Genomic DNA, 72089 nt, shown 5'->3' with positions numbered 1-72089 from the left:
GAAGAAAAACAAGGTAATTTTTTAAATACATATATGTATATAAAATACTTAGGGGGGGGGGGGAGCGGGTTAAAAATATTTGCGGAATTTGTGGGCAAGGCACCCCGTCATCCTTTAATGAGAGATATGATTTTTTTTGACAGTTGATTTCAGGGGGGTGAGTATTAATTACTTAAGGTGTAAACTGCCCCAAAATCAAAATTGCAGGGGTTACATTTAATTTTTTCCGTGCGCTTGTGCGGTTTCATAAAAACTTTTCTTTTATTTGTCAAAATCGTGGATCAAAATAAAATCACTGTGACTTTCATACGTGTTTGTGCAGCGCAGAAACTCATGATTTTGCTAAATAATATCATATTTGTGAGATGAAATAAAAGTTTTTAAGAATGTTGAAAGATTTGAATGAAAACGCACATGCGCACGGAAAACAAATGCAGTCCTGAATTTTTTATTCAAGTGTGATTTTCATGGGTGTTTTGAAATGAATCAAAGTTTTTAAGAGATAGTTGAACCTGTGCATTTGAAACGCACAAACGTTCTCTTTTGAGAATTGTATTTGTTTTCTTGAATTTTTGGAAGGCGCACAGACGCACGGACAAAATGACTTATAATCCCAATTTTGATTTTGGGGCTATTTACATCTATAGGAACGCCCCTGGTTAAACATAGCACAGGTGCTGTAGCTCTAAAGTTAATTTCTTAAGTTGTACCGGAAGAACATCTGGAATATTCTAGTAATCAATTAACTAATCATATGTTTATACACGCAGTCATCAACAAGGCCTGCTACACTACAGAGTTAACCACAAAAGATGAGAATCAGAGATGATTGTGCGTAATTTATACTGTCTTTACTGTTTCCTTTTCAAGATGCCCTGCAGTCATCAACAAGGCCTGCTACACTACAGAGTTAACCACAAAAGATGAGAATCAGAGATGATTGTACGTAATTTATCCTGTCTTTACTGTTTCCTTTTCAAGATGAGAATCAGAGATGATTGTACGTAATTTATCCTGTCTTTACTGTTTCCTTTTCAAGATGAGAATCAGAGATGATTGTACGTAATTTATACTGTCTTTACTGTTTCCATTTCAAGATGAGAATCAGAGATGATTGTGCGTAATTTATCCTGTCTTTACTGTTTCCATTTCAAGATGAGAATCAGAGATGATTGTACGTAATTTATCCTGTCTTTACTGTTTCCTTTTCAAGATGCACTGCAACTATAAACTTGTTTGTTTCTTTAAAGAAGCCATTAGATAACTGTACCTGAGGTAAAATGCATAAATTAACCTTAGGATTGTCACATTTTGAGAGTTTACGGTCGTCTTCACAGTCTTATCGTTTGTGGGCAATCCTGTATATACAGTGAGAGCCAGAAAAGTCTAAAATAGAAAGACGTCTTTTAGAACTTTGAAAAGTCCAATGAGCATGAGACACATTAATTGTGCAGAATACACAAACCCATTTTACTGAATTAGTGTCTAGTAAAAGTATTTATTATTAGTAGTAGTACAAACATTATTAAGAACTTGACCATTTCTCTGCTTACTTTCTAAAATATATGTAATCAAAAAAACAAAAAAACTGTCACATCAAATTTACGTATGTATACAACACATAAACAAAAAAATTGAAGTAGGAAGACCACATTCAAGCAATACTGAAGTATTCTTAACGTTGTAACAAAGCAAAGTTATTATCTCACTAATTTATTGAAATGGATCTGTTTATACATTGCTTTGTGTCATGGTACTCATTGAATTATATATTTAAATTCACAATTCGATTAAAAAAAAAAGTTCGCTAAGAAGGATTTTGAATGTTTCTTTGAACTGTTTAGATAAATTTACTTCTTTGTAGATTGTTTTTGCTCTATATTGATCTTTTGTAGATTGTTTTTACTCTATATTGATCTTTTGTAGATTGTTTTTGCTCAATATTGATCTCTGGTACATTGCTTTTGCTCTATATTGATCTCTTGTAGATTGTTTTTGCTCTATATTGATCTCTTGTAGATTGTTTTTACTCTATATTGATCTCTGGTACATTGTTTTGCTCTATATTGATCTCTTGTAGATAGTTTTTGCACTATATTGATATCCTGTAGATTGTTTTTGCTCTATATTGATCTCTTGTAGATTTTGTTTGCTCTATATTGATCTCTTGTAGATTGTTTTTGCTCTATATTGATCTCTTGTATATTGTTTTGCTCTATATTGATCTCTTGTAGATTGTTTTTGCTCTATATTGGTCTCTTGTAGATTGTTTTTTCTCTATATTGATCTCTTGTAGATTTTTTTTGCTCTATATTGATCTCTTGTATATTGTTTTGCTCTATATTAATCTCTTGTAGATTTTTTTTGCTCTATATTGATCTCTTGTATATTGTTTTGCTCTATATTGATCTCTCGTAGATTGTTTTTGCTCTATATTGCTCTCTTGTAGATTGTTTTTGCTCTATATTGATCTCTCGTAGATTTTTTTTGCTCTATATTGATCTCTTGTAGATTTTTTTTTGCTCTATATTGATCTCTTGTAGATTGTTTTTGCTCTATATTGATCTCTTGTAGATTGTTGTTGCTCTATATTGATCTCTTGTAGATTTTTTTTAATTTTGCTCTATATTGATCTCTTGTAGATTGTTTTTGCTCTATATTGATCTCTTGTAGATTGTTTTTGCTCTATAGTGATCTCTTGTAGATTGTTTTTGCTCTATATTGATCTCTTGTAGATTTTTTTGCTCTATATTGATCTCTCGTAGATTGTTTTTGCTCTATATTGGTCTCTTGTAGATTGTTTTTGCTCTATATTGATATCTAGTAGATTGTTTTTGCTCTATATTGATCTCTTGTAGATTGTTTTTGCTGTATATTGAACTTTTGTAGATTGTTTTTACTCTATATTGTTCTCTTGTAGATTGTTTTTGCTCTCTATTGATCTCTTGTATATTGTTTTTGTTTATTCATATTATGCTGATACAAATTGCAGTTAATCACGATATGAAATATGAAACCCTATAGTTTTCATTTTGAACTACAGGGATACGGGTTACTCACAAAGGATGAATATGTTAATCTAAACATTGAATTTGACAGTTATCCTTAATAAAAGTCTACATGATTTGGCATAGACAAAAATAAAGGTAACAGCTGTCGAACACATAAATGTTAGAAAAATGAGTAATTTCCGTACAGTCGTCTCTGAAGTCTCATTCTTTGTAGATAACCCTTTACAGGAGCGTAAACATGAATTTTTCCAGGAGGGGGGGGCTTAATATTTTCTTCTTTATTTTGAGGGGGTTCGATACCTGTAAAACATAGATTTCCCTAAGTCATCCCCCCCCCCCAACTTAGTACGCCTTTGACCATTTTTTTCAGGAGAATGGGTTGTTCTGATATTGGCTCCTACATGAGAGGTTTACTTTCGGAGTATGACAAGCTCCGGGGTAAACCCTTGAACCCTGAAAACAAGTTCTGGGATGTCGTCGTCATTAGGAAACCTCATTCATGTAATTTCAAGAAACCCTCAATTTAAAGATGACAATTCCCTATTAAAAACAGTACCCTTGAAACCTTTATCTGATCAATAATTTGGAAGATTTGACGGTTTTTTAGGTTTAAAAGTGTTTAATTCTGTTAATTACTATTCTGCGTATGTCACTTTTGATGAGAAACCGCGACTGAAAATATATCAGTTTTTAAAATGTTAAAAATTGATAAACTAATTCATTCTTGATATGTATATGTATTGTAATTAATTAAATTCTGTATAAAAAAATAATCAAGATTTCAATTGAAAATTCAAAAATAAACATTGATTTATTAATTTTACAGAATTATTTATTTTCCATTTATCAACTGATTTCCTGATTATTTTGTATCTATTCAAACTTATTCAAATCTCTGCTAAATTCATTTGATGACTGATTGATTTTAAAGAATACAATGTTGATTTATTAATTGAAGGTTTGGTTTGATTTAGTGCTAGTGATGTGGCTCAGCATGATTGGTATTTAGCTCAACTGCAGCTCAAAGTAGATCTAGGAGATCTATTACAGATTACAGCTTTCTCAGTAGGTATCACTATACTAAATCAAAGAATTATTTTAAAAGACGATATCGAATTCGTAACTGAATTCCCATGTTTATTGGGACACCCTGTATTTAGCTCAACTGCATCTTAAAATAGAACTAAAATTTTCCTGACAACATATAAATGTCGTCTTGATTTTTAAAATCCTCAAAATTTTGGAATTTTCCAAAGTTATACTTGCATCATACGTTTAACCCATTGACGTAAATTCTTTCGGTGTTCCCACCCAAAGTTCTTGATTAAACTGTATGAACGGGGCCAAAATAATTGCTCGGACAAAACTGAAACTTGTTAACAATCTGTTTATTACAGGTGTTCCTATGATCTGTGTTCCTGACCCCCCTGGGCCAAGGTAACATTAAAGTTTAAAAAAAACAAATTTAGAAAGTCATAAACATCTGTTTGTTTGTTTAGAATGGGATCAGGAGGCGCTACATTAAATATTCTGAAAATATTGAAGGAGAAATTCGGAGAGAAATTCTTTTCTTTGCGGGTTCTCCTGATACATTCAGGTACAAACTGAATAATGATACAGTGATGACCGGAAAACTTTGAAATAGGAAGACGATAGCAATACTTAAGTGTTATTAAGTTTTTTTATTATCACTGTACATTATAATTGATATTAATACACAGTCCGAGCCATAAAACTGTGGAATAGGAAGACGACATTAAAACATTCTTTTGTGTAGTGTAGATGCTGGTAAAAAGCAGTAGTTTTTATACTAGCTACAAAATCAACTATCAACTGAAATATGGGTCTTTGTACACTGCACATCTTTTGTTCTTTAGATTATTTTAACCATAACTTAAGTGTAACAATCGTCTTTCTAATCCATAATTTTATGAGTATGTGTATATATGAAAAGAAGAATGAATGGTTCGTTTCTTTTTTTGGCTCTCAATCATTTGTGGATTTATATAAAACTTGTTGGTGGATTTCTTTCTTGACTAGGAAGACGATATATATTGAATGATTTTATTTTTCTTTCTCTCTTTTGATTTTTTGACTTGTAATTGTTTATTTCTACAGTTAGTTTCAACAGTTACAAAAATACAATAAACAATAAGCAATATACAATATACAATATACAATATACAATATACAATATATAAGATACAATATACAATATACAATATACAATATACAATATATAAGATACAATATAAGTATACAATATGCAATATACAATATACAATATGCAATTTACAAGATACAATATACAATGTACAATATATAAGATACAATTTACAAGTTACAAGATACTTCATCAAAACAGGAAGACGACATTTATACCCATTTATCTTGAGGTGGCTACAGTAAAAGGCTTCCAAGCCATACTTGCTCAGGGAAGATTTTTAGTCCTTTACCTATTCTGCCAACTCAGGGTGGTCCATATCAGGTATAGCAGATCATTAAACTTTGATAGAATCTCATAAAACTGTGATCGAATTTCAACAAATTTTGATAAAATCTCATAAAATTTTCAAAGAATTCTTTAAAATTAGTTAAAATCTCATGCATAAATCTCATAATGCAGTGATAGAATTTTAACGAACTTTGACAGAATCTCATTAAAATGTTATAGGAAATCTTAAAACATGCATTGAAAAAGTGTCTGTAAACGTTGATATGAATCTAACAAATATTGGATAAAATCTCATAAGAGAATCTATTATAATGAGAGAAACTCTTAAGCGAGGGGAGGAAGGCCAACCACATCAATCTCTAGTCCGAACCACATTCTCATCATTTTCTCGTCCGAACCACATCGAAATCCTCGTCCTTTCAATAATATTTTTTTTTAAGTGTCCGATCCTTGAAAATAAATACATTTTTTGAAAATATGGCGACGTTAGGGCATGAAACATGACTAAAATAAAGTTTTCCAAGGATTTTGATATGTTGGAATCTTCAAATCCACGAGAATGATGTCAAACATTATTTAGGTTCAAAATTAAATCTCTTCTGCCTCCAAAATGGATAACTTTCACAAATAAAAATCTATACCAAAGAATTCGCGTGAACATGGTCTTTAATCTTTCCATTTCAACCCATACAAAAAAATCATTGATTTCTGATTTATTTACAAATAAGGTAGAATTGTTGTCCCCACTAAGAGATCACTACTGCCTGCCGCATGCTTAAAATTCTAGAAAAAATAATGTTCAATTTATATTATTCAATTAATTGGTCACAACCCTATGAATTCAAACAGTATTTAATCATATACAAATTGTAAGTCATATCTCTAACCCAAATTCAGCTGAAATATTACAAAAAGTTGTTTACATCGAGTTTGAGAATGTTTTGCGGCATTTTCCGCGAAAGAAAGGGCTCTTTACAGACGCTTTTTTGTAGAATATCCTTTATGGAGCATTTTCACTTTTACACAAATCTAAAATTTAATTGGGAAAATTTGATATTTCAACTATGCCCTAACGTCGCCATATTTTTAAAAAATGTATTTATTTTCAAGGATCGGACACTTAAAAAAAATAATATTGAAAGGACTAGGATTTCGATGTGGTTCGGACGAGAAAATGATGAGAATGTGGTTCGGACTAGAGATTGATGTGGTTGGCCTTCCTCCCCTCCTTAAGCTTTAACAAAAATAAAAAATAATTTTTGTTTGCTAAATCATTATGATTTAAGACAGAAGGCAAAATACAATCAGAGCTGAAAACTTTAGAATGGTGGATATCGAGATTAACGCTTGATCCTCTATTTTCATAATATCGAGACTAACCTAATCTTGTACTTGTATCCTGAAAAGTGTATAAAATTCAACCAATCAGAGTCGCGTATAAGAAGCAGGGAAATTTGAAACTTTAAGCGCCATTTAAGATTTATATACAGAAACGGGAGAAGCTATCTAATTTAAAAAAAACTGTTTTTGATTTTTCTCTACTAAATACTAGAAAGAACGGTTTAAGAAGAAAATCAAAAGTGTGTCAATTGGATACTCAGATTAAGTAATCGGGATTAGGTATATCTCATTCTAAAGTTTTCAGCTCAGACCATTTTTTAATAGTTTTTGTATTCTCCTCATTTTCTGGGTAACCCTGTATTTTCTAGATGCTGGATTTAAAGTTGGCTTTGTATCTACCATTTCTTGAGTGTATGGAACCTGGGGTTTTCATAACAGCTTCAGATGATATTGAAGTTTTCAACATAGATTCTATAAATTATAAAGGTAATACATCTGAATTTTAATCTATAGTTTTAACTTGTAGATTTCGGCGAGTTAAAATTTAATCATGGGAATACTCGCATTCAACTTTGCGATATTTCAATGCATGAACATGATTTAATCTGATTAATTAAGTTAACTAATAATTTCCCGTAATCTGGAATAAATAAATGCGTAATGTATTTAATCTTAAATATATTTTGTGCTGCAGTTACGTGAACAAATTGAAATTACAAATTAGAACCGAGTCCTTAACTTAAATTAACGAATCCCGATATTTTTGCAACCTGGTGGCGTAAAACTTTTACATTTCAAACTTAGAAATCGAAATTTTAAAATCTACGACATCAGGTTGCAAAGAATAGAAAATTAGAATTTGTTTTAAGTTTCTTTGTAAAGAACTTGACAAGTCTTCCATTTAGGATCTGATGACTGTATCACAGCACTAGCTCACCCTGCCAGTTTATACACAGGAACTACACATGGAGTCTATATCATGGAACAGGATCAGGACGGAGAGAACACAGGTTAGATAAATTAAGATACACATTCTGATTTAGTTGCTGAAGCTCTTGATTTATCAAGTTATAAAGTTTCTAATTATGACTTTGTTTCTCGTTTGACCAGCCTGCCTTTATTTTATTAAATGCTAATTTTTAGCCACGATACTATTCAAAGGTTCCCTATCCTACCCTCTCTCTATCAGAAGCTCCAACCGTTCTAAATTAGTTTTCGGCTACTTCCAGCCAGAAACTGTAATAAATTGTTGTTATTAATGAATATTCATTTTTGATGTATTGTTTCAGGCTAATATTGATTATATTGGAAGTACAGAGAACAAAATTGCTAATAGAATTTGCAAGGAACAGTTATTATTAATATAAAAACTATGTTTTTTAGGTTCGTTGGTCCAGATAAAGAGCTGTCTAGGTGAGGATTTTTTAACGTCTAAAAGGAATTGAGTCTTTGCCACAAACTCAAACTTTTGTAATCCTTATAGCTTTGCAACCTAAAGGTGTAAACCTTTGATATTTAAAATCAAAATCAGAAAATCAGAATTTGTAATTTGTAATTTTCTTAGTTTTGAAAATTTTGAATTTAACCTATATTTTTTAACCTAAAGTCTTGAAAAATTAAATCAAATTAGAATTATTAATATTACTAAATGCATGTATTGGCAATATGTCGTTTTGACGATCAAGATTTGCATTTTTAGATAAAAATTAAATATTTTGTTTTTCAGAGGTTTTGCAGAAACCAAGTAAAGAACTGATGTCTGAGAAAGGAGCAATACTTAACAGTGTAGACAGCAGTAATAATACTGTTCAACAGGTCTAATAATATAATACTTACCAGTGTAGACAGCAGTAATAATACTGTTCAACAGGTCTAATAATATAATACTGTTCAACAGGTCTAATAATATGATACTTAACAGTGTAGACAGCAGTAATAATACTGTTCAACAGGTCTAATAATATAATACTTACCAGTGTAGACAGCAGTAATAATACTGTTCAACAGGTCTAATAATATAATACTTACCAGTGTAGACAGCAGTAATAATACTGTTCAACAGGTCTAATAATATAATACTGTTCAACAGGTCTAATAATATAATACTGTTCAACAGGTCTAATAATAAAATACTTTTCAACGGTTCTAACTTTGCTAATTCAGTGCAGACAGCAGTAGTAATACTGTTTAACAGATCTAAAAATACTATTCAACAGGTCAAATTATACTGAACAGTACGTGCTGACAGCAGTAATAATACTGTTCAACAGGTTTAATAATACTATTCAACGGGTCTAATAATACTTTCACTACATAGTTTGTAATCACTATTTTGTTAATAACCTAGGTATTTAGTGATAGTGCTTTCTGTAGTTTGTTTTCACTATTTTGTTAATAACCTAGGTATTTAGTGATAGTGCTTTCTATAGTTTGTTTTCACTATTTTGTTAATATCCTAGGTATTTAGTGATAGTGCTTTCTGGTTTCATTCTCGAACAACAAAAAAACTTCTCAAGCTTGCTGAGGTGAAATGAATATATTTGAATGGTTTATAACTAAATCGAAAAACTGGTGAAAATGGATCTTTTTAAATCACCAAAAGTTAATTCTAACAAATGGCCTAAAAAATTGGAGAAAAAATCATAAATATAGAAACCTTTTTTTATTCATCCATTTAAAAAAATGCTAGACTTTATTTTGGAAAAAATAATCTTAGATGTTATATTAATTCAAACATAGAATTTAATGTTCAATTTCTAATTGGTAGAAAGCAAATCTATGAGGAAATGGTTGAAGACGACATTAATATTTTATTTTGTGTACACAGGAGATCTCCCCTGTACAACATGAACTCTGTATTTACGGGGATTTTCTAACCTTCCTGGGGTCCAGAGAGTACAAACATTATGTACACAAACTGCAGGGGCTCCCACAGGTACTACAGTAAAAACTATACAACAGCGGCATTCTCCTCGTCTTATTTTTCCACTTTGATGACGACCAAAGCTTCCAAAAAAATAAAGATACGAGGATTGAAGGGACTTTTGTCTCGGAAATAGCCTTTAAATTATCTACCAATGAACCAATTTCAACCTGCAGGGAAGCAAAGTTGTAAGGAAAAAGGCTGCATACATTCTGTAAAATCTCATCCTTTGTGGGTAAAGATGAAGCTAGGATCCTGTATATCCTAATTATATTCATTATGTAGTAAACACCTACTCCATAACAAGTTCACGAAACGTGTCTATCCAGGTACAACCCGTCTGCTATCAAAGTCAACCAGGACATGATCCACACAGTTACAATCCCGCGATCTCGGTAGCTATTAATCCAGGCTCTAAATGTCACACAGGGACACAAGTCTATCTATAAAGCAAGCTATATATCGATACCAAATGATGGGGCCAATCCAGTGCACTAAATGGCACATAGGGACACAAGCCTAGCTATTAAACACGCTATAAATCGATCCGAAATAATGAGGACGATCCAGTGCTCTAATTGCCACACAGGGACACAAGCATAGCTATCAAACAAGCTATATATCGATCCCAAATGATGGGGACGATCCAGTGCTCTAATTGCCACACAGGGACACAAGCCTAGCTATCAAACAAGCTATATATGGATCCCAAATAAAAGGGATGATCCAACCTGTTTTATCTCTTGTAGTAAACCGTATGGAGTTACTCTATAAACTAACTTTATTTAAATATCTTGTTACAGATTAACTAGAATTGATGTAACACAATTCCTACGTTGTTATCTATATCACATGGTTAAGACAATCATGTTACATATATTATTTACTGCACAGTTACAGTTTAATGTACGTATTTATAAGATTAACAAGGATAGATATAACGCAGTTAAGCTATGTCCACACATGTTTACAGCTAAATTTAAGTATATAACATGATTCAAGTTAATCATGCTACATATTCAATAGAAATACAGTTTCATTGAATAAGTTTACGTATAAGTTTACAACATAAATTGTTAATAATGTACAACGTACTGCAATGCAATGCATAATTGAGAAACAACAATCTCAATTCTGTATTGCATTGACATCACCAGACACTTCTCCTCCTTCATCTTTAGACGTGTCCAACACCAGTCCAGGCATTGGGTTTACATCCATGAATACTTGTCCTGTTTTCAGTTTCTCATCAGATATTGTATTGCTCCCTCCTTTCTCAAAGATATATTTGATCCATAAAGAGCAAATGGTTTGCTATCTTCCTTCTGTTTCAGGGCTTGGAGCTCTTTCCTTAGTGCTCCTGTTTTTGTATCTCTGACACTGTCTCTTGCATGTGCTTGTATTTCCATCTGTTCAATCCTTTACATCAGGACTTCTAGTAAATTGGATGGAGTACCTCCGCCTTGGGCTTCTTTTTCCATTTCCGGTTCGTTATCTGAATCGTCATTAGGTAAATTAGGGTACTTTACAAACTGCTCCACTGTTGCAATTTCACATTCTGAAGTCCTGACTTGTTGCTGTACTGTCGCCCTAATTTCTCTAAATGGCACAGTTTTTCCTTCTAAGGTTTCTATTGCTATTCTGTAAAAACAGGTTCTCACTTTACTTTTCTTCTTTAGTTTTGGAGTAAGTAGCATCTAGCTTTGGGTCATAAATCCATTCGCGCAACACCACTTCTGTAACAATGCCCAAACTCCAAAAGTCTTTCTAAGTATTCTGTAACTCACACTTCTCTTAATCTATTTCTTTACTGATTAATAATTAATTCAATCATCCATATTCAGAGTCTAATTACAACTAACTATATTTGGGTCTAAAGGAACAGGTAAAATAAGTTGACTGATTATATGTTAAATGAACTATTACGAAACATATATATATATATTCAGGATGCAAAGATATGAGAGATATTTTACTATATTTATTACATATATATATATATATATATATAAAGCTATGATCCTGTATCTTCTATATATATTTATCTAGTCTGAGTGTAGAGATATAAAGCTGAAGCTAGGATCCTGTATCTTCTATATATATTTATCTAGTCTGAGTGTAGAGATATAAAGCTGAAGCTAGGATCCTGTATCTTCTATATATATTTATCTAGTCTGAGTGTAGAGATATAAAGCTGAAGCTAGGATCCTGTATCTTCTATTTATATTTATCTAGTCTGAGTGTAGAGATATAAAGCTGAAGCTAGGATCCTGCATCTCTGATCAACCTCTCAATATTCTCAAGCTGAACCAGTCAAAGTTCTATCATCTAGGAACATCAAGGGTAAGGCATATACAGTTCACGGGCAGCCGTAGTACATTTGAATTTCCGAGCCGGGTCAACCTTTCCAGTCCCAGTTTGTACTGTATCGCCCGGACATTGGGTAAATAAAGCAGACACTCAATAGGAATAGCCGGCCAGTGCAACAAAGTTGACGCGGGCAGACTTTAGGTTGAATTTACTTTTACTAATGGGTCAGAGGTGCGTGAGTAGGTTCATAAAACTGTGGAATATGAAAACCCTTGAAAATTTATCTGGAAGATGTTTTTCTAGATTAAAAAGTGTTTTTTTTTATTCAGATAATTCCTTCATTTTTTTCTGCGCCATAAATGCTTTGGTAGATAAACCACAGTTGTAAAATTTCATTTTTCAAAACTATAGAAATGGATTTCTTATTCAATCTTGATCAGACAAAGATTTCAAGGGTACCATTTTGAATCGGAAATGCCACACAAATGAAAATATGTTTGCATTGGACAGCCAGGTATAAATGTGTTTCATGTTGATTGGATTATATTCAAAATTAAAAAATTGAGTCGGATTCCTATTCCGCATTTTTATGGGTCACACTGCACATTAATACTTTTAGGTCAAGGGGGATAATTTTAAAGACAATGATAGACAAACAAAATGTATTTATGAAAAAATGTTTGTTTTTATGTTTTCCATAGTTATTTCTTTTTGTAAATTGAAGTCGTCTTCCATTGATTATAAAAATTTGTAAAATCTACCGCTACGTGGCATTACACTTTAAGACTCCGTGGATGGTGCAGGTTGTTTCAATTCCTTTTTATCGCTGAAAAAAATGAAACAACAGGGTCTGTCCTAGTATACGATTTTAAGACCCCCCCCAGGCCCCCTCCCCCCCCCTCCTATCAATTTTGTACATGACGATTTATTTTTCAGCAAATTTACTATTATTTATTTTTTTGTTATTTAGGGTTAGGTTAGGTTAAGATACTTTCTGGGCCGAGCGCTGCGGCTAGGATGGGCTAGGGGGCCGAGCGCTGCGGCCACGGGTTAAGTTAGTTAAGACACTTTCTGGGCCGAGCGCTGCGGCTAGGATGGGCTAGGGGGCCGAGCGCTGCGGCCACGGGTTAGGTTAAGTTAAGAAACTTCCTGTCACACCCATGTACAAAATTGATAGGAGGGGGGGGGGAGGGGGCCTGTGGGGGTCCAAAAATCGTATACTAGGAAATTACCAAACAACAGAAAGTATAAGTATATGCCAATATAAATTGGAATTTAGTTTTTCATTGTATAAACTCTTATTAAATAATAAGTTTTTCAAATTGTTATAAATCCAAAGCCATATCTTTTCGCCGCTATCGTTTATCCAACATAATGTCTAAATTGTTAAAAATGATTTTGTTTATATTTCCTATATTGTACTGTATTTTAGGAATATCTTGATGGGTTAACAGACAATAAAGATCTAAGAGAAGAATTGAACCTTCATACAAGAGTTCACTGCAGGTAAAGAGTGATAAACAGAAAATAATAAAACAATTGTCGTTTTACATCATTATTTCTGTCATTATCAAATCTTTACAAATTACAAAGTCCTTCTTAGCGACTAACTTTCCAGCGTTTCCTGGTTATGTCTGTAGAAATTTAGATTATCGTTCTCCGGAAACCGAAATAATAATTACAAAGAGCCCTAGCTATCTCTGACCCAGCTGCTATTGTACCCGATCCAAAGAATAACAACAAACTTACTACAACGAAGTGCATCTTGTCTGTATCATAATATTAACAGTCATCTTCTCCATTTTTGCATGAAGAGTCACTTTAAATTACACTTACAGTCCCTTTAATGATGTAATTATAACGTGGCGTGTGTTCAGTACCTTCAATTAAATATATTTCAGATTAACCGGTGATTCGAGCAAAGACGACATTTCTGGGGTTATACTGAACAGCTGTATAACAGCTGACAGTACAGTACATGAGAATTCTATTGTAGAATATTCAATAATTCAAGCTCAGGTCAATTCAAAACTTCAATTAGTCTTATATCTAAAACTTTTTAAATATTTAAAAGAACAAATATTGTGAGTTAAACTAATAATGTGCAATAAGTTGTTTCGTTTTAGGACTGATAAGTTTTACTAATTTCAAAATTGTTTATTTTAAAAATTAGCTTTTCTTTTAAGTTTGCCAAATTTTTACCCTGAGAGAAAATATGCTCAAAAAAGAACATTTTTTTGTTTTTTGTTTTTCTCCCTTTTTTATTTATAACAATGTGAATATAATTTATGAAATGCATTGTTTTTAAATTTTGTATACATAACTCATAGATAATATATATATAGATATGCTGGCAGGTTGAAACCTCCTTCCTAAATTGCTTGTAGCAGACAACTAATTTTTGTACCTCTGAGATAAAGTGCAACGAGAGACATCTATAGCAAATTGATTACCTATATTCCTTTCTCCCCCTGCTGCCATCTGTAGGAAATACGCATTTGTGTTATATAAACATACAGTACGCGTATTGCATCCTGTATAGTTCAAGTGTTGCTATCTGGACCTGTTTGTCCAATAAAACTAAATTTCTGGGTAACACAAACATACAGTACGCGTTTTGTTTATGTTATGATCAGTTGTACTTAGTAAAGATATAGTAGACAAACAGAAATATTGACAAACCTTTGGAAATTATTTTATATTTGTTAAATAAGTGATATCTATTTAATCAAACGGTCTTTATGAGATATTTAAATAAAATTAGATGTCAGGGGGAGGGGGTTAACCAGAGACCCCCCCCCCCTGGCCAAAGTGGGGCTATCTTTATTGCATAATAACAAAGAAAAGATAAACAGTTCCTTCCTGCATTTGTTTGCAGAATTTCCTATGAATTTGGAAAGTTTCAAAAACAGAGGTTTAAAGGGGCTGTTAAATTATTTGGGTAATTTCATGGCACATTTGAATTATTTAAAAAAATTAAACTAAGGCTATCAAAGGGGATAATGGACTGGGGCTGACTCAATTCTTTTTTATATACCAATCCAATTGAAGTTTTGAGCGCACCAAACCTAGGATGATCATTTTAGGAAAGTAATGGAGTTTTTTTGAGTTTTTGGGGTGAAGGGGGTGATGAGCCATGAAGAGCCAGGAGCAACCGACCATAGTAGTGTTGAATGGGATGTATTGTTTAACCGGATCCTGTCCGCTATTAGGACTTTTTCCTAGATTCGATGTACTTTATAGTCATAATTTTTATTTAAATTGCGTTAATTTACGTATGCTTTTCGGTACAACTTGCACATTTTAACTTTGTCTAGTCAAATTCCTACCTCAGTTTTATTTGCATTGATTAATTTGTTTCATTAAATACAATATGCAGTATACATTGTTGATACTATAGTACGCATTTGGTGTTATCACGCATAAACAAAGTAATAAATTAGCAACAATCCAGAGGATAAAATGCCATGCGTACGACAGAGATTGTGCTGATTGCACTTTTTCTGAAGACCTCAAAATTTCTTCCTGCCAGCGTATCTATATATATATTATCTTTGACATAACTAGATTACTCTAGAAGAGGAAGACGACATTAAATCAATGATTAAGAACATTAGTTGTTGTTACACAGCACAGGGAGTTAACAAAACACTTATTGTGTAAAATGGGTCTGTTTACACTACACAATTGATGAGCCTCATGTTCATTGGACTATTAAGAGTTATAACTTGAGACTAATAGTAGATTTCCTATTCCGGAGTTTTCTGGTTATCACTGTATACTAAAAATATGTTCATCGCGTGTTCCGATTTTTAAAAATCAAAAGTTTTCATATTTTTTCATGAAAAAACTAGATTTTTTCAATGAAATATTGTTTAAGGTTTCCCTGAATAGTTCCACCATCTTGAGTAATGTTTATATTGAAGAGAGTTTATCTATCCCTGGAGATTTTCTTTACCATACAGTTCCTATCAGGTACAATCAGAGAGGTTACAGGGACTGTTCACTCTAATTCAAGTGACTCTCCATGTTTGATTTACAATGGTTGTGTCTGATCAAGAGAGCATGATAAATCCATCATCTTCTTCTTTTAAATTTGATTATTTTTATCGTGGGGTTTCATTTCTGCTTTAGAAACACTGGAGAATTGTCAGAGTTAAATAATATTTTGTTTTTGCAGGGACCACCATTTTGGCAAAGAAAGACCACGATTTTATTTATAAAAGGACCACTATTTTGTTTAAGCAGGGACTAACATATTTTAAAGGATGGATGGAATCTTCTTTGTTTAGTTTAGTTTTTCATCAAACATTACTTAAAGGGACTTGACGGGTGCAGAGAAGTTTGTAACAGTTGCTTTTGGAATCTCTGATGATCTGAAAATCTGCCATGAGTTTGACAAATTAAAGGTAGGAAAGAAATGTGTGTTTGCCACAAACTCTGTTTTTAAGCCCTATATCTTTGCAACCCAATGTCGTTTATCTTAGATATTTCAAAGTATGAATTCTGTTAGATCAAATAATCTAAGTTTGAAATATCAAAGGTGTGCACCGTCAGGTTGCAAAGATATAGAGAAAATACTATTGAGTTTGTGGCAAAGACTCAATTCCTTTGGTGCGTAAAAGAGCATATTTAAATTTTGATTTTTTTCCAGTTTGGTGGAATGTGCTTAACAGACCTGACAAAGGTTTCCAAAAAGTTGTCTCCAAACAACATTTTCCCCTCTCAGGGGGAAAGTGTCTGCCTTTGGAGCGGGAAAATTTTCCCTGCTGCGGAAACAATGGGGAAATCATTTTCTCTCACAACAAAATTGATGAATGCATTTCTGGCAAAAGAGGTATTTTCAAAACAAAATAAATTTTTTTTAAATTAGAATAAAAATTAGAATTAGAATATATATTTTCAAGGAACTGAATGAAGACGACTTTCTCAGTGATGTGTACAGCATGGCTGACGTTCTGCAGCTAAAAAATTGCGCGGAAATTATCAAGTTCAGAAGACAAGTCACCAAACTCAGCAGTATTTGAATTTTCGAGAATTCCGTTTTCCCTGTATTTTTGTTTTACACGTTTGGTTTTTATGAAATAATCACATTTATGCTTTTTAAAGAAATATATTTTAAACACAAACAATTTATTATTTTTAATTATCAAAAATCAAGAGGTGGGGTAAGGGCTGTCCTTTCCTTGCTTCTCAGAGAGGAGAAGTTAAAAAATACAGGGCAAATACAGGGCAAAAACAGGGCAATTACAGGGCAAAAACAGGGCAAATACAGGGCAAATACTGGTCAAATACTGGGTAAATACTGAGGAAAATGAAGAAATAAATGTGAATTTTTCTCAAGGAATTAAACATAGAAAGCCATAGAATGAGGAAAACGCCCCCCCCCCCCCATCCAATAGGGATAGGGTTAAGCAATAATGTAACATTCGTGCATTCTTTGGTCTTGGATTGCAAGGATGGACAAATTAGAGTTCGAGGTAAGTAATCAGTTTCTCTATAATAAGAGTTTGAGGCGAGTAATCTGTTCTCATATAATAAGAGTTCAAGGTGAGTAATCAGTTAATGAGAGTTTGTGGCGAGTAATCAGTTCCTATATATTTAAAGTTCTAGGCGAGTAATCAGTTCCTAAGTAATAAAAGTTCGAGGGTTGTAATCAGTCCCTATATAATTAGAGTTCGATAGGGGTCCTTTCTCAAAACTCTTTCCTAAAAAAAATGTTGAGAATATTGTAAAACTAATCATTTTGAATAGATGTTTTTTCAAAAAAATTTGGCAGCACAATAATTCCAATCTCAAATCATATATTTATGATGAAAATTAAATCTTTAATAGTTTTGCATTTTTTATTTTCAGTTGTTTTGAGTTTATACATTGAAATATTTCAAATTAAAGGTTAGTTATAGATCCTAAAAGACACTTAATTCAGGTAATGATGACTTAACCATGCCTGTTATTGATAAGACTTTGCCCCTTCTTGTTTGTATTTCATACGGTGAAACCCTCTCAACCATAAAATAGGATCGACTTTAGGACTTTAAATAGTTCAAATAATATCATTAAATACAGCAATATTTCACGCAATTCTGATATATTTAACATATTCTGATACAGGGTGTCCAAATAAACATGGGAATTCAGTGACGAATTCGATATCGTCTTTTCAAATAATTCTTTGATTTAGTATGGTGATATCTTCTGAGAAGGCTGTTTAGGGTTTCCACCGGAATTTCCGGGTTACGATTTACGTACGGAAATGATCCGGAAATTTTTTCCATTTTCATTATAGAAAAGGTTCCGGAATTCCGGAACGATTTTTTCCGTAAACCGGAAATTTCCGGGACGTTGTTCTGGAATTACGGAACGTTACGGAAAAGTGTTTCGGATAATTGCGGTTCACGGAACAATTGTTTCGGAATTTTCCGGGAAAAGGTTCCGGAAAACGTTGAAGACATCTTAAACTTATGTAAAAGATAAAACCAGTAAGTAATACTATCTACAGAATAATAGAATGTGCGCCTGGTGTAGCTGTATTTAAAGCAATACTACTTTGAATTATCATGAAATAATATAAATCCTGACTGCCATGTCTCAAAATGATTTTATCAAAGAAAACTGTGGAAAGGAAGACGACATGTATAGCAATCCTTGAGTCTAATTGATGTTGTTACAAAGCAAATAGGTTAAATAGTAAATAGTGAATCACTTTTAAATTGGTCTGTACACAGTATAGTATATAATACGTAATTGCCGTGTTTCATGTTCAATGAACTATTAAGAGTCATAATTTAAGTCTAAAAGTCGCCATCCTATTACAGAGTTTTCTGGTTCTCACTCTATTTATATACTTTGCTCGTCTGTTTGTTTATATGTTTGTATCCAATAAACGTCCAAACAGCTGAACCGACCGAGCCCAACATTTGTGAGGCAACTCACATGGCCCAAGGGAAAGTTTAAAACTAGTTAAAAATTTATGCGAGAAACAAACTCGAAATTTATTATTTTTTTAATTCATCAGTTTAAAGCCCAGTTTTTAAAAACTCTTATTTATATGACATTATAGACACATCTGTTCAGCCATTTACCGTTTTCATCAAAGAAACTCTGGCAGACATAATAATTATATGTCTTTTAAATCAGGTATTACCAATGTTAATTCATAACAAAGACGATATTGAATTCGTCACTGAATTCCCATGTTTTTTGGGAGACCCTGTAGTTATTTATTAGCCCAAATATGCATATAAAACATAATACGGCGGTAGGCGATTTTATCAATATAATGAAAAATACTTTCAATTTTGATTTATCTTATGCTTTTAAACAGCATGGATACACAAAAACAACGAGAAGCTATCAATTTAAAAAGCTTCTCTTTATTAACTTGTAAACTTGTAATTCGAAAAAAGCTTGTTAACAATTGAAACTAAAATAAAAAGTCGTCTTCTTTGTATTGGTATAATCGCCTACCACCGTATGATAACAACAGACAAAAAAGTATTCATTTAAGCGCTCTGTGCATTTTCAAATATTATATATATATTATCACAAATATGTATCGTGAAAAAACATAACAACATAATATATCAACAACAAACAGGAAAAACATAACAACATAATATAGCAACAACAAACAGGAAAAACATAACAACATAATATAGCAACAACAAACAGGAAAAACATAACAACATAATATAGCAACAATAAACAGGAAAAACATAACAACATAATATAGCAACAACAAACAGGAAAAACATAACAAAATAATATAGCAACAATAAACAGGAAAAAACATAACAACATAATATAGCAACAACAAACAGGAAAAAACATAACAACATAATATAGCAACAACAAACAGGAAAAACATAACAACATAATATAGCAACAACAAACAGGAAAAACTTACATAACATCATAATATAGCATCAACAAACAGGAAAAACATAACAACATAATATAACCACAACAAACAGGAAAAACATAACAACATAATATAGCAGCAATAAACAGAAAAAAACATAACAGCATAATATAGCAACAACAAACAGGGAAAAACATAACAACATAATATAGCAACAACATACAGGAAAAAAATAGTTTTGTAACGCTCTGCCGGCCCAGGGAGTTTGAAAAAGAAGGGAGATACAACTGACGCGGCCCGCCCTACCATATGATTATACATGCTTTGCAGACGGTACTTTTTTGCATAAGAAATATTTGTCTAATGTACAATTACCGCGTATACAATAACCTATTCTGAATGTTTCTTATACAAATGGAGTACCCATCTGCAAAGCATGTATAATCATATGAATAGCATGTTACTTCTGATGGGTCTTACATTTACAAAACATGATATTTAACGGTAAAGAAATTGCATATTATAATTAGGAAAGAGCATCGTTTTTAAAAACGATAGTTTTTAGTTTAGAATTTTCAAAATTAAATAACCTTCGATTTTAGAAAAAACGTATTATTAAAACCATCTAAGCGTTAGTTTTTAAGCTATTGAAAGCGAAAAACAAAAGAACATAACTATTAACTATAGTTTTGTGGCGATAACTGTCGCTTTTGTTTAAATTTTCAACAAAATAGAATAAATTGCACATTTTCAATAATAGAATTGTGGTTAAATCATTAATCTAACAAACCTTCTAAATAATTCTATAAATTCCATCGAAGGATATATTGGGGGGGGGGGGGGATGTTGTATGAAAGGGAAATGACGGGGGAATTGTGGGATTTGATAAAATATTGCGGATTTCTTTTATGTGACCATCTGATTGATTTCCAATACTTAATGTAGATCTATAGATATATTATAAATGGTGCATCTTAGATACGGTGTGTATCACTAAACATCATGGTTAAAAATCGACTTGAACGGTCGTCTTCTTACCTATGAAAAACTTGCACAACTTATAGGCTATTCAAGGGGATTGCCTTTATGGGATTTGTAGTTCGATTACAATAGTCGGGTTTCTTTAACACGGCACTAGGTCCTCTTTTTCGTTTGTTTGGTTTGGTTTGGTATGGCTTGGTTAGGTTAAGTTAGGTTTAATTTGGTTCTATTTAGTTTGTTTAATATGGGCTATTTTTGTTTGATTTGGTTGGTTTGTTGTGGTATGGTTTTGTTTAGTTGATTTGGTTTGGTATGGTTTTGTTTAGGTTTTGTATGGTTTGGATTGGGTTGAGTTTGTTTGGGTTGGTTTGGTATTGTTGAGATTGATATTGTATGGTTTGGTATTGTTCGGTATGGTTTGGTTTGTTATTGTTTTGTTTTGTTTTGTTTAGTTTGGTTTGGTTGAGAGACTGGATCTATTCTCAACTCTCCCAGGGACCAAACTCAACCTTTTTTATCCAAATAAAACAAATTAGAAAATCAGGAAACTTTCAGGGTTTCACATTGTCTACATTTTTCAAAGATCATTATCAGAGAAAGGATTTTGTAAGGGAGTGCCTGCCGAAAGAAACCTTTTTTAAAGGGATTGTATTCGTAATTCTAAGTGACTCTCCCTTTTATGATGTGGACAGTAAGCGTGTCTGAATCCTTTTCCAAACTGAATAAATAGCAGTAAAACCAGGAAACAGGAAACAGTTCGTTCCATTGTATTTTTGGATATTGAAATTTTATGATTTGTAACAAATTCTTTTCTAAAAATTTAACGCTTGAACGCTTGATCTCGATATATGCTGGCAAAATTAAATTTGAATATTATTTCGATTAACATTAGCAATGCAAGGTATGACCACCACAGAATATCGAAGAGGAATCAGATTAATCGGACAGGTAGGTCTGCAAAAATTGGAGATCAATGCTTGATTCCACGATTCCTAACACAAAAATATTCTGAGCTGAAAACTTTAGAATGAGATATCCTTAATCCCGATTACTTAATCTGAGTATCCAATGGACACACTTTTGATTTTCTTCTAAAACCGTTCTTTCTTGGATATAGTAGAGGAAATCAAAAACCGGTTTTTCTAAATTAGAGATGGCGCGCAAAATTTCAAATTTATCGGCTTCATATACGCGACTCTGATTGGTTGAATTTTATACACTTTTCAGGATACAAGTACAAGATTAGGTTAGTCTCGATATTATGAAAAAGAGAGGATATCCACCATTCTAAAGTTTTCAGCTCTGAACATTTAAGATATACATATTTCCAGGTGCTAGGTTCTTCTAATAATTGAGTTAAACATCTTTTAAACTTTAAATATTTTTTAGATTCAACAATTTTACAATCTTTTGTTTTTATTTCGTCAAATATATTTTTTAATAAAGGTAGAGGGGGGGGGGGTCAATAGCACGTGACCCCAGGGAAGGTTTAAGAATGATAAAAATTTCTAAAACTAGTGTTTAAATGTTTTTTTGTTGTAAAATTTTGAAAATGCGCGAAAAAATGTTATGATAATCTGCAAACTTTTTTTGTTTTTGTTTTATACTGTACAAAGAGAAGATGCACACAGATAAAGCCACAATTAAAAGTTGAAATAGAAAAAGGGCGCGAAACGCCCTAAAAGCCTAGTTATTTCTATTTAGTCATATGAAGTACCAATTAAAATTTCGTTCAAAACGATTTTTATAAACAAACTCTTCTTTTCTATTTGAAACGGTTAAGCATTTTGTTCCCTATGAATTTTCCCCCTTTTTACACCCCCGAGCTCTGAAACTTTAGTATGATTACTGTATCAAATAAATTGCGAATATGCATTCAACAACAAACTGGAAAAAATCATATTTTACAGAAATTAAATCCTCTGAAAATAACAAGGTTTTTGTTCTCGGGGGTAACTAAATACACGTGGAGGGGGAAATATTGAAACTTGAGATCAGTGTGGGGAAAAATATACTGTTTTATTGTTAGTTCTAGTTCTAGTTCTAGTTCTAGTTCTAGTTCTAGTTCTAGTTCTAGTTTTAGTTCTAGTTCTAGTTCTAGTTCTATTTCTAGTTCTAGTTCTAGTTCTAGTTCTAGTTCTAGTTCTAGTTCTAGTTCTAGTTCTAGTTAAAGTTTTGTGTAAAGTATCTTCAAAAATTTAGATCAAAGCCGACTTAATAATTTCATTTCATGCTTTTTGACACTCCCTGTATAATAGTAATAAAGGTAGTCCACCCTCCACCCTCTATATTTGAGAAATTCCCCTATTTTTTCCTTTAACAGCCTTTACAACCACAATAAAATAAAGATAAAAATGATTAAAGAGTGCACACACGCAAAACAAAACTTTCGCACAGAAAATCAATATTTGCACAGTCTCGTATATCCGCAATTCTCCGAAAGGGGTGTTTGCGNGGGGGGGGAGGGAAGAGGGGTGGTGTTTATTGGACAACTTCACTGGAAGGGAATATGAAACATGAATATACAAAAATACGTACGTAAAAAATGTGAAAATGTATCTAAAAAGTATTTTTATATTTATCTTTCTAATCCATAATCCATGTATCTATTTATAAACCACCTTTCAATTATACCTGTATATAATCCAAATCCATAAATCTAGCCATAATTCATCTACAAATGCATTTTTTTATTTATACTGTCAAAACCTTATATATTACTTATAATTTTTTTAGAAAACATCTAATTTTATATATTTTGGGCCTGTTTATCTGTTTCCTAGAAACGTCAAATAATAAACTGATTTATGGCAACCCACTTTTTTAAAATATTTTTTTTTTAAATGCCACAATTTAAATAAAAAATACGCAAAAAATGAGAATAATTAAAAACAGCGATTTTCAGAACTAAAATCTAAAATTGTTAATGGAATAGGGTGGGCAAAGCGACCTGGCTAAACGCCTAGTTTTCTTAAAAGAAATTATTAGTCTCTATCTTTGTATCAAGTTTATTATGCAACAATTTTTAAAGATAACAAGTTTTTATAAAATGATAATTTTGCGATATTAGTTTTACTAACAGATGTCGAAATTTGGTTCAATTAGTTAAATAATTAATAATAATGATGATAATAATAATAATAATAATGATATTAATAATACTACTACTAATAATAGCGATAATAAGGTAGATATTTTGACATTTAAATATATAAAGATTTATTTTTACAATCACAGAGTCCTTTCCTTACAATATAAAAGGAAATACTAATTATCTACACAAATTTCAAAGTTTTTGGTCTCAACCGTTGTGGGCAGCCCTGTATGATACCCACGTTTTCTTTAACAGTTACAACTTACCGTGTTCATTTTTTTCAAAGGATTGTTAAGTTATCTAATGATTTATTGGTTTTTAAACAACTAGGCTTATAGGGCGTTTCGCGCCCATCTTCTATTTCAACTTTTAATTGTGGCTTTATATCTGAGCATCTTCTCTTTGTACAGTAAAAAAAAAAAAAAAGTTGCGGATTTTATAATGTTTTTTCGCGCATTTCAAAATTTTAAAAAATAAAAAACTTTTAAACACAAATTTTTTAAATTTTGATCATTCATAGACTTTCCCTGGGGTCACGTGAGATCCCAAAGAAAAAATTCGGACCCGATCGGTTCAGCCAAACAGACAAATAAACAATTGACCCTACTGCAAAGATGACAATGCCCGATTTACAACGGTTCCAGCCTGAAAGCTTCTGTCTGATCATGTTTGTATTAGATATCCACGTTTTGTTTATTAAACCTGTTTTTATTTTTATTTGTGGCTTATCTGCAAAAGTGACATGCGCGTTTCTTGCTAATTATAAATAATAGAGAAATTCACAGAAATAACCAGTTTTCGAGTCAGAAGAACAAGTTCACTTCCTTTTAAGAGAAGCAAGAAGTATTTGAACTGCACTTCTCATTATGTGCTGGTTAAGTTAACAAGAAGAGGTTTAACAGCTTAGTTTACGTACAGAGCGTCCCATATCATATCAGATTATCTCCAAGTTTTAACGTCAAACTAAAACCATAATACTCGAATAACCTCGCATTTACCACAATAAGATTCTTAAATTAGCCTTATTCAATTTTTCAAAACAATTAATTCTTCTTAAATTCTCTGATTAGTCCCGAAAATCGTAATTTATACCGATTGACGATCTAATATGATGTGGGACACCCTGCAGTTCAGTTACGTCTCACTATTCGTTAAATTTGGTCCAAGGGTTAACAAACCACAAGGATTTCTACCTTGGCTTCAGGATCTTTTCAATTCAAGTCATTAATTCGAAATCTGAAAAAAATCTTTAAAAAATAAATCAGAAGAAAAAAAAATCAGAAAAATCTTAGGTTCCCTTATATATTTTATTTATGAAGTATTATAATCTCTGTTTGTCTGTTTGTTTGTTTTCATGTCCGATCATAACTCATGAACCCCTTGACTGATTGGGTAACCCGTTAGAACCACGTGGATATACTTATATAGGTTTAAATGTTTCACGTGGGCAAAGGTGGGTTTCCAAACTTGTATGCAGAAGGCAAGTGTCTACAGGGTTAGCCACAAAGAATAAGACTTCTGAAATGACTGTACGTAATTTATACTGAATGTTTCCTCATATTCCCGATTCCTTGAAACTATAAACTTCTTTCTTTATTTGCCAAAGAAGACATTAAATCACACATCCAGACAGAAGCCTAATTTTAAGTTGGAATCGTCATATTTTAACAGGTTCAAGTCGTCTTTACAGTCTCATCCTTTTTGGATAACCCTGTACATCTTAAATAGACTACAGTACGCCAATCTTGAAGGGTACTTCAAGTGTACTGCAATGTTTTCATTGTCACCCAGACAAAATGTAAATATAGAATTTCTAATAAATGTTTAGCCCTATTCCATTTTTCAATATTTTTTGGCAAAATTATGTAATAAAAAATCATATTGACCCCTGTTTAGACCTTGTCATTATAATAACCTGAGTTTAGTTAGGCTTTAGCTGTTTTGAATAAAAGATAATTGTTATCTAAATAATTTTAATAATTTCAAACCTGTGAAAATACGATTACAGTTGAACAATGGATTTCTATTGACACACAGTTAACTCTAATAAACCTGCAGAGGAGTAACAAAAATGAATATATTTATCAAGAATCTAAACCTGCAGAGGAGAAGCAAAAAAGAATATATTTATTAAGAATCTCTTGTATGTTAAAAATTCTTATTAATGAACCTTTATTCGCTCTGTATCATAAGTGATGTGATTTATGAATTTTCATTTCTCGAATTCAACTTTTCAGAATTATCTCTTTTGTGAAATGGTGAAATCTACACAAACAATTTGGCAAAGAATTCAGAGGTAAAATATTGACGAAATGACATGCAGGGTGTCACAAATAACCAAAGAGAATAGAATATATATTAGAGGGGAATTCTAAATTCCACTCTAATATATATTCTATTCTCTATGCAAATAGCATAGGAGTTTTTTTAACACTATAGTTTCGCGGTAGAAGTAAATATTTCCTTTACTGCTATAATGGCGCCGATATAAGGATTTATCTCTAATTGGATAATGCGCTAAATAGAAAGATAGATGTTACCGCTATGCAATTTCTATTGGTTCAGAATAGACATCAAACATATGACTGAACCCTGATTGGATCAGGCGCTAATGAACTCGGCATACTAGAGTGTCAAGTGTCATTTTTTCAATAGAATTCTAGCTATAACCACAAATACTAATAGCTAAACTTTTATTCTTTGAATTTTGGATTTCAACAAGTTTTCCACCATTTTCTTACTTTAAAGTTGATACCCTTTGAGTCGTCTTTAAACTGCGCGGCATTCATCAAAAGATTAAACTTTTTGCACGACCTCTATGACTAGGTTTAAAGCAATACATTCTTTCTATATCTAAGATTAAAGCAATCCATCTTTAAAACTAGCTTTATTCTAAACCTTGAATTAAACGTTATGAAAAGGATACTCAAAAAAGACCAGACTGTAAAGACGAATTGAAACGCTCTAATCTGCCTTAAATGTGCTATTTTAATGACTTATTAAATGATTAGGCAAAGAAAGAAACAAGTTTAAAGTTGCAGGGAAACATGAATATAAGAAAACAGAGCTGGGAACTTTAGAATGGTGGATATCGAGATGAATGCTTAATCCTCTCTTTTTTTCTAAATCACTTACATAATCTTGTATTTGTATTCTTAAAAAAGTGTATAAATTCAGAGTCGCGTATAATTAGAAATTTTGCGCGCCGCCATTTAAGATTAATATAATTAATATACAGAAACGGGAAGGACTCTCAATTTAAAAAAACCGGTTTTTGATTTTTCTCTACCATATCCAAAAAAGAAATCAAAAGTGTCCACATTGGATATTTGGATTAATGGTATCCTATTCTAAAGTTCACAGCTAAGATCGTATAACTTTCGTAAGTAGTCGATCTTTTAAGTCTCATCTCTTGTGGGTAACCCACGTATATTTTTTTTGGTAGTTTTAAATTTAGAAAATACGATCATAATATTTATTATTCCTGAAACTGGAAACTTTCATCAAATCTTGAAAAAAGGGATTAAATTTGACTAATCTTCAAGAAGCAAAAATGGTATATGTATTTTTGAAATATTCAGATTATGGTTTCCGGTAACGGTGGAACCCGTTATTTTTCTTTATGCAGGTAAAATAAACAGATGATATGTCGTCTTTGATCAAAAAAGCTCTAGAAGAAACAGACGTTTGAACCACTACACCCCACCCCCACAGTTTCTCCTGCAAATATTCCAATTGTACAACCTCACTAATCACGCACCATAAGTAATTAAATGAAGATGTTTTCTACAAATCGTTAAAAGAACAACTATTTAAATACCCCTTCGTTCTTTTTTAACGACCTGAATCTAATAAACGACGTAAATCTAAGATATTTTAGAAACCGCCGTAAATGAGCCGTTAATGTTTTCTTCATGTGTAAAATTAGCGGGGAAAAGAAGAAAACAATAATAAAGCCCAGAAAACAGAAAAAAAAACATTAAAAGTTTCAGTAAATGTAATGAAATTTTAGCAGAAAAACAAACAAAAGTGGCCGTTTTTTTGTTATTTTATTTTTTGTTTCGTTTTATGAACGGTTATTTTCGTTTAACATTGCCCAGTCCTACATTGCAGGGTTCCTCCCTAACAATTGCGCTAACTCATCCTATCTCATATACGCTCCAATTAATGTCGTCTTGATAGCAATGGACACTCAAAATCCTTATGTCACTTCAGCTTCCGCCATTATCAGTTACGCCATTTGAAGATTTTGAGTGTAAGTGCTATAAAGACGACATTTTCCGTACATTGGAGTGCATCCAGAGTTTCCAACCTTAATAAACAAACCTTGTTTTCAGCCGCAGATGCCATTTTTTGTCTCTTGTTGATAAAAATATAATTTAGTTTCTCTTGGGTTGAATGAGGTTATTAGATCAAATCTTATTATACAGAAACTTTGCCAAAGGTAAAACATTTTTGATAAAGGATTTTTTTTGGGGGGAGGGCGTCCCCGGTCCCTTTGAAATTTCTAAAAAGGGGTTTTTCAGTTTTTTTTCATATTTATTTGTAGAGTTAGATATATATACGGTAAATAGAAAGTTCAAGAATAATAAAGTTGAACTACTGCCCCCCCTCTCAAACTTTTAGTTCAACTACCCCCCCCCCTCGCTCTCAAACTTATTTAGTCATCATCAAAAGATGAAAAAATAAAGTCAGAGGGTTGAAAAAATTTTACAGGATTTTTATTTCAATTTTTTAGAAATTTTGTCACGATAATTCTAACAGCCTTTTCATTTGAAATTTTGGCAATTGTGAATTTTTTATTCCAACAAAATAGTTTTTTTTTCGATAATTACGAATTTTTTTATCTGAATAATAATGTTTATTCGCTCAATCCTTTGCAATATATCACCTTAAAATTTCTTGACTTATAAGAAATTTTTATTTAAAGGACTTTTTTCAAAAATTTATAAAAAACAAAACGCCGATATGTTGTATTAATCTAAAATTTTGCAACGGAAACGTTTTTAATTTTATTGAACCATTTGTTTCAAGCTTGACAAAAAGAAAAAAAAATTGCAAATGTTATTTCACTTTAATTTGGTGTTCACTGCATTTTGAGAATTTTGAATTCAACTACTTAACAGTAAAATATTTTCCGATAAAATTATTTTCCATATTTGACTAAATTTTCATCTTAAATTGGATTCTATTTTTGCCAAAGTTAAATATGATCCCTAGAGGCTTAAATTACAGAAAAGATTCATTTCAAAGTGAATCAATTTGCAGAATTGGATCTTTCTGGATTATTTTGTGTTTGGAATCTATTTCTATACCTATTACCTATGCTTAAAAAACTCATTTTTAAAACTATTCTTATAACTGAGATTAGCTATAAAACCATACCTTACCAGGCACTTCCTTCAAGGGTAAAACTTAAACTGGAGTTTGATACATATTAATTACAGTTTAGAATTTCTTCTAATATTCCGTATTGTTTAGTAAACTGAACTATACTGAAGAAATATGTGATGATTTGGGTTCTCAGAATAATACACAAATTGCAGAGGAAGTTCGGGTAAGCACCCAGCAATAAGTTAAACTCATCCAAAACTCGAGTTAAGCTCATGCAATACTTGAGATAAACACAAGAAAAATTCGAGTTAAACTTTTGCAAAACTCGAGTTAAAATAGTGCAAAACTCAAGTTGAAATATTGCAAAACTCGTGCAAAACTCGATCTTAACTCGTGCAAACTCGAGTTAAACTCCTGCAAACCTAAAGCTAAAATCTTACAAAACTTGAGTTAAAGGAATTGAGTCTTTGAAACAATATCAAATATTTAAACCGCAATATCTTTAGAACTCGATGTTGTAAACCTTTGATATTTCAAACTCAGATTACTTGATCTAACAGAATTCATAGTTTGAAATATCTAAGGTCTGCAACATTTGGTTCCAAAGATATAGTGAATAGAAAATCAGAGTTTGTGGCAAAGACTCAATTCCTTTGTGTAAAACTCAAGCTAAACTCTTGCAAAACATTAAACTTTAACTGTGCAACAAATACGTAATTCGTTGGTAGAATTACATCAGGTGGATCGATATATAGCTTGTTGTATAGCTAATCTTTTGTCCTTGTGTGGCACCAGAGCATTGGATCGTCCCATCATTTGGGATCAATATATAGCTTATTGTATAGCTAGGCTTGTGTCCCTGTGTGGCATTTAGAGCACCGGATCCTCCCCATCATTTGGGATCGATATATAGCTTCTTGTATAGCTAGACTTGTGTCCCTGTGTGGCATTTAGAGCACCAGATCCTCCCCATCATTTGAGAACGATATATAGCTTGTTGTATAGCTAGGCTTGTGTCCCTGTGTGGCATATAGAGCATTTATTCCTCCCCATTATTTGGGATCGATAAAGAGCTTGTTGTATAGCTAGGATTGTGTCCCGGAGTGGAGCATTGGATCGTCCCCATCATTTGGGATCAATATAGATAATTTGATAGCTAGGCTTGTGTCCCTATGTGGCATTTAGAGCATTGTATTAGTAGCTGCATATTGATACCTATGCTTGTGTCCCTGTGCGGCATTTAGAGCCTGGGATTCAGTCCTGGTTGAGTTTGATAGCGGACGGATTGTACCTGGAAAGATACGTTTGAGAACTTGATATGGAGTAGGTGTTAACTGCAAAACTGGTGGCAGTGGCGTGAATAAGATCAAGGAACCCTGAGTAAATACTACAAACTTCAAGGAGCAATTAAGCAACAAGTTGTGGGCAGAGTTAACAGAATGTTTCCAAAATCCGGAAGTGATTTAAAGACAAAGAAAATAGAATATATATTAAAAGTGGAATCTAATAGAAAAAAGTGTAAAACGGCCATTTTGTTGTACTGTTTCCATAGTGCAGGTGTACTCCACATATTTGCGCTATATAACCTTTTGGGCCCCGGAACATCATTTTATTGAAAATCTAAAATTAATATTAAAAGAAAACCAAATTATGAAATAGGCTGGTTTCATAATTCACCAATGATCATTTCACATAGACTCTATATATGCCTTTCACTTTACAAACGATGATTTTCCGTTATAACTATAAATCAAATGATGCTTTTATTCACCTAATTCATTTTATAAAGTTTATTTAACAGCTTTAAAAAATTCTAAATTGAAATATATAGTCTAGGGAACATACTGTATTAATGTACTCTACTGCATATAATTTCTAAATATTTACATGATTTGTACACATTAAACTCCCTTTTAGGCTGAAAGGGACTTACAAAATTCATACCGAGGGATTGTTTAAATTCCACTCTAATATATATTCTATTCTCTTTGTTTAAAGAAAAACCACATATTTGGAGTTTTAATTTTTAAATAAAAGTGAATACCAACTTTGCTCAAATAAAAATTCAAAAAAATTGAGAATCAGGAATGTTGATCTTTAAAAGGAGCATTCTCTTAAAATTACATCAACAGTTCCTTTTTATGATTGTTTTTCTAGTTAAATGTTACAGAGTACGAAACTCTTTATGGAGGACTCGCCTTCCTCCCAAGGTAAATTTTTTTCAAAATGCATTTGTAACAATCTAAAAAAAGGTTTTATTTATAAAAACTTTCAGATTTATTTTACATTTACTTAAAACGGATTGTTTACTTTTTTTAAAATACAAATTTTTGTGACTGAGAAACACAAATTAGGCAAATTTTGCAGATGTTATGAGTATTTTTTTTATGGCATAAATATTTTATCTCTGAGAACATTTTTGAGTCCCAATTAAGAGTTTTAAACTATACATTCTTTAAAGTGATAACTAAGAATTGTCAAATAGTCTACTCATTAAAGATATCCTTAATAAGTTTTCGAATTATTTTGGGGTTTGTTGCATCAAAGACTTTATCAAATGTCGTCTTGACCATTTTTTAATGGTTTTTTTGTACTATTTTACGTAAATCTCAGTGATAACTAAGAATTGTTGAATAGTCTGCTCATTAAAGATATTCTTAAATTAAGTATTCAAATTACTCTGATATTTTACAGGTAAACCCTCAATGAGCCATACATCGACAGAATTTATCAAATGTCGTCTTGACAATTTTTCAATGGGTTTTATACTATGTATTTTACTTAAATCTCAGTAATTGCGAGAATAAAGAAATAGCCATGAATATGCGGGAACAGTTTTAAAGAGCTCCATATAATCATTTAATTAAAAATACTAAATATCTCCAACATTTCATTATCAGAAAGTGAAGAATACAACATCTGATGAATTCTTTCGATGTATTTAATATTTAGAGTTTAACTGTACTTTTTCAGAATTCTGTATGGATTAATGGCCGGAACCTGGTCAGATAGAAACGGAAGGAAAAAACTGATTGGTCAGGTTTTAAAAAATTATTAATTTTTTATTAGAATTATTTTTTTTTGAAAAGTCTTTTACTTTGCTTTTGGAAATTCCTTGCCATGCAGGAATCGCAAGAATTAATTTTTTAGAAATTCAAAATTTTAAATTATTCAAGAAAAGTACTATGGTAAATATGTAATTTTGTAATTATCTAAAATGAAACTTCTAATCGGCTCATCGATTTTGAACCTCCACCACCCTTTCCTCCCTGGACTTCCATCTTGCAATCTTTCCATGAAGGATACCAAGAAATTATACTTATAGTCCATTTGAATAAAATTTTCTCAAAAAATCATTTTTAAATCTTAATTTCAGGTTTACCACTGTTGGGTCAGCTTCTCGCCACTCTAACCTATCTTCTAAACTACTTTTTTATCTCGCAACTCCCATGGCAGGTTAGGATTAACTCTAGAAAGGACGCACCCCCCCCCCCTCAGGTGTAATGGAAATGGAGGTGCAACAAAATCAATTGTTCAAAACCAGCTCATTAGATAAATTAGATCGCAGACTTAAATGCTTAGGATGCTTTATGTAGGTTTTAAAAATGTCGGAAAATTGTTTGACAAATAATAAGATGTGACGTATGTTTTTAATCCTTTTTAAAAGAGCTTTTAAAAACTGTAAAATCACATTTTTGTACCTGGCTACAAAATGCATTAAAATATTTTTTACAAAAAATTACTATTTCCTAAAAGACAAGAAGTTTCAAGATTGTTTTGTCAAAAATAAGAGTGAAAGAGCAAAAAAATAGAAGGAGGGGGAGTGGGGGGGGGGAAGGAAGCCAAAAAGTACCCCTTCCCATTTGACCATTTTGATTCTTTCTTAACAACTCTGGCCGGTTTGTTCATTTTCCATCTACTAACCTCGGTACAGTTACTGTCTAAAAATACTTTTTTTGGGGGTGGGGGGGTGGGGGTAAACAAACAATATTGTTTATTTTGACCCGTTAGTTTTTATTGTTATCTTTGTCATTATTATCATCATCATTATTTTTTATCTTTATCATTGCATTTATTATTATTGAAGTAGAGCCCAAGGGCTTTTCAAAAATGTATCAAATGTTATAGATTTGTATCACAATCGTGATAATCCCCTCCAACTATTTTGGGTAAACAGGAAGCCAGCCTGAATAGGGTTAACACTTCAAAATTGATATGACTCATGTTTACTATTCCAAACTTTTCTGGTTCTCACTGTATGCTTATTATTGTTCATGTTTCAGACATTGTATCTTGAACTTTTAAATGATTCTTGTGGAACTTATGTGGCAATATATATTGGTTTATATAGTTATATCACAGGTAAAATATTCTTGTGGAACTTATGTGGCAGTATATATTGGTTTATATAGTTATATCACAGGTAAAATATTCTTGTGGAACTTATGTGGCAGTATATATCGGTTTATATAGTAATATCACAGGTAAAATATTCTTGTGGAACTTATGTGGCAGTATAAATTGGTTTATAATATATAGTTATATAACAGGTAAAATATTCTTGTGGAACTTATGTGGCAGTATATATTGGTTTATATAGTTATATCACTAGTAAAATAATGCATGATTTATGCATGGCAGAAACTTGTAGTTGTTCTACCATGTATGTTTAAGCTACTAGCCATTTGTTATTGTTGTTGTTCAATGGAGCCTAAAAAAAATTATAAATGATTGTTTATGTCTCTATGATTTCTTTATGTAAATTACTTCGATTGTGTGTCTGTCAACCACTTCAGTTTACCTTCCCTACTCTACCCACCAGGGCTGGGCACAATCCGACTTTTTTAAAATCGTTCCGTTCTGTTCTAGAAAGAGGGCCTTCAGCTAGATTGTTCCATCCTTCTTCGTTCTTTTTCTAATCGTTCCACGTTCCGTTCCAACCACGTTTTGTTTCGTTCCGTTCTTGGTGTTCTTAGTCGAGAACTGTCCATCCCGTTCCGCTCTGTTCTTTGTATTCTTAGTCGAGAACGATCCATCCCGTTCCGCTCTGTTCTTTGTCTTCTTAGTTGAGAACGGTTCCATCCCAATTGTTAATCAATTATTTATGTAGTTTTCTTAATTGGACTCATCAGACACTCCCTCTTAATACACTGGTGTAAGCTTCAGTTTAAATTTATCTTCAGTAAAAAATATACAATTTAAAGCAGCAAATTGACATAACTTATATAAAAAATCAGGCCCGTAGCCAGGATTTGACCAGGATTGGTGCAATATGACACGCCGCAGGCGAAACACTTTTTTGGGTTTTTTTGATGATTTCTTAAACAATGTTTGGTTTGGTTTTACAGTGGTATATGGTTGTTTTTATTACATTGTCAATGCACACTATAAAGGCTAACCTTTTTAACAAGTGTATTTGAGCTTTTAAGGGAGTACTGCTTAACTAACTGGGTCAAGTAATCCTCTATTACTTTGACTTTGCAATATGAAAAAGAGAGTACACAAAAACTCCGTCACACTTTTAATGAGAAACGCACTTAAATAGATTATAATTTGGTTTGGAAATAAATTCTTACTCGGGCTATATAATTTATAACTAGATATTAGAAACTTATGAAAACAATTTCTTTTATATGGGACTAGGGGGGGGGGTGCAAATTCGTCATTTCACCCCTCTTTCAGAAGAAAGGGGGCACCCCCCCCCTGGCTATTGGCCGGAAAAAAATGTATTTTATATATATTTAGATATAACAGAGGAAGATGCCATGTCTTTTCGTCTGGGAATACTAGATGGTGCTGATTATACAAGTACAGCTGTTGGCACACTTATAAGGTGTACATTTATCCTGTCTTGGAACAAAGACGACATTCTTTCTTGTCTTTGACAAAGAAGACATTCTTTCTTGGCTTGAATAGAAAAAAAAAACAGAACAGACGGCAGGCAGAGTCTGTTATCATCCAACTTACAATGGTCGATCAGATGACTTTAGCGAATTTAGCGTGAGATATCAAGCAGAAAAACTATCAACCCCCAAATTACGTCTTTAAGATGGGCTCTGTTGATACATTATTGGGAAAAGAACTAGCTCTGGGTTACTTGTCCCTCGTACCGTATCAATTAATACAAAGATATCGGGACGAAGGCGACATTAGCTTTCATCTTCAGACGAGGCAAGCAAGACGACATTTAAAGTTAAATTTGTTTCAGTGGTCCTATCTTCTTGTACGGAGGTTACTATGCAGTGTTTGGGTCTGGAATGTTAAGTTGTGTACTCGGAATTATTTATCTCACCTTCGGTGTAAAGGAGTCTCTGAACATCGGTATACATATCTGATAGTTGTGTTCGAAATCTTGAAATTGGCCGAATTTTATTTGAACCATTGAACAATCCGATAGAATTTGGCATGCAGATTTTCAAGCAAGTGTTTAACACTTTAAATAAGATGTTAACAGGAAGAAATAACAATAACTATGTGCTAATTACATAATGTAACTTACATCCTCATCAAATTGAAGGAAATTTTATGTTTGATGGAATCTTACATTTTTAAAATCATAACTCCTAAATCTGAAGGGTTTTTGAGATGAATCAAAAAGTTCTGAATATCTAATATACAAAAAACGAATTTTCTTTTCTCATACCTGAGCTCAAAGTCAAACTAGAGGTCACAAAGTCTTACCAGTATTTAGCATAAATTTGACCTTCAGTTGTTTACGTGGTGACAGCAAGAAAGATATTAAAACAAGAATCAATTATTATCAAATGTCAAAACTTTAGAGTTCAATTTTTTCATTCGTATTGTATCGAATATTTTCAGTGGCAAACTGCAAAATGCCAGCTATTTCCATACAATTAAATGGAATTTTACATATTTATTTTTCTCAAATTAATGGAATGTTCAATGTTTTGATCTTTCAGGACATGGTGTTAATGTCGAGACAGAGCTGCAAGGTTTATATTCATGAATGTCACTCTAGAATTGTTAAAAATTAAATTCTTACTGATTAAACATGGAATTGATTGCCAACATAAATACCTTTTTGGATTGAATCTTTGCGCCAGTAATTCATGAATTTGATAATAATAAAGATTCTAACGAATTAAAAATAAAATCATTTTATTTTCAAAATTCAACAGGATTTTCGAAAAGTAGTTTGCCTTTTACCAAAATGTGATTTGCTTTTTTATAAGTCAATTACAAGAGTATAATAAAAAGTAAAATACACTTTACAAAGCTCACTTTTTGTACAAGATGTGATTTTCAACAAAGATCTATAGTCAATACAAATTTTGTTATTTAATTTCCATTTTGAGACATTGATGAGTATTATTTGGGTCAGGTTCAGAGGTTCACAGAAACTATGGAAGTCAAACTATTTCACCAATTCAGGGTAAATATAATAAAGAAGATAATTTGCAAAAAAATAACAAAAATGAAAATCATATTTCAAATCTGTTCATGACTAAATTATTGAATGGAAACACGAGATACAACCGTTGCGTCGTCACTTTCTTCGAATCATTCTTTTTAAAAGGGCTGTGTGGCTTTTTAGGCATATTTTATGTGATCCCCCATTTCAAGATTTATGTCAATACCTTTAAACCCTTCATCTGAGTAATAATAAGGAACAAATTAATAGCGTTTCATTTCTGGAAAAACGTAAATTTTTAAAAATTTCTTTTTTTTAAAGTCACTTTTTAAGAGTTTATCATATTTTTCAGATAAAGATTTAAAGTGTTTCAACTTTCATTGAGTTTTGGGCACCACCCGTTTTAAATGAAAGTTACTTGACGTTCCTTTAAAGTAACTGAAACATAAATCATATTTTGCTTTCTCAGCATTGAAAGTTCACCACAACTTCGTTATTATTAATACTTTTTTTAATAAATAAATAAACATAAAAATTGCAATATTGATATTATCAAGCATTTATATTTATGATAATTAGCCCAGCTGCGCGTATCTACAATTTATTTTGTTATTAGAGGAAAACATGAAACCACTAGACAGACCAGTTTATATAACAAGCATTCTTTACATTTTTGAAAGGTAAATTTTAAAGATTTTTTTTTTGGTAAAAAGTATCTTGTCTAAACTTTACAAGTATTTTTATTAATTATATAGTCAAAAACTTACAATTTTTCAATGGGTTTTATACTATTTTACGTAAATATCAGTATTTGCAAAAATGAATAATAGCCATTAATATGCGGGAACAGATTAAAAGAGCTCAATATAATCATTTAATTAAAAACTAAATATCTACAACATTCCATTATCAGAAAATGAAAAATACGACATTTGATGATTTTTTTCGATATATGGCTTATTAAGGTCTAACCGGTTAATCTATTATCTATTCTACTATGTTAGTTCGAAACTGTTCTAAAGAGTAGAAAGTATCATCTATAATCTATTCTACTGTATAAACAATGTTTAGTTTGAAAACTGTTCTAAAGAGTAGAAAGTATCCAAGAAAAACTATTCTATTTCTTGGTATCTTTAACTTTGCCTGCTACATTTTCACTTATAATGGAACAGAAGGAACCCACAGGTTGGTTTGTTAAACGTAATAAGTCTAATTCACATTTAAGTTTCTATGACAAAGGGCCTTAAACCATTATTTTTTGTTTAAAAAGCTTGATGCTAAGTATTTGCACTCAAAATTAAATTGGCGGATTTATTGTTGGATTTGTAAAAAAATGTTAAAATCGAAACTTTCACTGGTCATAAATTCCTTCTCTTTGACGCTGGGGTCATGTGAGTTATCACAAAAAAGTGTTCATATATGTTTATATATATGTACAAAGCATATTTTCTTCCTGGTACATTTGAAAAGGGTGTACCACATTTCCTCCTTTCAACCCTGATTGTGATTCGTGATACGATTTTGATATAAAAATTAATAAAATACATGCAAAAGTTCAAATGTGGGGGGGGTGTTTTGCCAGGGGGGGGGGAATGTTGGCTCCCTTCACGCACAACATTTCAATTATATCAAAGTTGGCCCAGCAACATGAAAAATATATGATAATCAGGGGCAAAACAGAACATAGGTTTGAATCTGTCACAAGGGGCGAAACAGAGCATAAGTTGGAATCCGACTTGAGGTGGAACCGAACTGACTATGAGGCAGGAGGGAGCACTAAGCGGAACCGAACAAGGGCAGAATTGAACAAGGGCAGAATTAACAAGGGCAGAATTGAACAAGGGCAGAATTGAACAAGGGCAGAACTGAACAAGGGCAGAACTGAACAAGGGCAGAATTGAACAAGGGCAGAATTGAACAAGGGCAGAATTGAACAAGGGCAGAATTGAACAAGGGCAGAATTAACAAGGGCAGAATTGAACAAGGGCAGAATTGAACAACTGCAGAAGGGAACAAGGGCAGAACTGAACAAGTGCAGAACTGAACAAGTGCAGAACTTAACAAGGGCAGAACTGAACAAGGGCAGAATTGACCAAGAAAAGATCCGAGCAAGAGAAGATCTGAACAAGAGAAGATCTAAACAAGGGCAGAACTGAACAAGGGGATGAACCGAAGTGGGGAATAACTGAACAAGGGGTGGAACCGAACATGGGGAGAACAGCACAAGAGACAGAACGGAACAAGGACAGAGCTTAACAAGGAACCGAAAAAAAACTGAATTAGGGATGGAACCAAATATGGAAAGAACTGCAAAAAAAGGCGGAACCGAACAATGGCAGAACTAAACAAGGGGCGGAACCGAACATGGAAAAAAGGAACAAGGGAAGGAACCGAAAAAGGGAAGAACTTTACGAGTGCTGAAAACTCAGCATGGAAAGAACTATCATATAGCGAAACCGAATACTAGCGAATAAAAACATTTGAAACCATTGGAAGGAGAAAAAAGATGTTTCATTTTCTATCTGGAGGCATTATATATGGTTTTGTTTAGTTTAGCCCTGTAAGACCCTTTACAAACTATGTATACTGAGCTAATAATATTTAAATCTCCATGTATGAAATCATATTCAAGGTATTCTCAAGATTTAGTTTACATTTGAACAAAATTATGTAATAAAAAGAACACTACAAAATATATGTTGCATTAGATCGAATCCCGTATACGCCCGGTCCTGAACTTGATTCTTCATTAATTCTTAATTTTTCAGGTATGCATACGCCCGTATGAAATATGGATGGTCGGAGCAGGAAATAATCAGTTAAATTATTTTTCTCTTTCCACCGTTTTTTTGGAAAGAATGGTGCAGATTTGTTAATATATTTAAGCCTTTAAAGGGAGTGTGCGCGAAAAATGAAAGGGGGTATAAGCATTCGTATATAGTTAATATTTCATAACATTTTTGATTTTTTTAAAAAACTATTATCGAACATTCCTGGAAAATATGAACATGTCGTCTTCATTATCAAAAATCATCGAAACAGGAATAAATGTTTTCAAAAATAACTCTCAGATCATGAAAAATACAAAATATTATGAAATGCGAATGCGTCGAAAAATAATCGATGACTATTGCAATATCTGAATGATGATTATTGCAATATCTGAATGATTTGTTTGGAATTAAAATGATTTGTTTACGATCCGAGTTGAATGCTGCATCTTTCTGAATTTGTATAGACACTTCGTTCTTCGGTATTACTATTAGTCGTTTCTAACAATTTTCTCCTTATAGACGCAACAGATAGAAGTAAGAAAAGTAGCGATAAAAAGCGCTTTTTTATCGCATTAAGCCTATACCCCCTTTCATTTTTCGCGATTACTCCCTTTAGCAGAGTTTAATATAAAATGCTACAGAACTCTACTTGAATTATAACTTTATAAGTTCCCAGGATGGGGAACACAGTCCATGTACCCCCCCCCCCTGACTTGATGCTATTCATAAAGTAGAAGAAGGGCTGAGAAATTTGAATGAAAAGTAGGATTGGATATAACAGTTAAAAATCAGTGCCCTTCCCTCTTCCAACATAACCTAAATATGAATAGGGAGGTGGGAGAAAGGAAAACATGGGGGAAAATAAACTAATGGAAATAAATAAGGTAAAGTTAAAGAAAGCAATGAAGGAGAAAGTATGTAAATGGAAAGATTGGAAATGGAGTGAATGGAAATAATAAGGAAGGATGTAAAAAAGAATGAAAGGTAAGAGTCGGAAAGGAAAGAAGGAGAATGAAAGGAAAGAGAAGGAAAAGAAGGAGAATGAAAAGAAAGATAAGGAAAAGAAGGAGAATGAAAGGAAAGATAAGGAAAAGAAGGAAAATGAAAGAAAAGAGAAGGAAAAGAACGAGAATGAAAGGAAAGAGAAGGAAAAGAAGGAGAATGAAAGGAAAGATAAGGGAAGAATGAGAATGAAAGGAAAGAGAAGGAAAAGAACGAGAATGAAAGGAAAGATAAGGAAAAGAAGGAGAATGAAAGGAAAGAGAAGGAAAAGGAGGAGAATGAAAGGAAAGATAAGGTAAAGAAGGAGAATGAAAAGAAAGATAAGGAAAAGAAGGAGAATGAAAGGAAAGATAAGGAAAAGAAGGAAAACGAAAGAAAATAGAAGGAAAAGAACGAGAATGAAAGGAAAGAGAAGGAAAAGAAGGAGAATGAAAGGAAAGATAAGGAAAAGAAGGAAAATGAAAGGAAAGAGAAGGAAAAGAACGAGAATGAAAGGAAAGATAAGGTAAAGAAGGAGAATGAAAGGAAAGATAAGGGAAGAATGAGAATGAAAGGAAAGAGAAGGAAAAGAAAGAGAAGGAAAGGAAAGAGAAGGAAAAGAAGGAGAATGAAAGGACAGATAAGGTAAAGAAGGAGAATGAAAGGAAAGAGAAGGAAAAGAAGGAAAATGAAAGGATTAAGATGAGGGAAAGAAGGAGAATGAAAGGGAAGATAAGGGAAAAAAAGGAAAGTACATGTAGGAGAAATAAAGGTAAAGAGTGGAAAGTAAGTGAATGGATATATAAGGAAGGAAAATGAATAAAAATACATTGATATCGATATCATTAAACAAAAAATTAAATGGGGAAAATTTTATTTTTTTTACCTACTTAAATTTTTTAAATTAAAAAAAAAAAATTTCTGATATTTTCTTGATTTAGGAGTTTACAAGATACCTATTCAACTATAGAATAGGTAACCAAATAAACAAAACAAAAAACAAAGTATTGATCATTAATCTTTACCATGCATAATTCTCAGTTTTCCAGTGATATATACATTGAAACAATACTTAAGTGTAGGACTTGTTTAGTGTTTACACTGCAAAATTGATGTGTTTACTGTTCATTTGACCTTTTTAAAGTCATAACTTGAGTCTAAAAGTCGTCTTTCTATTCCAGATTTTTCTGGTTATTACTGTATTAAATATCCCAGTTTATAGCTAGGCACGAATCATGCATGTTCTATTCACAACAGTACCTTAACCTTTTGTCTGGGCAAAAGAGAGGAGTTACGTTATCACTCATTTCCTATATTATTATAGATTTTTATTGTGGTTCTTTGTAAACTGCCTCGCGGAATTAACCCAGAAGAGAAAAAAGTATTTTCCAGAATTAAAAAATATCTTCTTTATCGTTGCTCAGATAAAGATCAAAGGGTACCGTTGTGAATTGGGCAATACAATTCCACTTTAAACTTTGACAATAGGTTACATGGTGGCGTTATGGGTAGTCTCTCCTATACTCTCCAGGAAAAGTGAAAACATTTTTAAATAACATTGTTTTTCTCAAAATGTTCTTTTTTCCATAAAAGAATTCTGAAAACTCAATTTAAGCTAAAAATCTTCTCATCCCAACTTTTCAACATGGTGTAAACTGTAAATCATTGATGTCTCAAACTTAGAAATTAATTCAATCTAAAAGAATTTTTGTAGAATTTAAGGTTTTGAGTTCGTGGTGAGTATAATAAAAATGTCAAGTATGATATTGACTAAGGTCAAACCAATATAAAATACAAGGGAGGTATAACTGACGTGGCCCGCCCTACCATATCATTATACATGCTTTGCAGACGGTATTCCATTTGTATGATAAATATTATTAATAGGTTATTGTATACGCGGTAATTGTACATCAGACACATATTTCTTATACAAATGGAGTACCGTCTGCATAGCATGTATAATCATATGGTAGGGCGGGCCGCGTCAGTTGTATCTCCCTTCTATTTCATACTTCTTGGGTCAAACCCTCCCTATAAAAATGAAAATTATAACAATAAAATTGACTTACTTTAGACATAAAATAAATTAAGTTTTAGGTGAATGTTGCCTTGAAGTAAATATTTTACAATATTCAATAATTAAATATAACTCTCAACATACATATATGGAATGTTAATGCTTTGTGCAGTTGTCTGCAAATATATCAATACAAGGACGACGAATCTTGGTTTCAATTTTAATTTATATCAAGCTTTTAAGCATCAGGGATACAGGGATACAGATACAGATACAGGGATACAGATACAGATACAGATACAGAGATGCAGATACAGATACAGGGATACAGATACAGATACAGGGATACAGCATAGATACAGATAAACATGGAAACAAAGAGGAGCTGTCGATTTAAAAATCTTCTCTTTGATTACTTGTTAACAATAAAAACTTAAGTAAAAAAGTCGTCTTCATTGTATTGATATAATCACCTACCTTTGTAAATGTTCATTTAAAAAACTAGAATATTGAATATCCCTGATCCTGTAATTTCAATCATGGCCTGCTGTTCATCCATCATAGGTAACTGAAACTATTCATAAATGTATATATTCATCAAAAAAGACAAAATACAGCGTCAATACCTACAGTTTTCACGAAAATTCGCTTCGTTTTCGCATTTTTCACTTCATTCATTTTAGTTGAAAAAATGCGAAATTTCGCGAAAAAGTTTGCGAAATACGAACGAAAATATTCCCATTTTTTCGCGAAACGTTTCGTTAACTGCAAACTCTAACAGGAACACATTGTAGAATTTATTAGTTAATTTATCATCTATTCTCTAAATTTATTAGCAGATTTCTTCAAATTATGTCTTTGCAGCTTAAACCTTCAAGTATGATAGCGCCCCAACCGGAAAAAAATGTTCAAATTAACCCTATCGCGATTGGGGGAGGGGGGTCCACCCCCCCTTTGGTTTCTATTCTGAATAACTTAAAAACGATTTACATTAGAACGCTAAAACTTCTTCACGTTTTCAACATCGTAGGTAAACGATTTTGCCAGAAATTCTTTTTTTGATGCATATTGTAGGGCGGAGAATGGACAATCTGCAGGTCGGTGTTTAAAAAATCAGAAATGGTTTATCACTTTTTTATCAATTAAGCTACAGGGCTTAGACTTATATATTTGAAAAGGCCTTGAAAAATGGATATAATAACATATGCAAATATTTGTTAAAAGTAATAATAACTATTTTTGAAAATTTTTGAACTTTTTAAAACTCATACCTTACACCCTAACCAAAGTTAGAAGACTATTTATATTTTTAAGGCGCAGGCTTCAAATCACACTCCCCTATCTCAACTCTAAGTGCAAAATCATGGGGGGGTGGAAAACACCCCCCTCCCCTCCCAATCTATATTGGACAAAAATAGCCCAATCGGGATAGGGTTAACATCAATAATTCATTATGAATTATTATGATTATTATTAATAATAAAAGTACAATTTTTTTCTCAACCACCACATCTATTAATATATACATGTCACTCTCTTTTTCTCAACCACCACATCTATTAATATATACCGGTCACTCTCTTTTTCTCAACCACCACATCTATTAATATATACCGGTCACTCTCTTTTTCTCAACCACCACATCTATTAATATATACCGGTCACTCTCTTTTTCTCAACCACCACATCTATTAATATATACCGGTCACTCTCTTTTTCTCAACCACCACATCTATTAATATATACCGGTCACTCTCTTTCAGGATTTATCCTACCTGCTGTAACGCAGAGCTCAACCTGGTTCACGGTGGGCTCCTTCATCTGTATGTTCTCTCCTCTTACCACCATCATGACCAGGTATACCATAGATGTTCAAACTGTACAGGATCCAAGCCTGTATATGCATTGCTGGTACTAGCTTGTCTATAGTACAACATGTGTGCATTTATTCGTACCGGCCAGTCTAGTGCTATTACAACAATATAAGCATTTGATGGCACAGGCCTGTCTGGTTTATTCCGGCCAATCTAGTTTTATTACACAATAGATGCATTAACTGGTACCAGCACATCTAGGGATATCACAAAATAGATGCATTACCTAGTACCGGCACATCTAGTGATATCACACAATACACGCATTAACTAGTACCGGCACATCTAGGGATATCACACAATACACGCATTACCTAGTACCGGCACATCTAGGGATATCACACAATACATGCATTAACTAGTACCGGCACATATAAGGGATATTACACAATACATGCATTAACTAGTACCGGCACATCTAGGGATTTCACACAATACACGCATTAACTAGTACCGACACATCTAGGGATTTCACACAATACACGCATTAACTAGTACCGACACATCTAGGGATATCACACAATACACACATTAACTTATAGTACCAGCACATATAAGGGATATCACACAATACATGCATTAACTAGTACCGGCACATCTAGGGATATCACACAATACACGCATTAACTTATAGTACCGGCTCATATAGGGATATAACACAATACATGCATTAACTGGTACAGCACATATAGGGATATCACACAATACACGCATTAACTTATAGTACCAGCTCATATAAGGGATATCACACAATACATGCATTAACTAGTACCAGCACATATATGGATATCACACAATACACACATTAACTTATAGTACCGGCTCATATAAGGGATATCACACAATACATGCATTAACTAGTACCGGCACATATAACGATATCACACAATACATGCATTAACTGGTACCGGCTCGTCTGGTGTAATCATGAAGTATATTCATTGCTGATACAGAACTACAGACCATCTAATGTTTTGAGTACAACATATGCATGTACTCTTACCGGTCTGTCTTGCTTGATTGTTTTATTTATTATTTTTAGAGCAGTTCTGAGCAAAACAGTGCCAGGAGATGAGATAGGACGGATATTTTCAGTTCTCTCTCTTTTCTCCGCCATTAGTGGATCACTGGTAGAATCTGTTTTCCAGGTAGAACGGATATTCTCTATTCTCCGCTATCAGTGGATCGCTGGTAGAATCTGTATCCAGGTAGGACGAGTATTCTCTATTATCAGTGGATCACTGGTAGAATCTTTATTCCAGGTAGGATGAGTATTCTCTATTATCAGTGGATCACTGCCTGTATTCCAGGTAGGACGAGTATTCTCTATTATCAGTGGATCACTGGTAGAATCTGTATTCCAGGTAGGATGAGTATTCTCTATTATCAGTGGATCACTGGTAGAACCTGTATTCCAGGTAGGACGAGTATTCTCTATTATCAGTGGATCACTGGTAGAATCTGTATTCCAGGTAGGACGAGTATTCTCTTTTATCAGTGGATTGCTGGTAGAATCTGTATTCCAGGTAGGACGAGTATTCTCTATTATCAGTGGATCACTGGTAGAACATTCCAGGTAGGATGAGTATTCTCTTTTATCAGTGGATCACTGGCAGAACCTGTATTCCAGGTAGGATGAGTATTCTCTATTATCAGTGGATCACTGGTAGAACCTGTATTCCAGGTAGGACGAGTATTCTCTTTTTTCAGTGGATCACTGGTAGAACCTGTATTCCAGGTAGGACGAGTATTCTCTATTATCAGTGGATCACTGGTAGAACCTGTATTCCAGGTAGGATGAGTATTCTCTATTATCAGTGGATCACTGGTAGAACCTGTATTCCAGGTAGGACGAGTATTCTCTATTATCAGTGGATCACTGGTAGAACCTGTATTCCAGGTAGGACGAGTATTCTCTATTATGAACTGTAAACCTGGAAGATTGTTTGAAGCAGTATTTATGAAGTGTTTTATACCAAACAACTCGTAGGGCTCACACTTCTTCATAATTATACATGTTTAATTTTTAATCAATTTAATCAATAAATTATCGAAAGTATATTTTTTTGTGTTTACTTATACATTGATATTCTCAGTTCTAAACCTATTCTCCCCTTCGAATGATTCACCTACGTTGCAAGGAAGTAAAAAAAGTTGGGGGTCGTCGGAAAGACCCGAATTTAATTGACAATTAATCAGACGACTTTACATATACATCTCTTGGGAATTTTAAACGAACAAAAAAAACAGACCACATTTTAGAATTGGCAGGACTAGGGCTATTTTGGTAATATCGCTTTTTAAAATTAGATTGTAAAGTCATCTGATTAATTATAAAATAATTCCGGGTCTTTCTGATTATGATTGTATGGCATCATGATGATTAATGGATAGCTAAGGTTAAATTAAATTTATTTTTTAGAGTGTTTTTGGAGCCACTGCTGATACATTTCCTGGAGCTTATCTTTTATTACTTGCAGGAAACACATATTTATGATATAAAAGGGGGACGCCAAGCTCACAACCCCCCCCCCTCTATCCGCCCCCCTGGTTTTAGCACAATATATTATTGAGCCTCAAATATAAACCTGTTAATAAATTAAACTGAAATTGAGCTGAGAATCTACAATGGAGAAACTTAATTCATTAATCTTTCATCTTATTCTCTTGATTAAGAAATGAGATTTGATTTAGAACAGAGAGATTCTAAGGAACATATTACTTGCCTCAAACTCTATTCTTATAACATGGCTCCAATCGTTTCCTAATCTGAACCGGTATTATGATTTTTCCTGTATAGTGTAGTTTTACCGTACCGACCAGTCTAGACTACCCACTGCAGTGTTAAGTCGACAAGCAAGCTTTACTGCTGTTTTAAATAATTTAAAAATTTGATTCGACCAATCAGAATCCGTGAAATTTGAAATTTTTCACGCCATTTAAGATTTAAATACAGAAACGGGAGGGACTCTCTAATTTTGAAAAACCAGTTTTTGATTTTTCTGTACTTTATACAAAAAGAGTGGATTAAGCAAGAAATTATAAGTGTCTACATTGGATATTCATATTAAGCAGTCGGGATTAAATGTATCCAATTCTAAAGTTCCCAGAGCTGGGAACTTTAGAATCCCGATCGGTTAATTGATCTGTAGATTAATAACAAGGGGAGAACAAGCATTATTTAATCTGGAGATTAAGAAAAAAGGAGATTAAGCATCCCGATATCCACCATTCAAAAGTTCCCAGCTCTACTTAGGTCTCAGATCGAGGTGTTTTTAAATGTTTTAGAGGCTCAAAGTTGGTTAAATAGTTACTGTTCTGAATCGAACCGTGCAACTCTTTTATTAAAGGTTCACAATTATGCTAAACTCTTTTTTATTAAAAACATCCACAACAACTCAAGACAAAACTTTATAAATTCTAATTTCTAAATTCTATAATCTAAATTCTAAACTTCCTTAGTTCTATAATCTAAATTCTAAACTTCATTAATTATATAATCTAAATTCCTAACTTTCTAAAATCTAAATTTTAACTTCTAAACTTTCTAAGTAACTATTTAATTTTTAGATTCGAAACTGTCTAAATTTTTTCTTCTAAACTTTTTAAGTTTTAAATAAACTTTCTAATTTTCAAGTTCTAAACTTTCTAAATTCAAAACTCTAAATTCAAAATTATAAATTCTAAATTCTAAATTCTAAATTATAAATTCTAAATTCTAAATTCTAACCTTCCTTAATTCTAATTTCTAAATTCTAAAATTTTAAATTCTAACTTTTACTTCTAAACTTTCTAAATTCTAATTTTTAAATTCTAAATCCTAATTTCTAAATTTTAACTTTTAAATTCGGAACTGTCTAAATTTTAACTTCTAAACTTTCTAAATTTTAAATTCTAAAATGTGTTCTCCATGAAGGACTTCTTGGGCTGACAATCCCTGTGAATTTGATGATTCTCCTTTTCTTTAGAAGAATGGAGAAATCAAACCTTCAACAAGAAGAAACCCAAATATCAACAGGAGACGCTATTTTTCAAAATTTCTAAGATGTAACATTTTTCATGTTATTGTTATTTAACCCTATCCCCGCTGGGGTACTTGAAAACCAGGATACGCTGGGGGGGGGTCAATTTGACCCCCCCCCTCTAAATCCCATGTTTTATGTCCAAATATGACAAATGATACATCATTAGAAAGCTCTTGTGCTCTACTTTTAGAATCTGCAAAAAAATTTGCAAATTTGCGAAAATTGAATTTCCCCCCCCAGCGGGAATAGGGTTAAGACTTTAGATATTTTTATCACAATTGGTGCGAAAATAATGACGAAAGATTTTAAAACCACTCTCAAAGTGATGATTTGTCTACTCTAACCTCCTTCAAGTGCACTGAATTATTGCAAGAAACCGTTCTAATGTTCAATATTAAGATAATTAAAATAAATTTGCGACATCAATTCATCAAAATCCTCACAATTTTAACAACAAATAAATGATATTATAAAACGTATTTAAAATTGTACAGAGAGATCCATAAAGCTTTTAATGGTAAGAAGCATAGAGTAACAAAACGAAGAGGTGAAGCTTAGCTCGAGATGTACACAACCGACTTTTCTATTAATTTATTAATAGAGTGGTCGGTTGTGTACATCACAATATGTTTACGTATCTAACACTGTACACTTTTATATAGAGTGATCGTATTTCTAAGGGGTGGTTTTATGTAGATATTTGAATATTAGTATTGATAATTAGGCACTTAATATGGATTTAAATAAAGAAAGAAAATCTAAAAATTGGTCAATTCCATAAAATCCCCCTTAGAAATACGATCACTTTTTAAACAAGTGTACAGTATTAGATACGTAAACATATATGATGTATACAACAGACCACTCTATTAATTAATCAATAGGGAGGTCGGTTGTGTACATCTGAGATAAGCTTCACCTCTTAGTCTTACATTTAAATAATATTATGTGTATTTAATCATATCTAATGCTGTTATCGTTGTTGTTATCTTTGTTTTACGAGTTATAGCTACAAAACAACTTCTCAAGTTAAATGAGTCTGTATACACTGAACAATTGCTATGTACATGTTTAATGCTTATTGGACCTCTTAAAGCCATAACTTTAGTCTAACAGCCGTTCTCCTATTTAACAGTTTTGTGGGTCTCCTTGTATAATGTACAATGTACATTGTACATGACGCTATACGCATGTACACTGTACACTGCACACACTTATCAATTTCATGTACGATTAGAGATAAGTGAGATAACATCAATATTGCATGTACGATTAGAGATAAGTGAGATAGCATAAATATTGCATGACGAAAAATCTCAAAACAAATGTTTTTATAAAAAAATTCTTAAATAATAAAATGAACAATTTTGAAAAATGTAAAACTTTTCAAACTTTCGTAAATACAGCTGCATGCGCTGAACTATGAATTCGAATAAATTCTGTACAGTCGTCTTTGTGAGCAACCCTGAATATGTTTATGCAATATACTATTTTCTCTGATATCCTCCTTTTTCTTGAGAGTGTCTCAGTGTTTACTTTTATAAATATTTAAAACTGGTCTAGAGGGTACTCTCAACCATACACTGGGTTTACTACATGCAGCCTCTATTTCTGTACAGGGTGTCTCAAAAAAACACATGAATAAAGTAAAATCAATTTATTGACTTTTACTATTGATTTTAAAATTTAAATTTAACTAATGAAATAAAAATTGTATAAATCTAAACAATAAAACAAGACATTCGTATATATGTTCCATATAGCCGGCCAAACGGCTGGACCGAATGGACTGACATTTTGAGCGGACATTCATGGGTGGCCTCATGGGGGTGACAAAAAATCTTTCTTCTTTTAAACATTTTGTTCTTTCTTTTTTTCCACGGGCAACGCCGGGCCCTTCAGCTAGTATATTATAAAACCATCCCCTGCGGATAGTAGCTAGATTTCGGAAAGCTCATGAAACGTACAGGGTTATGTATAAAAAATGAAACTTGAAGGACGACCTGAATGTTAGAACTCTGTATAAAATTTAAATTTTGAAGTTGATCATCTGACTTAAGAGATCTTTAACCTTATTCCGGCTCAAATACTTTTTTGCGATAACTCATAAAGTATTTGAGCTAGGAAGCTAACTGACACATACCCCTTACTTAAAGCTAAACACGAGGCTTTTATTTCTACCGCCTGAGGCCTCAGACATACTGCCTAAATGCCTTATTTTTACCTTCACCTGACTCAATCTATATTTAGACCTACTTCCAGTCAATGGATTTAGACTTTTTATAACTCTTTGGAAAGCCGTGAACAAAAGGAAGCAGATTAAACAATTTTGTGAAGAAATTTTTCGTAGATTTTTGCACATATGTCTTTAAAGAGAATTCGCACATTTTCAGTTTTCCATGAATACACATTCAGTTTTTGAAAATTTTACAAATATTTTTTTTTACATTTGAATTTACAAAAAAATTATAATTTATCATATTTATCGCACTTTTTGTTTTGCACATTTTTTTGTTTAATAACTTGATATTGCAATAAATATTTGGTTTGTAAATTTTTTTGCAGATTATTAAATTTAAGCCCAAAGGCTTTCCAAAATTACTTCAAGTGTTATAGATTTGTATCACACATCACAATAAGAAAAAAAAGGTTGAGTCCCCAGGACCCACCCACCTCAGACTATTTTGGGTAAAGCAGACGACAGCCTGAATATGATTAAACGATTTAACAAATGCATAGCTAATTAAGAAAAAAACAAGGTCATAGTTACAGAAAAAAATAAACAAATTGTACAAGCTCCAAACCGTACAGTCGTCTCTGATGTCTCATTCTTTGTTGGTAACACTGTACATTATTTTTTAATACTTCCCTTGCCATTTTGTATTCATTAGCAAAGACAATCTTAAAGGGACTGTAAACGCTTTTCTTAGAGATTCTCTATTTATAAAGTGGCCTCATTGATTCACAATTGTACACTTTAAATCTTACTTATTAAGGTAGACGGAAATATCTTAATTTTTCAAGCTAAAAAGTTACCATTTTCATTTGTGGTTTCTTTATAATAAAAGTGATTTTCAAATCTAAGATGCAGTGACGATTTTGAAATGAAATTCAAAACGTTGCAAGGATACAATGTTATTTTGACTCGGACATATATCGAACTTAAAATGTAAGGTCCCTTGAAAAAACGTTTACAATCACTGTTTAATGTTAACTTTAAACTTCCATGTTTTTGGGACACCCTGTATAGGCTCTTCAGCAGTTTTATATCCGAACCTGCTAACCTAGAGTTTATTCTTCCTCCAGGGATATCAATCCAGGTTGACATTATATATGACTGATAGAAGCTAAAACTAGGCTAGCAAGTGTAATTTTAGGATTATATAACATACAGGGTGTCCCACGAAACATGACAGTTGGTAAATACTTCTTCCATATACTGTATAAGATATTAAAGACTTTTTGCAGTTTATTTCGTCAAACAAATATTTGTTATTCTTTTAGGTATTAAAGAATATAAAAAAATTATGGAAGAAGACATTTTCAACTATTCACCAACTGTCAAGTTTTCTTGGGACACCCTGTACTAGCTGAAGTGCCCGACGTTGCCCGTGGTATTTGAAAAACACTTTGAAAACTAAAATTTTAATGGTACTTTGTAATCTATGGGTTTTTAAAATCAAAGTTAGCCTATATGTTCCAGCTTTTTGGCCAGCTATGCCGATATCTAACATATAAAAAATGGCTTTATTATAAAGATAAACTAGGGAGATCCAATTCATGTAAATAAGAGCTTTATTATAAAGATATACTAGGGAAATCCAATTCATATAAATAAGAGCTTTATTATAAAGATATACTACGGAAATTCAATTCATATAAATAAGAGCTTTATTATAAAGATAAACTAGGGAAATCCAATTCATATAAATAAGAGCTTTATTATAAAGATATACTAAGGAAATCCAATTAAGAAATCTAAGTAGATTGTACAAAAATCCAAACTAGGAATCCTCTGGAAGGAAAAAGAGAAAATACGGGGAAAGATAAGTTTGTGGAGGAAATTCAAAAATATAATTAATAAATATCAGACTATTTACTTTTTTATGATCTTTTTTTAAAATATAATTAATAAATATCAGACTATTTACTTTTTTAAGATCTTTTTTTAAAATATAATTAACAGATATCAGATTATTTACTTCTTTAAAATATAGTAAACAGATATCAGATTATTTACTTCTTTAAAATATAATTAACAGATATCAGATTATTTACTTTTTAGATCTTTTTTTAAAATATAATTAATAAATATCAGACTATTTACTTTTTTAAGATATTTATTTTAAAATTGCTTTTAAACATTAATAGAGAGACAAACGACAATATCTTCCACATTATTGATCAGATAAAGGTTTCAAGGGTACCCTTGTGAATCGGTCCGACAGACATGCTGCTCTTTGAATAAAGGGTCATTTGAAATTAGGACGACAGCCCCTTTAAAAGACCCTGGACGAGAATAGGAAAAGGAAACTTTGTCTTTCTCAACCAAAGGCCTTTTATTGTTCAATTCTAGATATTTTCATTTCTTTTCAAACTTTTTTGTTCTTTTTCTTTTTTTTCAATTTTCCTTTGTACAATTCCTTTACCGTCATAGTGACAAACTGTTTAAGTGTTTAAAAGTGTGAAGTATATTATGAATTATATTATAAATTTCCTCCCCTATGTATTTGATATATCGGAGTAGGGAGAATTTAATATGGTAGAATGGGTCTACTTTATTATACTATATTCTATAGTCTATGTTCATCTTCACTACAAACAACCTTTAAAACTTCAAATTTATGGATATAAAGTAGTACACACAGTATAATACTTAACCCTATAAAACCTGGGGGGGCGCGGCCTTCGCCCCACCCCTAGAAAAAGGCCTTAGCGAATAGGTAAGGATGCTTCTACATCGAATTTTCAAGGTTTTTTCAAAATATAGTATTTAGATTTGTAGCTTTAGTCACAAAAAAGTTATAGGCTATTTTTGATTTTTTTACGCAGACCGGACTTTTTACCGCCCTGTACCCCTCACTATGCAATGACAATGATAAAAAACTAGAGGGGGGCGTCGAACGCCTCTACCGCAGCCTTTTTAGGGTTAAGAATAGAGACGTCTGAACGCAATTTATTACATAATGTATATCGCACATAAATGTATTATTTTTTTTGTATTTTTTTTTACAATTATGTCTTATCTTTTCTATATCATACTAAACAATTATCAGCTACAAACGTATTGCTTTATAAGTACAAAAATTGCTTAATTGCTTTAAAAGTAAAAATAAAGTAAATTGACATTGCAATCGATGATTACTTCCACTCTCCACGGCAAACTGGCCACAATTGAATATTATCCAGTTTTTAAAAAAAAAGAATAAAGAATAAATTTTTTTGGGGGGGCAAAGGTTTAAATTAAAGCTTTAACACAAAATCACAATTTTACCTATTTTCTTATGATTTAAAATTATCGGGAGAATATTCATTGTTTTATTTATATTTGTACGATTAGCACAAATTTAGAAACAACATTCAAAATTATAAATTGTAATTTAATACTTTAAAAATTCACGCAACCTTGCGTCAGTGTATATATATTGGGTTGGCCGAGTTTCAATAAGTTAATTGATTTAATACTAAAATGCTTCGAAAATAAGAAAAAATACCCTGTTTACATTATTATGGATGATTTTCTAATTCTTTAATCAAAACATATCCGGAAACCTTATTTTTCGGGGCTTTCTTACAAAACAAATCCTGATTTTTTTCATGATTTCTTTTATTTCCTTGAGTTTCTTTTTGAAGCTATATATTATTTAACTATTAAGAGGCGTTAATACAGATTCTATTTAGTCTCTCTCTCTGTAAATAATTATTTTGTGTGTTTTAAAGAATATGTGAATATTCACGGAACCTTTCATGCTGCAGAGTTCTTTTAATATAGGATTGTTTTTCTCTTTAACAGTGAACAGATAACATTTAAAAATGATTTTTTATTAATATTCAAATTTTTTAATTCAATATTTTTAACTTAAGGCTTCTTGTAAATAGCTATATAAGCAATTTTAAGTATTCTTAATTTCTCTCCCAATTCTTTTTTCCTTTCTTTCCCAATTCTTTCCTTTCTCTACCAATTCTTTCATTTCTCTCCCAATTCTTTCATTGCTCTCCCAATTCTTTAATTTCTCTCCCAATTCTTTCATTTCTCTCCCAATTCTTTCATTTCTCTCCCAATTCTTTTTTATTTCTCTCCCAATTCTTTCACTTCTCTCCCAATTCTTTTTTATTTCTCTCCCAATTATTTCAGTTCTCTCCCAATTATTCTTTGTTTCTCTCCCAATTATTTCAGTTCTCTCCCAATTCTTTCAATTTTCTATTTTTCTTCTCTCATTTTATTTTTTTTCGTCTAATTCTCTTTTTTCTCTACTTCTCTCCTTTAATTCTTCTACTTTAATCACTCTTAATTGTCTACTACTTCTCTCCCTCTTTTTCTTCCCTTTTTCCTTCTCATTTTCTGCTACTTCTCTTCTTTCTTTCTGTTTTGCTTTTCTTCTTCTTGTTTTGCTACTTTTCTGCCATTATTCCTTCTTTTTTGTCTCTTATTTCGTTTTTCTCTGCTCTGTATATTTATGAGAAGTCGTCTTCATTTTCCATGTTATTTTGGGGAGAACTAAATATTTTGAAAAGTCGTCAATGCTTACCATTTTTTTGAGGGGAGCACTTTATATTTGAGAGATGTTTTCAGTGCTTATTATTTTATTTTGGGGATTATTGTATATTTTGAAAAGTCGCCAATGCTTACCATTTTATTTTGGGAAGCACTGTATATTTATGAGAAGTTGTCATCATTTACCATTGTATGATGCATGTATCAAGAAAAATTTACAATTCTTTTTATAACCCGACCATGAAATAAAATCCCCCCCCCCCCCCCGAGACGAAATTTTGGTTTATTTTCATATCCTTTTCCACGTACTGCACCTAATAACAACATTGATCAGTGTAGTTGATTAAGCTAAATGCCCACGTCAGAATCTAGCGTACATTTTCCTCCAAATGTCCTGATGGGGCATGTGCAAAATAAAATGCACGTGATAAATTCGCTTGATAATACATCCTTTTACATCCACGTATTGATAATAAAAGAGTTACTAAGCATTCTGATCAATGCAAACTGATAAATTCGCAACGTCATGTTTGCATTCTCAAGGATGCAAGGGGGTTTACTCATCCTTGCATCATGAGTATATATAAGGATATCTCCAGGCCTCTATTTTATCTGACTCACAATTATTTCCTAGTATTATATGATGCATTTTGAGCTGTTATCTTCCGTCCTTACCCATCCTTTGTCATTTATGGAACATTCAGAGCAAACCTGTTTACCGTGTTTTTAGAGTTTAAAATTTAATAATTGATAAGATTTAATAAATATTTATATTAATATCTTGATAAAAAATATCATTATAGATTATCAACGAAATTTTATGGGGAAAAAATTTACAATTTTCAAATATTTTACAGTGAACAATACATCTCGTTTTTAAAAAGAGGAGGGGAGGGCATGTATCTGGATTTAATACACGTTCTGTATTTTGTATTAAAAAACGTATTTATTTCTCTATTTCAACCTTCCAAATATAATTTGTATCTGTCTGAACAATACAATAAAATAGATTGGAAAATTAGAGACAAAATTGGTTTACAATATCCGCCAATGAAAATCCGCAAACTTTAGGAGATAAAAAATCCGCCAAAGTTTCAGAATGTGTCGATTCATTGTTTAAAATTAAAACCTTATTAACACATCTGTGTAGTACGATGCCCCCCCCCCACCCACCCACCGCTGTTGGCCCCCAACGATTTTTTAGTGTTATAACCATCGCTTTATTACTCCAAACCAAGATTCTTAACAAAAGGTATTGAACCCCCCATTGAGTTAGATTTTTCAAGTAAATTGTTCGGTTTAAATAAACGTCAAAAAAATGGTGGTTTCTAGGAATCTAAAAGGGGAAATATTCTCTTTAAAAAGAAGTTGTTTCACAAAAGTTTTTATGTTCACATTTTAAACATGACTTAATTGTTTTAAAAAGAAAATTACCCCTGTTTATAAATTACAGAGTTTTGGAACAGATATAAAGAAAAAATACTTTTCCCGGTTGCGTAGATTTCTCAAAGTCAGTATTTTTATTTTGGATTTTTTAGGAATTTTTTTGGTTTTGGATTTTCAGTTCACACTGACGGGGAAAGATATGAGAACATTTTAGTTTTATTGGTGTTAAAAGCCAAGATTAAACATTTATAACTCTGTAGGACTAGAGATTGACAAGGACTAAAATCAATCACACTCTTGGGTATCTTTCAAACCACCTTTTCGACATCAAATTCTTTTTAATATTTTAACATCCAACACCTCCCACTTCTCACATTTGTTTTATCAACATACATCTCCCCCCATCCCACCGTTTCAACCTAAATCAGCTTATACATTTTAACTTTGATCCCCCCAGACAACCCCCACTCCCTCCCACCTTTTAATATCAACCCCCACCCCCTCCCACCTTTTAATATCAACCACCACCCCCTCCCACTTTTTAAAAATCAACCAGCACCTTATTATTCCTTTTTTAAGTTGTATTTACGTGTTAAATTATATCTGTTTTAAATACTCCAGTTTCATAGATAAATTTAGCCCAGCTCGACAAGCTGCAGTGTAATTAGTATAGCTGCAGCAAGCCCTATATATTTTAGGTTTAGACAAATGGAAAATACCTAAAATACAAATTGAACACCAAAAACTGACATGTTGTCCTTATTTAAAAAATATCTTTTTACTTTAACACTGGAAAGTCAGGGGGTCTTGGAACGAGGGGGGGGGGGGAAGAGTACTAAGATATGAAGGTGAAATGCATGTTGATAGCCTAATTTTCAAGCCCAGCTTGTTTCTGAGAATCTTAGACCTATTACTTTGATAGTTAGGGTCCTAAGGAGCTTTTATAACAAAATAATTTATTTTTATTTTTGTCTATAATAATTACACTTAATCAAAAGTTATAAAGCAATCTATTTTATTTAAAATTTCGAAGAAAACATTATTTTTGAAATTTATTGTAATCTTAACTAGGGTTTCCAATCTGAATTCCTATGCGTGGAATTGAAGTACAAATAATAAATCTTTTTTAATGTAAGAATATTGTGAGAAAAATAATATTATAAGAAATTCTACAAAAGAAACAGTTCTATTTGATAAGTTTAAAAGAAAAAGAAAAAAAACATATTTGTTTTAATACGCGCACAACAAATCGATATAAATATATGATTTACATAAGATATTTACTTTTAAATTAAGATATTACGTAAAATAAATCTTATAGTAAATATTAGATTCATCTAATATAAAGAAATATACTTTTTAAAGCAATTATATTTGATAGGTTTAATTGTTAATTGAAATAACAAACTTTTTTCTAAGTAAAACTTATTTTATAGATTTATGATTAAAATCTAAATAAAATGAGAAAGGAATATACTTTTTAAAGTAAGGGTAAGTGCAGATAAGATTTTTATAAAAATTAGTTCCAATTCTTCAATGCACTATACAACACATCTTTGTAAATATAAGATTAAAGATAAGAGTGGGAAATCCGAATATATGAGAATGGACAATCAATAATCAAAATATTATTATTTATTGCTCAATATGGGGGAAGACATCGCACATCGCATAATCCGAGCAGGTATAAGTTATACCATAGTATTGTATATGCATTTAGTCATACTATCCAATTTCGACTACCCAACTTAGAGGAGGGAGGGAAACTTTGGACGCTATGAGCCCCCGCTATGCAGACCGTGCCTCTTCTATATGGTAAACGCGTCTCTACCATATAAGTGCTAGCTTTTATTTAGTCTTGGTTTTTATGTGTAATGAAAAAGTAGTAGCATTAGAATTTTTCTAAAGATTAAATTCATATATAGATTTAAACTTCCTGTATTACACAGGCACATTTTAATGTATTGCGCATGCTCATTTCTGCATAGCGGGGGCTTGGTCTGCCTAGAAAATCTGAGAGGCTTGTGTCTGCATAGCAGAGGCTCATTGCGTCCGGGGGTTCCCTCCCTCCTTAGAGTCGACGTTTTATGCTATAATTATAGCCTGGCAAGAGCACAGTGTTAAGGTCAGCAGGGGTATTTTCAATTAAATAAAAAACGGGGGGAGGGACAGGGAAGGATTTTTTTTGAACATTCAAAAAACAATTTGTAGGGTGAAAGGTGCTCTTAAAGAATTTTCTTTTATTTTTATTTTATTGCAATATGCTAAGTATTTGCTGTGGACTGTGATATTAACAACAACAAAATTTAAAACTAATTTATCAAAATGAGTGAAACATCCTTCTGTTTGATATATCTATGAGAGTACTAATGGAACATAAAATATTGTAAAGGATAAACATTTCAGATTATTGCATGGAGCCTCTAAAAAGTCAAAAAAAATAATGTTTAAATGGGCCTCAAATCAATGTCCATCCTTAAAAAAAATTGGAATTAAAATTTTTCAAAATTTCCTCCCAAATTCCCCAAAACAAATCCCCCATCCACGTTCCCACCCCCCCTCGCTTGGTTTAACTGATAAAATCGAAAATATTTCGAGCTAAAGTCAAACAGATTAATTTTCAAGACTCTTCAACAACTCAACGTTTATTGAACTTAAATTAAATCTGAAATTGGAGAATTTTATATTTTATATCAGAAAATACAAGAAATTATTGGCGCAATCAAGGGGGGGGGGGTCTGCAAGCAACTTCCGTGCCACATATTTGCTTTTTTTTCTCTTCCGGCAGCCATCAGCCACCACTATTTCCCCTTCCGGGCCACCACATTTGAATCTTCCGGGCAGAACTACTTTTTTAAATGGTATATTTAGGGCCTTTAAAGTGTGATTTTGAAAAATCCAGCCACGTCACGCGGCTAAAAAAACAACTCAAACTATTTTTTTCAATTCTACATAAGATTAATATAAAATATACTTAATATTAAATTAATATATATAAAAAATAGGTCATTTGTTTTATATTTTAGCAGGTAAACTAAGAAATTTTTCGTATTGTAGGAGCCGAGAAAAATTATTCAGAGTAGTCTGAAGAATAAGAAAATATTTTAAAATCACAATATTTACTGTCATTACTTACGCGTTACAGATTTTATCAAAAAAAAAAATAATTTTCTCTGAACACATTTTCACACAAGGGTACCCTTAAAGCTAAAGTGAATTTTATGGTGCGTCATTTTTAATATTCATATTCCTCTCAAAAATAAGCCATTTTTATGAAAATCAGAATTTAGATTTGCAAAAAAAAGTTTTGCAGTTTACATTAAGAGAAATCATCCTTTTTCATATCAACACTGAAATATAAAGATTTAAATATATATTTTTTTACGCGACGCGGCTGGATTTTTGAAAATCGCACTTTACAGGACTTAAATATACCAGGAAAAAAGTAGTTTTGCCCGGAAGAGTCAAATGTGGTGGTACAGAAGGCCGCCTGCCGTCCCCCGCTCTTTGTACCTTGTATATTTTATTATTATTATTATTATTATTATTATTATTATTATAATTATTATTATTAATATTATTACTATTATTATTGATTGTTAACGATCGTTAAAGATCATTAACGATTGTCAAAAATAAAAACTACATAATTTCATTAACGAAACGACGAACTTTTCAAATCGAGTTTTTTTAAACGACCGGTTCGTTTTCGCTTTTTCTTTGTCGTTCTTAAACGAAGCGGTCTTTTTTCAAAAGTAAAACTATCCATCCCTACTTTTATGACTGTATTACAAAGATCATTGTACATAAAGAAACTGCAAGACTAATTAAATGAAAAGTTTAATAAATTCCACAATTAAATTCGTCGAATAATTTGTTAATTCTACGCGTTGTATTATTAATTCTAAGACAGAGCATTTAAGCGTACCGCGCGTATTCTGCAGAAAATACCTGGAACTTTTGCCGCGCAATTTTCCCTTGAAAATATAATTATTGCGGCGCCCAAAACTTAAGACAGGCGTTTGCAATGGGACCCGGATTCCTAACATGGCAAGGACAATTTTATCGATATCAATTTTATAGATATCAATTTTTGTTAAGAAATATTTTTACAGGGTGAACCACAAGTGACGAGACTTTGGAGACGATTGTAGAGAATGTTTTCGATCTTTTTTTTGTTTAATCCGAACTAACTGAAAAAATGTAATTCCTCAATAAAAGACTGTATTTGAATTTATCCTTCGGAGTGTTTTTTTTTAATGGCTTTTTGGTTGTCAGTAAAGTCCAATTCTGTATCATAGTATTTTTTATTGTACATTTTTTATTTAAAAATCTTTACAAATGTATTTAAGGCCTTGAAGAACATACACAAAGTAACTTTAAAGGAAAAATGAAAGGGGGTATAGGCTGAAGCCTGAAATTTCTCAAGAGATTGAGACATATAAGAGTTCTATCTGATGTTCCTGTCTCGAGATATTGATATAAAACTGTGTCAAAATTATACCAAAAGGGTATATGTAAGATTTTGTATAAGATTCGTAATATTAAACAGATCATATTCAACAAATACTCAATCCAATCTGAAAACAACGATATCCCAGAGGAGGTTGAGAAACTCTATTTTGCTCCTATTATTATTTGAATTTAATAATTTTTTAATTTAAATAGATATAATTAATAACATTATTTATGCATCCGGAACATGTCACCAGAACTCCAACCAATAGCAGTGCAGTATTATTGTCACGTGTCTCCGTCTGTATCACGTGACCAGTATGCTGCCATTTTTTTAAAAGATTGCTTTTTTTACAACACGGACAATTTTAAAACCTCAAGAGCTTTGCCCTCTTTTCAGGCTGTTGTTCAAAATTAAATTCAAAATTAAATTCAAAATTAAATTCAAGATTAAAATGTTCCTTTATTGTAACAATTAAAAAAAAATCGATTTTTTCTTTATTCGTCATTATTTCAAGAAATACAGTTAAAATGACTACATTTTTGGTAACTCATAAATCAAGAGAAATGTTATTTAAATAAAAAAAAAATTTAAGTTTATTCACACAAATTTAATCTATACTCTTATTTTCTACGATATGCATTATTTATATCAAAATTTAAAGTTTTGTATCAACTTGATTTTACAGAAACCCTGAGTTAATATTTAAAGTTTTGCACACCACTTTACTCTTCGGTTCCCAATATATCCATTCAGTATATTGAAATAGAATGCATTTTAAAGATTAGCTCCGACATTCAAGAAAAGTACAAACATTTTAAAATAGGATATAATGCATAAACACACACACACATATATATATATATACATGTCAGCTTTACCTGACAAAACGGCTGGACCGAATGGGCTGACATTTTTTGAGGGAACCCTTTATTCAATAATAAAAAGTATATTTTTTTTCGAAATCCATATGGGCTCGATCGGTTTAGCCGTTTAGACTTTCATTGGATATAATATATATAGATATTTAAGTTTGTTTTATTTTAATAATGAACTATGACGTGATCTTGCAATGAGTAAAGTTAAAGACTAATCTGCATGAGTCTAGGCTGAGATCAAGTTTCGAGGTCACGGGCTGCAGTAGTTGTAAAATATATTTTAATACTTTTCTTCATAAACATTTCAATTCCGAGAAATTCTATCGTCATTGCAGCTGTCCTTGACTAATAATCTAGTTTTGTGACTCTAATTCTTTTTGTATATCTTGTTATAACCATAACATTATTCATTTTATATTTTTCTAGGTTTTCCCGGGCTAGCAAAAAATGCCATAAATTTAGAGATATTGAAACATTTTCAAAATTCAAAATAATATCTAACAACACAAAAAAAAAAAAGATTTAAGATTTAAGATTTAAGATTTAAGATTTAAGATCAAATACTTAACGTTTTCGATATATAAAAGTATTACACCAAAGGGTTACAAAGATATAAGGGTTAAAAAATAAGAGTTTTAGGCAAGTGTTCAGTTCCCTTGGGGAGGAGGAGGAGTGTTTAGAGNGAGGCAGAATCACTTTTCAGCCGAACAATACTAGCGACACAGGTTAGTTATTCTCAACGCTGAATTTATATTCACTGAGATAACTAAATAACTGAATAACTGAAATAACTGTGGATTGTTTTGTTGCAGAATTTAGAAAACGTATTCAAAAGTCCGGGGTCACCAATTTGGCGTGCTACGACTGAACAGGAAAAAGAGTTCTGAACGATTAACTTTATTAAAAATCTAAATCTATATAGTAAATAAAAAAAGAAATATCTCGAATAAAATATCACAAGTTAGAATCAGCTGATAGAATCCGCCCCCTTGGATTTCTCTGGAAACATCTCGGATGACGACATTCATATCCGCCACAAAATCAATTATAATAGAGTCAAACAAATCAATCAATCAATCCACAATTTAATGTATCTACCGATATAATCATTAAATCAAATATTACCGATTCAAATCAATCAATCAAATTGAAAACTGGAAATTGGTTTCAAAACAAAAGTCGAATTATATCATTAAAGTTCCGGGTTCACATCTAACTAAAGTATATTGCACCGATATAAGGAATTATCTCTAATTGGATAATAATATAGATAGAAAAATAGATGATACTGCCATACTATTTTTATTGGTTCAGAATAGACAACAAACACATGACTGAACCCTGATATTGGATCAAGCGCTAATAAAATCGGCATACAAATGTGAATATAAAATACATCATGGAATTTTATTGTATCCTTCCAAACGTTTTTGTGAATTACAACAATAAATATATCCTATATCCTTCATCTAGACAAGGTGCAATTATTGCAACTTCAATAGTATGACTTTGTGACCTTGTAGCTCATCTTCCTTTTTGATTTAACTCACTCGTCAGCGGTCAGCCGGGTCAACCTTTCCGGTCCCAGTTTGTACTGTATCACCCGGACATTGGGTAAATAAAGCAGACACACAATAGGACTAGCCGGTGCAACAAGGTTGACGCGGTCAGACTTTAGGTTGAATTTACTTTTACTAAAGGGTCAGAGGTGCATGTCATGGGAGAAAAAAAATTCAGGTTTATAGATTAAAAATTTAAAACATTTTTAATCTTTTTAATAGCTTTTTGATTTCAAACATAAAAGATTTATTTTAGTTGTTCTGGTAAAACTTTCGTATTTGCTAAAACGGAATAACCCACCGTATTTTATTACCCCAAAATTACAGTTAACGCAAGCGCATTGATTTATCTAATCTTTATAATTTAGCCTGGAGCCTTCCTCCTTCCATTATTTGTTTTGTATGAGTCACTCATTTGATATTGCACTTTTGATAATAAAATGTAAAGTCATTCTAATGAAAAGGGTTGTAAATCCTATCTTATCATCAGAAAAAGGACATTTTAGAGACTGTCCTTGTAATTCAGAGCAAATAGATTCTAGTACAATAGATGGCAACGTAGAATTTGTACACTCTCAGTACAGCTGTATTCTGACGTCATAAGTGTCAATTCATTTTTTGTGTCCGACAAAACTATTAATAATAGTAATAATTTTAGAATGAAGTGCTTATCTTACAGTAAAATAAGTGCAATTTTATGTGTTCTTTATTTTCTGTTTTACATATTGTATTTCATCTTGGAAAACATGTCAACTAATGTGAGAAAATATTGCTTTCCTTGTTATATTTGACACTTGTGACGTCGTGTATAATTGGTCCATTTCTCTGTTGCGACCTATTGTACTTGATCATCTATTTGATTCAGAGTAACTTTCCATTTAAAGAGGGCTTTCCTGATTCACAACTGTACCCTTCATACCTATATCTGAGCAATAATGTGGAAGATATTGACGTTTTTCTAGGCATAAACAGTGTTTTAATTTGACAATTTAAGCAGAAATTTAACAGCCGTGTTACAGAGAAACCACAATTGAAAGAGAAGAGAATTGATATCTCCATGGATAGATGGATAAATGGATACGCCTTTATCTCTGGTTTCCAACAAGTTGTTTGGTTTTGCGTAATTTACTGTTTCTGATCTATTTTCCCAGCTATGAGTCATGAGACAGGTTTGGTTTGGGATTGCTACTGCTGACTACTGAGTAAGTATATACAGGGAAGCGGAGAGAATTTGATCCAAATATTATCATAATCTAATCAATTCATACTTTATCTATCTATCTATCTATCTATCTATCTATCTATCTATCTATCTATCTATCTATCTATCTATCTATCTATCTATCTATCTATCTATCTATCTATTTAGCTATGTATCTATCTATCTATCTATCTATCTCTACATATGAATAATTCTCTCTATTTATTCTTTAATGTGAATTTGGCACCCAGCTTTGCCTGGAAACCAAACTTTTCCTGTAAAAGTCTACCAACTCTATTGAGAATTTTTAAACCCAGCAAAATTTGTGGCAAATCGGTCCTGGTAAGTTAGTAAGTTGTAGTCGGGCATACTGGCAAACAAGGATATTACTACTTCATACATATGTACAAATAGATATTTAACTATATTTATATATACATTTATATATTTTCCATTATCTATATATTTATGTATATATGTTTTTTCAATAATCTATATATTTAAATATGTATTTTTCAAATATCTATAATATTTATTTTAATCAATTCATTGCACATCCTTGCTAAAATGCGAAACAGAAACGTACTCTGGAAAAACAGAAACGTACTCTGGGGAAAACAGAAACGTACTCTGGGGAAAACACAAACGTACTCTGGGAAAAACAGAAACGTACTCTGGGGAAAGCAGAAACGTACTCTGAGGAAAACAGATACGTACTCTGGGGAAAGCAAAAACGTACTTTGGGGAAAGTAGAAACGTACTCTGGGGGAAAACGAAAACGTACTCCAGAGAAAACAAAAACGTATTCTGGGGAAAGCAGAAAAGTATTCTGGGGAAAATGAAATTTAAAAAGAAATTATGCTTTCAAATATTTTCTTCAAAATATCTTTAAAATATTTAAAAGCTCTTTACAACGCTTTAAAAATTAACCATGCTTGAAAAAAATAAAAAATCTAAAATAAAAAATGGCTTAAAGTAGAGTCACGGAAGTTCGTAGTAAGATTTTGACTCCACTGGAGACCACTGGAGGGAATTAAAGAATATACAATTATTGAACATCTTAAAATGAAAAGAGCAAATTAGGTTGGTCAACCGTCAAAGAGTCGGGATTATTAAAAAATGCCGGATTCACATTGCCACCTCTCAAACCTGTCTCTGTGAAAAGCTGTGGAAGATCTATCTTGAAAATTTTGTCCATTTCATTTCTGCTCTTTTCTGACAGAAAAATTGTATTTGAAGAAGAAACAATGTTATCGTCATCATAATTGGCTCATGCAAAGGTTTAAAAGGTAATATTTGAATGTCTAGAGCTGAAAACTTAAGAATGGTATGGTTATCGAGAGTAATGCTTGATCCTCATTTTTTTTTGCTAATCTCAAGACTAATTTAGTCTTTAGATCAAATTTTAGGAATTAGAGATGCGCTCTTTAACTTTTGAAAAACCGGTTTTTATTTTTCCCGCATTTTTTTTAGAAAGTTCATGTAACATGATGAAATTTATATTTGTTTGAACGGAACCAAACCTTTAATGATCCTTCCGCAGGAAAGTCCAGACAGGCCAAGCCTGCCAGGTCTCAGACGACCAGGAGAGAACAGCGTCCCGTTCCCCACGGCCATCAAGACGAACAACATGCTCTAAAAGCTGGCTTGTGAACAGCTGACTTAGTTCAATCGGAATATCGTCCAATCGATAAAGCATCGTACCTGTGTTTTTAATCTAACGTTTCTTTATATACAAGTAAAAGAAAATGTGATATCCAACGAGAGCGGATTCAAAATAAAATTAAAAGTTTCCACAGTGGATATTCAGAATACCCAATCAGGATTAAGGGTGTCCAAATCTAAAGTTTTCAGCTAAGAGTAAAGCTACTAGGGCACTACCACAAAAATCCAGACTGCCTCAAAAAGTTACAACAAGTTTTAAAGCCCTTCATTTTACCTCACGAACTTGTAGCCCATGAATGTACATTTTAAAATTAATGAACACTTATTTTAGAGGTAATGGGCAAAATTATTAGCAAGCTTTGTGTTAGAGCTTGCAACTTCTGGATTACTGTGGCTGTGTTTTTTAAAAACTAGCTGATCGTTGAGATCACTGGATCACTGAGGATAGACAAAGGATGAATGAATGAGTATAATCCTGACATTTATTTCTTGCTGATTAATTTCTTCGAGGTTGGTTGAGCTCAAAATAAACTTTACAAAGAAACACGTTGAACCAAGAAGAGCTGCTCAGGTCTAAAAAAACACACTGAACCAAGAAGAGCTGCTTAGGTCTAAATAAACACGCTGAACCAAGATCAGCTGCTCAGGTCTAAATAAACACGCTGAACCAAGATGAGCTGCTCAGGTCTAAATAAACACGCTGAACCAAGAGAAGCTGCTCAGGACTAAATAAACACGTTGAACCAAGAAACGCTGCTCAGGTCTAAATAAACACGCCGAACCAAGAAGAGCTGCTCAGGTCTAAATAAACACGCTGAACCAAGAAGAGCTGCTCAGGTCTAAATAAACACGCTGAACCAAAAAGGAGATGATCAGGTCTAAAGAAAATCTGCTATTGTCTTTGCATTAGTTTTTTTCAGCTTTGCTACAGCAACAAAAACAAGTACATGATTAAAAACCCATTTCAGCGTGACTCCAGCCAGATAAAGCAGCTGCATGTATTTATTCTTCTTGGAGAAAAAGAGTCACAGTTCAACTCGGACACCTGGAGTACATGGGAGATATTTCTTATTTTTTACCACATCATAGAACACTTTTTTCAGGGGTATAGTACGTGCATTAAAATCACCAAAAGGGGTTGTTCATAAATTGTGTAACTGTCCTGTTTCACCTTCTATAATGTACTTTACATATAGTGAGAAGCAGAAATTTCTGCAATAGGAAGACGACTTCCAGACTCAAGTTTTGACTTCAAATAGTCCCACTTACATGTACAAGAGGTACAGGAATTGTGCAGTGTGAACAGACCCATTACACTTTATAAGGGATTTTATAAGTTACGAGTTGAGGTATTAGCTGTGTAACAACATCAAATACACTCGATTGTTTATCTAATGTCGTCTTTCTATTCTAAAGTTTTCTGGTTCTCGATGAAGCAAAATATGAACTGTATAATATATATCCCTCCCCGCTTTCTAACAGATAAAAATGATGATGAGATGGGGAGGAGGGGGTGGTTATATATTTGAAAAATGTGAACCCCTGGTAATAGTTTGAAACAGCGACAATGTAATTTAGCAACTGTAGCGAGTACCCCACCTGTTGGATGATTTATCATTATCATTATTTTCATGTTTTGTAAACATTAAAATATGATTTATATTTTTATATTAAAAAAACAATTATTGTGAATACCCCCCCCCCCCTCCTCACCCCCTTTTAGGGGCGTACACAGGAATGTGTTCGAAGGGTTTTAAACTGAAAGAGGAGAGGGCAAGGGGCTCAAAGCTTATGTTACCATATTCTTACAGCTTGTTTTCCTTTTTTACGACACTCTTTGATGAATCATAGCACAGGAATTTCAAATATTTCACGTTAATGGTAAAAATACATTAGTGCAGTAGCATGACTGGTAGTGCATGGTGGTTATATACTAGTGATCTAGCGAAACTTCGTAATTATTTTTGACGATCAAGCGATACACAAAAAAATTATTACTTTTATGATTTGATAAAGAAAGGCACTGTATGTTTTGATTCATATTTTTCATTTTTCATTTTTAATTGAAAATTTCGAAGCAAAGGTATCCACCATAAAAAAGACTAATTTTTAAATCGTTATAATTCTCACTTTTTATGAATTAAACTTATTTTTGCATTTAATTTGTTAGAAGCTGATGCATAATAACTTGTGCAAATCATCGAAGGATACATCCTGCAACGAATTTGCAAGGATGTGCGCAATTGAAGCAAAAATAAAGACGTGGTTGCATCAAAAAGTATCTGACGTAACTCAATTAAATCATTAGTTCTTGACATGATTTAATAAGAACGATTAAAAGAACTAAGTTTATTAGCTGGGGTATATCTAGGCTGATAAAATACAACCTTTAAATAGGATGGGAAAAAGGGGGAAAAGGGGGGAAAGAGGAAAAAAATGAAGAAAAAAATGAAGAAAAAAATGAAAGATGGACGAAAGGAAAGAAGAGAGGACAAGAAAGGAAAGGGAAAGAACAGAAGGGAGGAAATAAAAGAGAGTAAATGAAAAGATAGTGGAAAGGGAAAAAGGAAAGTTAAGGGGAACGGAAGGGAAGAAGAAAAGGTAAGGAAATAGGAAAGGAAAAAGGGAAAGTTAAGGGGAACGGAAAGGAAGAAGAAAAGGCAAGGAAATAGGAAAGGAAAGAGCAGAGGAAAGGACAGAACACAGACCATGTAAGGAAATGGTAGAGGAAAGTAAAGATATAGAGGATCGATAATATTCATGAAAGGTAAAAGGAAAGGCACGATAAAAGAAAGGGAAGAACATGGGAAAAAACTAGAGAAATAAGTAGATGATGGAAGGGAGTTTTTAAAAGAAAGGAAAAATTATAAAAACAATTTTCTCAATATTTTTGTTAATTTTAAATTTTTACTAATCGGTTCAGCCGTGTCGACATTTACAAAATACAAACCATTAGATTAAAGTACTTTATATAATTCGATTCTGTTTATAAAGTATTACGTTAGTTATTTCTAGTTTTAACAAGATGATAAATCATTTTAATATGTAATAAAATTGATATTGTCATTCAAGTTTGAAATATAGTAATTCAAACAGTGGGAAGATAAGATATTTACAAAAAGGGTGAAAAAAGGTTTGAAACCTTTTAATGAAATGAAAAGTCTAAAAATTTAATCTTTTTCTTATACTACAAACCTGGCGTTTAAAGGATTTCAACATGATGTAATCATTGCAATACTTTAGTCTATCCATATTTTATACCCTAATGTGGCCTGATTTTAAAAGAATAGTTTTATGAGAACAGGAAAAACACATAATTATCGAAGAACAAGGATTCAGAGGTGGCTCGGACAAGAAAATGAGGAGAAAGTGGCTCGTACGATAAATTGTTATGTGGCAGGCCTTCCTTCCCTCCTTAAACATTTAAGAAAAAATAAGGAAACTTATAAAAAAAAATGAATAATAGATAGATAGATAGATGTATTCGACATTTTTTTGAAAATTTAATTACAAGAAATTATGATATTCATTTCCGAAACTTTAACTAAAAAAGATGAGGCTCTGGCATCAAAAAACTGATTTTTTGGACATCCTTTATAGTTTATATTTTTATGCGTACAGGTGTGCGAATATAGTTTATATTTTTATGCGTACAGGTGTGCGAATATAATTTATATTTTTATGCGTACAGGTGTGCGAATATAATTTATATTTTTATGCGTACAGGTGTGCGAATAAAATGTCCTCTAGCGGAAATCTATAATCAAAATATCAAAATTGCACATTTGCAGAAAAACAATGTTTTCTGCAGAAAATATTTTGCAGAAAGCAGGGGATGAAGATTAAAGAATATTAAAATGGTGTTTCTTTAAACCCTTTTATTAGAAAAGGTACATGATCGATTAACAGCGGTATCCTTGAAACCTTGAAATCTGAGTAATACTATGTACGTGAAAGAGAATCTAGTTTTTTTGCCCTGAAAGTGTCTTAAGCAAGAAATGCGCAAGTCACTTTCGCAGATAAACCACAAATGAAAATAATCAGTTTTCAAAACAAAACCGTAGATATCACAATCCTACTTGATCAGACAAAACATGGGTTTCGTCAAAAATACAGAAATAAATAAAAGAAAAAGATGGTAGTCATTTTTTTCGCTCTCCAACATTTTTCGCTTTGGCTTTCAATCTCATTTTGTACAGTGCAACTAATATATGATTAATATCTAGGAATATTGTGGAGACTTTTAAAAGTAAAAAACAGCAAAAACCTTGTAGTTAAACTAAAACCTAACTTAATAAAAGAATATAAATTCCTTTCAACTTTTTAAAAAAGTTTAATTGATAAAATGTATAGAAATATTTTTGAATCATTCTTATTAAATTTGATTTCTCAAAAGTCATTTTCTCTTATTCTTAAAGATATATAAATCAATTAATAGTGTACAGTATTGAATGTACATTGCATTTTGTTCAAAGCAAGAAATATAAAGTTTGCATTGCATAAACTAAACAAACTACTGTACAGAAATAGACTGCTGTACAGTACAGCCCACTGAACATTCAAAATAACATTGCACATTGTATAGGGTACACTTTTAGGGGTCTAATATCCTTATAATGTATTCCTATGCAGTATATGTGTCTTGTAAATTTTAATTAGAAGGACTGCAGTACTAACAGAGAGACAGTTCAACTAAAAATAGATGAGAAAATTTTTATACTTCTTCGCTCATATTCATATATATATCTGTTTACAATCCCTGGCCATACGGCTCGACCAAATTGGCTGTCAAGTTTTTAGTGGGAACCTATCATACAGCTAAGGATGGATCGTTTTCTCTCCCCCTCTTATCAGTTTTGTACATGACCACTTATTTTTCAGCAAAATTATTATTATTTTTTTATTATTTTAGGGTTTGGTTATTCTGGGCCGAACACCGCGGCTAGGACAGACTAGGGGGCCGAGCGCGCGGCGAGGACAGGCTAGGGGGCCGGGCGCTGCGGCCACATAATTAATTATATCCATGTTTTACATATAAGATCCTTGTACAAAATTGATAGGAGGGGGGAGGGGTCCAAAAGTCGTATGATGGGAAATTACCATATAAAAACTACTAAGAAAGACGATTGCCACCGATTAAACGATATTATTTAATTATTTAAGGAAGATAAGATTGTAAATTTAATGAAAAATAGAATTTGTAAGTAGAATTTAGTTTAGCTCGTCGTTTCGATAACGAAGGTAGGTAATTTTTAAGTTTTGACAATCGTTAACAATGACCCTTCGTTAACGATTGTTTTCGACCACCCTTTGTTAACGATCGTTAACAACATTTTTAAGACAAAAAGCATTTTTTGTCAGAAAACCCTTAGAACATTCAGGTTATTTCTCTCGATAACAAAATAATTTGAGACAATATTCTGAAAGTTATCTTCCTGAAAAATCAAAATGAATTGTCATAAAACTCAGATTCATTACAGATAATTTTTCAAAAACGATCGTTTTGTAACAAAAAACGATCGTATCGTTTTTTCTTTGTTTTTTTAAAGTTCAAAACGAGTGGTTCGTTCGTTGTGACCCAACGAAAAAAGGAAACAAAAAACTATCGTTTTTTCGATCGTTTTTAAGACGATTAGCAAAAATTAGATTTTTTTTAAAAATTAAATTAAACTTTTTCAAATTCTATTTTTTAAATCAATTTTTTTTTTTTTTAGCAAGTTCTACATATATCTATGCGTAATCTGTAAAATAAAATATTATGTTCAAGATTTTTGGTATAAAACTTAAACTAATAAAGGGCTTTAAAAATCAAATGTTCGTTTCAAGTCTACCCTTCGTAAACGATAAATGACAACCTTTTTTTTAGACAA

The 72089-nt window shown here is 32.1% G+C and overlaps 2 protein-coding genes and 1 long non-coding RNA gene across 5 annotated transcripts in view; all 3 read left to right on the top strand.

Annotated features, from left to right (window-relative positions):
* LOC111718472 (uncharacterized) overlaps positions 1 to 4055 on the top strand; it is a 6649-nt gene extending 2594 nt beyond the window's left edge. For 2 of the 3 annotated variants that reach the window (XR_002769050.1, XR_002769049.1), the window contains 3 exons: positions 1 to 13; positions 3382 to 3512; positions 3986 to 4055. The exon at positions 1 to 13 is cut by the window's left edge. This is a non-coding gene — a long non-coding RNA (uncharacterized LOC111718472). Of the gene's footprint in view, positions 14 to 837; positions 943 to 3381; positions 3513 to 3985 lie in introns of those variants that run through there. The other variant, XR_002769048.1, reaches the window with a different exon arrangement.
* A 322-nt stretch (positions 4056 to 4377) lies between these two features.
* On the top strand, positions 4378 to 17161 carry LOC111718468 (fucose-1-phosphate guanylyltransferase). The gene is made up of 16 exons (XM_023494082.1): positions 4378 to 4448; positions 4511 to 4608; positions 5408 to 5499; positions 7176 to 7293; positions 7713 to 7817; positions 8191 to 8220; positions 8534 to 8622; positions 9267 to 9332; positions 9635 to 9742; positions 11966 to 12073; positions 13473 to 13546; positions 13942 to 14059; positions 15921 to 16015; positions 16362 to 16449; positions 16695 to 16877; positions 16948 to 17161. The coding sequence occupies exons 1-16, from the start codon at positions 4417 to 4419 to the stop codon at positions 17065 to 17067; spliced, it is 1524 nt and encodes a 507-aa protein (XP_023349850.1). The 5' UTR covers positions 4378 to 4416; the 3' UTR covers positions 17068 to 17161.
* Positions 17162 to 26167: 9006 nt separating this feature from the next.
* On the top strand, positions 26168 to 48838 carry LOC111718469 (proton-coupled folate transporter). Its single transcript, XM_023494083.1, has 23 exons — positions 26168 to 26275; positions 27561 to 27607; positions 28363 to 28423; positions 29461 to 29536; positions 31471 to 31523; positions 32287 to 32348; positions 32690 to 32769; positions 33597 to 33675; positions 35059 to 35146; positions 35522 to 35634; positions 36234 to 36266; positions 36656 to 36706; positions 37302 to 37365; positions 37757 to 37870; positions 39454 to 39493; positions 41382 to 41415; positions 41929 to 41971; positions 42966 to 43024; positions 44224 to 44317; positions 45377 to 45482; positions 46757 to 46814; positions 48251 to 48406; positions 48611 to 48838. Exons 1-22 carry the CDS (start codon positions 26184 to 26186, stop codon positions 48376 to 48378), a joined length of 1575 nt encoding a protein of 524 aa, XP_023349851.1. The 5' UTR covers positions 26168 to 26183; the 3' UTR covers positions 48379 to 48406; positions 48611 to 48838.
* Positions 48839 to 72089: the final 23251 nt, after the last annotated feature.

This window comes from Eurytemora carolleeae, unplaced genomic scaffold (genome assembly GCF_000591075.1).
Source record: "Eurytemora carolleeae unplaced genomic scaffold, Eaff_2.0 scaffold78, whole genome shotgun sequence".
Taxonomy (NCBI): Eukaryota; Metazoa; Arthropoda; class Copepoda; order Calanoida; family Temoridae; genus Eurytemora; species Eurytemora carolleeae.
This window is presented reverse-complemented; position numbering and strand designations above follow the sequence as displayed.

Excerpts from the sequence above, each read along its gene's own strand:
- LOC111718468 (XM_023494082.1), top strand. The coding sequence starts at position 4,417 with ATGATCTGTGTTCCTGACCCCCCTGGGCCAAG. Across the intron at positions 7,818-8,190 it reads TCAGGACGGAGAGAACACAG|GTTCGTTGGTCCAGATAAAG; the intron begins GTTAGATAAATT and ends TATGTTTTTTAG. Across the intron at positions 9,743-11,965 it reads AACTGCAGGGGCTCCCACAG|TCTGAGTGTAGAGATATAAA; the intron begins GTACTACAGTAA and ends ATATTTATCTAG.
- LOC111718469 (XM_023494083.1), top strand. The coding sequence starts at position 26,184 with ATGAATTTTCATTTCTCGAATTCAACTTTTCAGAATTATCTCTTTTGT. Across the intron at positions 31,524-32,286 it reads GGACTCGCCTTCCTCCCAAG|AATTCTGTATGGATTAATGG; the intron begins GTAAATTTTTTT and ends GTACTTTTTCAG. Across the intron at positions 32,770-33,596 it reads TCTCGCAACTCCCATGGCAG|ACATTGTATCTTGAACTTTT; the intron begins GTTAGGATTAAC and ends TTCATGTTTCAG.